This window comes from Mytilus edulis, chromosome 14 (assembly GCF_963676685.1).
Source record: "Mytilus edulis chromosome 14, xbMytEdul2.2, whole genome shotgun sequence".
Classification (NCBI taxonomy): Eukaryota; Metazoa; Mollusca; class Bivalvia; order Mytilida; family Mytilidae; genus Mytilus; species Mytilus edulis.
The window spans coordinates 43,163,736-43,223,121 of NC_092357.1; the positions used below are offsets into that span (position 1 = coordinate 43,163,736).

Below are 59,386 nucleotides of genomic sequence, written 5' to 3' on the forward strand. Positions count from 1 at the left end.
GCAGATGAGGAAAAAAGATAAAAGTCTTCATGCTGATTTGCGCAACAGTAGCTTATATATAAGATGGTAATGTACAACGAGAATGTTATAAAATCGTGTTGCTTAATATTAAGGCTTTATCGATAATTCGTATACTTTCCCTTTGATCTTACTGCCTAATATTTTCAAGTATCAACGTACTGTTATATAGTTTTTTGTACTGACCATATCATGTGGAATATCTTAACTCGCCTGCTAACGGGCTCGTCTAGATATTCCACATGATATAGTCAGCATCAAAAACGAAACTACCTATTATTCTATATGTATCAGTTGAAGATATAGAGCTCTTCATATTTAAATGTCTTTCATGTACTAGGCAATAAGCTACCTCAAGAAAAATAAATCTTACATAGACAACTTAACTTTGAAGGGTTGGCCGCTTTATTGGAACTTGGATTTACATGTTACATGACACTGAGGGCCGGGTAATATACATCCCAACATCAAAAAGAAACTCAGTACAGAATTGAGAGTACTCGCAGTTACTGACAGCTATATCTCAAATAATGTTCCTTTTTAATATTAGATGTATGTTACACAAACTTGTTTCGGCCGCTTAAATTATCCAATCCCTGCACGTATAAAATCGGCATGATCGAACTTTCCGGAATTATTTATCATTCCGTCATTGTCACGACATTTATTCTCTCCTTCGCACATTTGCAAATAAAAATGGCCGGATACGAGGGTCATGTTAATAAAAGACAAAGAGTTGACGATGCACATTATGACAGAGTAAGTTTATGTTTATATATTGATAAATCAATCCATCTGTTGATAAAATCACAAATTCTCTAAGTTGCAGTACGAATATGTTGGAACAAGGATCTTAAGTTTGACCGCGTGGGTAGGGGAGACAATTCAACATAATTATTGATTATTAACTTTTATTATTGTCTCTCTTATTTCTCTTGGCGTCTGTCTTTCATTCTTTGGCAGTTACTTTTTATAGTAAGCTTTGATGGTTTCTGGATTAATTCAAAGATTTTCTAATTTTAAATGTTTTGAAAATGCCAAAACGAAAATTCAAATTCTAATAAATTTGCTAAATTTCGAAAGAAATATCTGCAGTCAGGGGTGCTACTTAAACAAGTGGTTTCATTATCACCTATTTCAGTGATTTTTTATATTCAGTTATCACCTATTTAAGTGATTTTGGTGTTTTCTTTGATCTTCAAATGCTAATTTCATTGATTTTCCATATTTTCACAAACTTTTCTATAATTTTCCTACATAAATCAATTATCCCTTTATCTTTTGATATCAATTTCACCAGTGCGCTTGGGCAGTAAGTTAGTGCGCTAAAGCTTATAAAAGTACCCTTGGGAATTGTTCTGTAATCAAATATTTATTAACTACTCTCATACCTGCCAACTTTTGAAAATGCCCATGGGGGTTTTAGCGCGCGACAACAATTTCAAAGTTTAAAATTCTTTGCGACGACTATTTTGCGCGAAAAAGTGTCATTTTTGCATGATTTGTAAGAAAAGCTGTTCCAAATATAATGTCAGAATTTCCCATTTTTAAGTTAACAAATCTACATTTTTCTATTTAATTTTTACACGAGTGACCCCTTGACTAAGGATTGTCCCTCATTTAAGGGATTCCTCATGTTGATGTGGGGGGGGGGGGGGGGGGGTTCCATGTGGAAAAAAATGAAGAGTACATTATCCTTTAAATGATTGAATACATAAATAAAAATTATGTTACAGTAAAAGTGTACATGTAATGTCAATAAATTAGTGAATAAACTACTATTTATTATATTCATGGTAGTACTGCATCATTGAAGTTTGTCAATCAGCCATGCTTTTATTCTTATTCAGTGTAAGAACCTCCTTGCAGTTGAAAAATCATTTGCCATGTTCACGTTTTTACAATTCTGACCAACAGAGGAATACAACACAAGTTCAATATCTAGCATGTTAAAACAATCTTGAGAGAAAACGTTTTTGATTGGCTGATTAATTTGATCATGAGAAACGCACAATTTGATTGGCTGAACACGATTTTCCACCATTGGACACAGTTCAAAATTGGGAACAACAATATTTTTCGTGTAAATTTTCACCAAATCGTGTTTTAGAGGGTTTTTCAGGAACACGATCGTGCAATCGTGACAAAGGGTCAAAATCGTGTAGTACACGCCTAAATCGTGAAAGTTGGCAGGTATGTACTCTTACTATCAGACAAAGGTCAACAGTATTAGATGACCTGATGGGTTTTCTTTAGAATTAGAATGATTTATTTTAAGGTTATGTCCTGGGGTCTGTTGTTCAACTTGTCGTTAGGGCTAACGCATCGTTAAAATTTCTTAATCATTTGATTAAAATAATCATATGATTAGTGTGTTGTTCAACTTGTCGTTAATTTTAACGCTGTGTTAAAAAGGCTAAAACTGTCGTTAAACTTAATCCACCTCTTTGAGGTGTATTAAATTTTAATCATATGATTAAAGCATCCAAGATGGCTGCTGTATCAATGCAAAAATTAGTTTATCCTCGAAATATGAGGCGTTTAAGAGATATTTATCTCCTGGAAAGAGATTTCAGCCATAAAATACCTTAATATTTGAAAGAAACACAAGATAGTTGCTAGGAGTTGAGTTGAAACATAAATTGGAAAGAGATTTGACAAGATGGGGCGAAGGATCGGACGCACTCATACAACGGGCATTTGATAACAGAGAGAAATTGCACATTTCGGCAGTTTTTCGTTTGTATTTTACCGCTCAGTGACAGTGTTGATTGCAAAAAAACTAAACATACGCTGAGACGGGCCACATGTTATTGTGCGGAACCATTCAGCAAATTATGACGAACAGCTTTCATAAATAAATAATGTTACCATAGCATTAATGTACAGGCCATAATTGATTTTCAAAGCAAGTCTTTGCTAATTTCCCCATTTTCGAAGTTCAAATATTAGCACTTTCAGTTTCAGTAGCGCCCTTGACCTAGTCGTAACTGTTTACGCAGGTAAATTATGATGGGTGAATTCGTCCCCGTATATCTCGGACCTTACGATTTTTATCTTTACACGGAGTTTTTAAACAGTGTATATTGTTTTCCCATTTAGTAAAGCTTATGAGCTATGAGGATCCAAATCATGGGTGGATCCAGCCATTTTGGGGGGTTCCAACGTAGCCCAGATTAAAAGGGTTGTTTCAAACCTCACGTCACCTTTCAAAAACTTTGATTATCAAATAAAAGGGGGATTCCAACTCCCCAGACTCCCCCTTAGGCCTAGGATCCACAACTGCAAATATTTATAATGAAAATATACTGCCATCAGTGTTTAATATTACTGATTAGGTATTAAGAGACTGAGTCAATAAAATGTCTCATATTTTTTATCTGACACAATATACAAAAACAAGCACCTGTTATTAAGAATCTAGGAAATCTCATATTCGAGTGTCAGATATATTTCAAAAGAAGTATTATACTACCGTTGGGAGAGAGGTACAACAATGTATGATTTATGTGACTAGTGCTTGTTTTTCCAGATCATCACAGAATTTATCTTTGATTTTTTAAACTTCCAACTCATCTATAGATGCTTCTCTGGTTAGTTCGAGTAAGAAATGATAAGTATAAATGATCATAAATTGCATCAATATTAAAAAAATAAAGAGCATGCAAATATCTCATAGAGCAAATAACACAGATAATTTATATTGATCATTTGTTATATGGTTGTGGTCTTCAGTGGCGACACGTACATGCAGGTCATGTTCCGGAGCACCTGAGATAACCCCTAGTTTTTGATGGGGTTCGTGTTGCTTATTCTTTAGTTTTCTATGTTGTGTGTGCTATTGTTGTCTGTTTGTCTTTTTCATTTTTGGCCATGGCGTTGTCAGTTTATTTTCGATTTATGAGTTTGACTGTCCCTTTGGTATCTTTCGTCCCTCTTTCATAAATTAATTTCACTTTACAATGGATCAAATCTACGAATGGATCCAGGTAATGGGTGCAGTAGGAGGTCCACCGGAGTTTTGAGAGAGGAATTCTTGGCATGTAACAGATGGAAAATTTAGGGTCAGAATTCATAAAACAGACATAGGGCAGTGGCAAATATGGCATGCATATTTGAACACACAGAGGGTACCCCCTGGCACCGGCTGTTTTCCCCCAAAAAACATAAATCTATTTCTCTTCTATGTGACTACAGACTTTATGTTTTCAATTTTAGTTTCACTTTCTATATTCTGTATTTATTCTTATGTAAGCCCAAGGTGAAAAATAACTTGATGCAGGAATATATTAATAATAAACATCTTGGAGTTGGGCTATTTCTTTCTGTCCGGGTGGTGATCAACTTCAAGCAGACAACATGCATGTGTATAACGACACTGAAGATTTTCTTCTTTTTTTTTAAAATAAAGACAGTTGTTGTCAGTCATGACGTCCTTGAATAGATCAGTTAGAAAGCAAGGTTTGAAGTTTAAGTACACTGGAAAACCTCATTTCTAGTGTTGAAAATAGAGGGAGCAAAAGTTCCACATCCAGGGAATATTTTTGTATAAAGAACTTTTTATTTGAAAGGTTTATCTTTTTTCAGTTTAATTTAAAAATAAAAAAAAATTAGACAAATTGTGATTGGTCTTTATTCCTTTCTTTTGTTATCTTGTGAATTATCATGTTAAAAATCCAGTGGCAAATACTTCCTGCCTTTATATAACGGAGAACAATTAAGGGAATTTATTTCAAACAAGAAGCTAAACTTTTTGCCACAAATATATACATAATCATAATTCATATCTACAAATTATTCCAGTTTTTGCATATTCAAATAAACTGTAAACACTGGCAGGCTTATCAAGCAAATGACAATTTCTGCATGTACATAGTTGTTTTTTCAATGGAATTCTGGTCTTTTTACCAATAAAAAAATCAAGCTTGTGGGGAAAATATCCAAAAAATGTTATAAACACTTATTGAAGCGATTAAATTTTAACTTCTCAAATTACTTGTTTCAGTGATTTTAAAAAGTCTGTTCAAAAATTTTAAATATTTCACAGCCAAAATCACTCAAAGAAGTGATTTTGAATTCACTTGTTTAAGTACCACCCCTGACTGATCTGTGCGTTTACTATCTGTGTTTACAAAGTTCATTAGCAATGATTAGTGTGTTATAACTTGTATATGTTTAAGGATTTATATTTCTATTTATAATGTTTATATATAATGAAAAAATATATGTCCTACATATTTACTAACAAATCTTGCAAATGTTTCATTGAAAAAAAGGAGGCAAAATTGCCATTCAAAATTATTTAAAGGGAAAGATCGTCATTTTACCTTAACAATTGTCAAGAAATATGCGTGACAAAAGCTTCCAAATTTCAGCAGCATCAAATGATTACCATAAATATTCTGTCTTTCCATGCACCATCAAAGAATGGAACGCTCTCCCTCCTGGGGTAGTATCAGCGCCGTCAGTCGAGGCTTTTAAAGCCTTGGTGATAAAGCTGAATGCAATTCTAAAAATATGGGGGAAGGGGGGGGTGTTCATATGCTCACCAAAGTCATGGCAAAATATTCAGTTTGTTGATTGTGACCATTATCTGGTACAAGGAGAAGAAGCAGAACAAGTGACACTCGCTTCATGACCGTCGCTTCGTACCTACATGTAGGTTAGAAGAATTGCTGATATATTCAAGCAAAGCTAACATCTATTCCACCTAAGTCCAAATAATCTTAAAGTCTTGAAAGATTTTTCATTTGCTGTGGAGCCATCCTATGTCATAATGCTGAAGGCATTTTTTGGGCACTTGTATTTGGAAAGAAAATAGATGGTACATTTAATGAAAGAGATCGGAAAAGGAAATGACAAAAAGTTAATATGTATTTTATAGCGCAAAATTTATAATTCCTAATTAAAATATTCAAAATTGCATTCTTGATTTGTCTTTTTTGTCAAAAATTATTATCTCTTTTGATGTTGAAATTCTCACTTATTTACTTTCAGGAAGACCGACACAACCCTGAACCATCACCTGTGGTCCATGTTAGGGGATTATCGGAATATATTACTGAGGCAGATTTGATGCAGGCTGTGCAGCATTTTGGAACTGTTAAGTATGTGTTAAGTATTAAAGATTTAATGACACATGTATAAAATGTACATCAGACTATATTTATTATGTATTTTATAGGAAGAATTTATACCTGGGCATAAAAAAAAAAAAAGTTCTGCTCTTTGGGTTGGTTGTTGTCTTTTTGAAACATTCCTCATTTCCTCAATTTCAAAATTGCTGTACAACATATCCTTTGAACATTTTAAAAGGAGTTCTCCATAGAGTGAAGTTAAAAATTATTTTAGAGGTTTTGGCACCTGGCATGAGTCACAGTACCAACAAGTTGTGTCAGTGGAGGTTTGTTACAAACTCAATGTTTTCTTTAAATAATTTTGTAACTACTTGTACCATAAAAACTGAGATAAAAAATTGCTGCTTGTATTTGTTCATGAAGCACATGTTATATATATCATGGTTATTAAGTAATTGTGGTTTTCTTTTCACAGCTACATTATGATGATGGGGAAGAGACACCAGGCTCTAGTTGAATTTGCTGTAAGTATGGAATAAAAAAGGTACACATGAATAGGATTAAAAGTTGGTGGTATAAGCTTTGTAATTCAACTGTGTCGTCATATGAGTTTGTAACCCAGCAGCACCAGTAAGCCAAGAACACACTATTTTAAAAGATAAAAATAATATTATATGACCCAATGAAAAAAGAAAAAGAAATGATAAACATCAGTCCTAAAAACACTATACAGAAAATTTCAATGGAGTGTCCATAACATGAATAACTAAAAAAAACTGAGGGTGAATCATATGCTCCATAATATACATGTAAATTACCTAAAAATCTTGGAACATGAAGTTCTGTGTTAGCTATCTTAAGCTCCACTGCCAAAACTCAAAATGACAAGTTTTTATACGACCGCAAAATTTGAAAAATTTTTCGTCGTATATTGCTATCACGTTGGCGTCGGCGTCGTCCGGCGTCCGAATACTTTTAGTTTTCGCACTCTAACTTTAGTAAAAGTGAATGGAAATCTATGAAATTTTAACACAAGGTTTATGACCACAAAAGGAAGGTTGGTATTGATTTTGGGAGTTTTGGTCCCAACATTTTAGGAATTAGGGGCCAAAAAGGGCCCAAATAAGCATTTTCTTGGTTTTCGCACTATAACTTTAGTTTAAGTTAATAGAAATCTATGAAATTTTGACACAAGGTTTATGACCACAAAAGAACGGTTGGGATTGATTTTGGGAGTTTAGGTTTCAACAGTTTAGGAATTAGGGTCCAAAAAAGGGCCCAAATAAGCATTATTCTTGGTTTTCGCACAATAACTTTAGTTTAAGTAAATAGAAATCAATGAAATTTAAACACAATGTTAATGACTACAAAAGGAAGGTTGGTATTGATTTTGGGAGTTAGGTCCCAACAGTTTAGGAATTAGGGGCCAAAAAGGGACCCAAATAAGCATTTTTCTTGGTTTTCGCACCATAACGTTAGTATAAGTAAATAGAAATCTATGAAATTTAAACATAAGGTTTATGACCATAAAAGGAAGGTTGGTATTGATTTTGGGAGTTTTGGTCCCAACAGAATAAGGGGCCCAAAGGGTCCAAAATTAAACTTTGTTTGATTTCATCAAAATTGAATAATTGGGGTTCTTTGATATGCCGAATCTAACTGTCATGACTGTGTATGTAGATTCTTAACTTTTGGTCCCGTTTTCAAATTGGTCTACATTAAGGTCCAAAGGGTCCAAAATTAAACTTAGTTTGATTTTGACAAAAAATGAATCAGTTAGGTTCTTTGATATGCTGAATCTAAAAATGTACTTAGATTCTTGATTATTGGCCCAGTTTTCAAGTTGGTCCAAATCGGGGTCCAAAATTAAACTTTGTTTGATTTCATCAAAAATTGAATAAATGGGGTTCTTTGATATACCAAATCTAACTGTGTATGTAGATTCTTCATTTTTGGTCCTGTTTTCAAATTGGTCTACACTAAAGTCCAAAGGGTCCAAAATTAAACTTAGTCTGATTTCAACAAAAATTGAAATCTTGGGGTTCTTTGATATGCTGAATCCAAAAATGTACTTAGATTTTTTATTATGGGCCCAGTTTTCAAGTTGGTCCAAATCAGGATCTAAAATTATTATATTAAGTATTGTGCAATAGCAAGTCTTTTCAATTGCACAGTATTGCGCAATGGCAAGAAATATCTAATTGCACAATATTGTGAAATAGCAAAAAAAAATTTTAATTAGAGTTATCTTTCTTTGTCCAGAATAGTAAGCAAGAAATATGTAATTGCAAAATATTGTGCAATAGCAAGATTTTTTTTTAATTGGAGTTATCTTTCTTTGTCCAGAATCATCTTAAATCTTTGTTATATACAATATACAATGTATATTCACTTTTTACTACCAACTGATAAATTATAATAAATAACATTCAGTGATAACAAGCAGTTTTTTTTACATCTTAATATTTTATGATGTATTTAAATGAGTATTTATTGTTGCAAACTCCATTAGAAATTTTAATTGAGATTAGTTTTGGAATAAGGGAAAGGGGGATGTGATTAAAAAATTGGGTTCAATTTTTCTCATTTGAAATTTCATAAATAAAAAAGAAAATTTCTTCAAACATTTTTATGCCCCACCTACGATAGTAGAGGGGCATTATGTTTTCTGGTCTGTGCATCCGTCCGTTCGTTCGTTCGTCCGTCCGTCTGTCCCGCTTCAGGTTAAAGTTTTTGGTCAAGGTAGTTTTTGATGAAGTTTAAGTCCAATCGACTTCAAACTTAGTACACATGTCCCCTATGATATGATCTTTCTAATTTTAATGCCAAATTAGAGTTTTTACCCCAATTTCACGGTCCACTGAACATGGAAAATGATAGTGCGAGTGGGGCATTCGTGTACTGAGGACACATTCTTGTTTTGAGAGGATTAATATTCAACAGCATAGTGAATTGCTCTAAGAGAAAACAAAAATTTTAAGTTCATTAGAACACATTCATTCTGTGTCAGAAACCTATGCTGTGTCAACTATTTAATCACAATCCAAATTTAGAGCTGAATCCAGCCTGAATGTTGTGTCCATACTTGCCCCAACCGTTCAGGGTTCAACCTCTGCGGTCGTATAAAGCTACGCCCTGCGGAGCATCTGGTTATTATTTTTTTTAACAAGGTTTGAAAATGTAGATTTTGTCTAACACATGCTAGAAATAACAAGATCTCCAAATATTTTTTATCAGAAAGAATTCTGAAAATATGCAAAAGAGTATTAGGAAGTATGAGGATGTCTTTGCATAAAGCAGAGGAGTTGCAAAATAACTAGTTAAGCAGTAAATATCCTAAAATGGTTTTATTTTTCTCTATAGGATATATCTGGAGCAAAGAACTGTGTCAACTATTCCTTAGTAAGTATGAAAATAATGTTTAGTCATATTTATGCAATAAGTATGTTTAGATTTTCCATTCAATAAATTAAGGGACCTTAGTGTGGGTTTTCTTCTGTCACAATCTTCAAAAAAAAAAAGAGTTTTCAGAGTCTTGGTATGCTATTTCACATGCTAATAAACCTGAACTTCAAATATAAGTTTTTCAATGTCAGAACCATTGCTGTCCGGTTTTATATTTTTTATGCCCCACCTACGATAGTAGAGGGGCATTATGTTTTCTGGTCTGTGCCTCCGTTCGTTCGTTCGTTCGTCCCGCTTCAGGTTAAAGTTTTTGGTCGAGGTAGTTTTTGATGAAGTTGAAGTCCAATCAACTTGAAACTTAGTACACATGTGCCCTATGATATGATCTTTCTAATTTAAATGCCAAATTAGAGTTTTGACCCCAATTTTACGGTTCACTGAACATAGAAAATGATAGTGCAAATTTCAGGTTAAAGTTTTTGGTCAAGATAGTTTTTGATAAAGTAGAATCCAATCAACTTGAAACTTAGTATACATGTTCCCTTTGATAAAATCATTCTACTTTTAATGCCAAATTAGAGAATTTATTCCAATTTCACGGTCCACTAAACATAGAAAATGATAGTGCAAGTGGGGCATCCGTGTACTGTGGACACATTCTTGTTTTCACATATTGTTATGAAATAAGTTAGTAATGATAACAACTGATATAAATAATAAAATTGAGAAAGGAAATGGGGAATGTGTCTAAGTGACAACAACCCGACTATAGAGCAAACAACAGCCAAAGGCCACCAATGGGTCTTCAATGAAGCGAGAAACTCCCACACCTGTAGGTGTCCTTCAGCTGGTCCCTTAAAAAATGTGTATACTATTACAGTGATAATGGACGTCATATGATACTAAACTTCGAATTATACACAAGAAACTAAAATGAAAATTTATGAAGTTGGGTTAAAACTTTTAGAGAAATATTCTCATACAAATGTCAGGGGCTGTGCTTGAAATAGGGCCAGTTGGAAAACTATTAACTTGTACCTTTTAGTTATGACCATCTTTGAAACAAAGACGATTTATTTTCGTGACTTTCAAGAGTTAAAAAAATTCGCGAATATAAATTGTCACGAATATGTAAAACTTGGATTATTTCTAAATTAACTTCCTCAGGTAAATTTGATAATCGCGAAATGGGCTAGATCTACAGGGCTAAACACGAAATAAAGTATCTAAAAAATAAGTTGGTTTACAGTATATCAAAATAATAATAGAAATTTAGAAATTAAAAGAATTGGATTGATGATAAAATATTTTAACCATTTTATTAAATGAAATTTAATGTTTTTATATTGATTTTCAGAACAATCCAATTTATGTTGGACAACAAGCAGCATTTTTCAACTACTCCACCAGTCAAAGAATTCAAAGGCCAGCACCTGGGTATAATGATCCCAATTACATGTAAATTGTAGAACCGTTTGTTAGTCAGGAAAATTATCTATAGATATTGTACAATCTAGGCATTGTCTAGAATGTAGAATTCTATATTCTGTTCAGGAAAATTCAGAAACATTTGTGTTGATAATCAATGAATTTCGGTAAATGCCATCTACAAATAATTCCTTCAAAAAGTAAAATAACAAAAATAATGAATTGTTAAAAAAACTGCACGAAAATTTAAACATCACAAAAATTTCTGAATTTTCAATTGTTATTATATAATTTAGGCTTTGCCTAGAAAGTGAGCTCAGCAGTTTTTTGCATTTCCTAAATCCACTCTTGCACCCTTTGAACCAATAGCAGCACGATTAATTTTTATAAATGCTCATTGTGTAATTCAAAAAACTTACTGATGATGTGAAAAAGGTATTGTAAAAATTTAACACAGAAGGAAGATGGAAATTGCTATCATAGCATATTATAAAACATTTTTTGTAACTTTTTACAATAAACGTGAGCTTCACCTTGATGCTATCCGAAGCATACTGATTCCTTTAACTATAAGGTGGGTATCATAATCACCAGCAAGGTGGTCAGCATGAGGAGGCGAGGAAAGGGTGGGTGGGAATTTCCTAAAATTGGTCATCAGGTGAAATAAGTGTCAATTTTGATGATTTCTTGACCATGAATAACCAGGAATGCTGGTAAAGGTTTCCAGCTGTAGTCTGCCTGTAGAGTGGACCCCAGTTAACAAATTGACCCCAACAGTTGTAAGGTTGTAGTGAAACTGTTCTTCGTTCAGCAGTCTAAAGAAGTTTATTTGTACCAAAAATACGGAATTTCATGATTTTTTTTAGGCCTCTGAACTTCCTATGTAAGACACCAAAGGGAAGCCCTCCCCTCAAGAAAACCGAATTTTATCTGATTTCAATTTTCCAAGTCTATATTTGAGCTCAGAAGGCAATTTATGCATGAGAAACATGACTATAGATAGCTCCAGGCTGACGGAACATTTATAACTTTCGAAATACAGTGTTCTCCCCAGGATTTTTGGATAGCACCAGGGTAACGCGTGACGAAATGAATTTTATAATATTTTGTGTCACGTTGTGTCACTTATTTTTTTCTTGTTAGTTTTTGTCATTACCTTTTTGCCTTTGTTTTGTTAACTGTGGTACTGTGTTGTATGGACTTTGGGTCAGAAAATTATTGGTAGAAAAAGTAAATCAATAAACAGTTTGTATACTTTAATATCTTTGCAGAATAAATAAAAGAAAGCACAATTAGTCTTTAAACTAAAGTCACTTCTTATATTTTGATCAAGCCATTTTGTCCTGATACTTGTAGTGACACTACACATTCCCCATGTTAGATTTCACCATAACAATTAACTTTGAACAAGATTAAATTTTGATACAGAACCTTCAGTAGATTAAAAACCATTTTCCATAGTTTTAGACCTGATTCTTTTAAACAACAACAAATTATTTTTATAGTTAATACATTGTTCCAGACATGAAGAGTACTTATATACATAGATATATCCACTAGTTCATATTTAGCTTTAGCCCTGCTTTGGATTATATTACAATTTTGGCAGTAGGCTTGTCAGCCCTGGCACAGTCATATAAAACAAGAATTGAAAAATCTACTAATTTAATATAATATGTCTGTGCATCAATAAAAGTATGATTCTCAAAAATAATTTTCAAAACATTTTTGTTGGTATGTTCTAAGAAAGTTTTTATCCTTAATGTAACATTCTAATATAATTTTGCATTCAATTTGTAATTTATTTTTATTTTCAATGAGAAATTAAATTTGAGGAGCATTTATTTGTGATAAACAAAATCAGGGGAAGTAACTCCACAATTAATTTCCAACAGGCAAATTATTTTGACTCAAGACTGGCGTAATACAGTTCATTAACAAATGTCTGCTTGTCCCTCACAAGTCTGTTATTAAAATTATGATCTCATAATTAATTAAAACACAAAAGAATCATGTACATCTATTAAATCCAATCATCAATGTTAACCTCAAAAGGTAAATCGATCACGTGGTGTAAACAATCTACCTGTCAGATCTGGATTAAACTGGTTAGAACTGGTCAGTTTTCATGTAAAATTTTAAACCTCACGGAAAATTGAACAAGTCGTCTCAAACTTTACCGATTTACGATTTTTTTGCCAAAAACTTTAGCACCACGGAGAAAAATTATACATCGCGGCAAGAACGATACCACCGCGGTAGAAAATTATACATCGCGGGCCCGTGGTCCTTTAAGGGCCGGGGGAGAACACTGGAAATAAGTATCATAAAGTTGACTTCTTTAAGTATGTAAGGCCATTGGAGCCAAATAACGGTGGTTTGGGTACGCCCGTCATATGATGGTCACAGCATGGTAAGGGTTAAGCACTTGTTCTGTTTGAGCTCACTTCATGTTTAACACTGTTGCATTTATTTATTTTTAACCACACATAAGTTAATTTAGTTTTCTTTGTTATTCATTGGTTAAAATATACATATATAACTTTTCTGGTCTACGTGTGATCCTATGATCTTACCTTTTGATGAGCATGACTCAAAGAAGGAACACTATAAGTTATCAAGTATTGATTTAGCAATTTAATTTTAGCCAACATATTATTTCAAAAATCAGTAAATAAACAGATTCCACTAATGTATTTTTTTGTAGGATGAAATACTCCTCTCTCAGACTCCACATTCAAATATGAAAAAATGTACTCTTTAGTGACAAAATATGCCCCTCCTGTCCTGATTCAGCAGGAAAATCCATATGTTTGTACTTACAAATTATTATAATATTTTTTACAGGATGGGAGATGATCCAAATAGACCACCAAACCATATACTATTGTTCACAGTCCTGAATCCACAGTATCCAATCACTGTGGTAAGTACAACAGTTTTGATTGGTCTATTTATAAAGTCTTTATTGAACAATAGTTTTGATTGGTCTACAAAATAATGAGATATGTATCATCTTTCACCATCCTGTATAGTACAATTATAGCTTTGATGAGTTGCTAGGTTTTCTGTACATGCAATATTGATTAAAGGTCTAAAATTAAATATAATAAATTGTAATAATGGCCATTAAATTTCACTTTGAAATTTTAACCAGAATTAGTAGACATCTTAGGAACCAATTGTATCTCCTCCTTTTATATTTTATACCTGTTTGTTAAAATTTGAAAATAAATCAAGGAGATATGTTTTTATTTTATAAATTCATGATCAAACAGAGAGATGCTATTGTTGCTAGGGAGGCTACCAATATCATTTCACCAAAAAATGAGCTGAACATTTGCTGTTTCAGAATCAAATTCTTTTTAATATTTTCATAACAACATGAATGGATAAAACGTCTTAAACATTGGAAATTCAGAATGTCATTTTCATGTTGGGGTAGGAATTAGACTGCATATACATGATATAGTCCTTTTAGATTCTAAAACTCCAAATAAACCCATACATAATATTTTTTTACCACTGGGCTAATCTTTGAATTCAATCATCAACCAATGAAAAACAATTTTATACATCTGAGTTTGGAAATTTTATTGTACTGGAAATTCAGAAATTATTGAATTCAATTTTTATTGCCATTTTGTCATTTTAGACTTGAATGCAATATTGAGAAAAGTCCTCTTTAATTCATAAAAAAAATATTCAAGATGCGAGTTTAAATTATTGCAATTATAACCCTGTTGCATTTTTCACAATAATTTCTGAATTTACAGTAATTGTTTTCTCTATTTTTAGGATGTCATGCAGACAATTTGTTCAGCTCATGGTCAAGTACTGAGAATAGTCATCTTCAAGAAGAATGGTGTCCAGGCTATGATTGAGTTTGAGAATGTTGACTGTGCTACACGGGCCAAGCAGGCATTGAATGGAGCAGATATCTACTCTGGTTGTTGTACTCTCAAGATTGAGTTTGCTAATGTAAGAATTAGGATTAATCATTAAAAACATATTCTTTTGCTGGAACAAATTTACTTGTCTACTTATCCATATGATTCTTGAAGATCCAGTCATAATACTAAAAAATCTAGATTAATTCCACCAAATGTTAATTTGTTTGGTCCATTTTAGATTATCACATCAGATAATATCTTCGAACTTATCCATTGTTATCGTCTTTTGACAGAATATATTTTAGGGGTAGATTCTTAAAATTCTCTTGTGATTTAATTCTCTAACTGACAATAGTGCGGCAATGCAAGTACATATAGTTGTATATTATTTTGTATGCAAAATGTGTTGTTTCTTCTATTCCAGCAAACAAGACTAAATGTTATCAGAAATGACTCAGAAAGTTGGGACTACACAAACCCCAATCTAGGTAAGAATTGTAATGTTGTACCCATTTTATCAGCAAAATCTAAGAAGAGTTATACAGCGAGACTTAGGTATGCTAATCCAAGCAGCGGCAATAACAATTTGTTAACATTTGTGTTAGGTCAGTTTAAAGGGAACCGTAAATCTTATTAATGTTAGTATCTCATTTCCATGGAGATTTGTTTTGGCCTACTCTGACATCTACTTATAGTCTTTTGTCTGTGGTTTACATGTTAAAGTTTTTGATTTTAAGTAAGTTTAAGGGGAAACACTTATGATCCTATGATAAGTCAATGGTCATGATGGTATTTGGTATGCAGTTGTATATTAAGTATTGGCATATCTTGTTTAAACAGAAATTTCTATGCCCTGTACCTTCAGTAATGGTTCATTTTCATAATATACATGTTCAAAAATTGCTATTTCAATTTTAACATTAACATTTTACTATCAAGATTACATACCGGCAAGACATATCTCTGTGTCAGCAATTTATTTATACTTCATATGATAATTTTTTGATTTTCCTTATTCCACCTTAAAAGTTCAACCAACCAATAGAAAAGGTTCAAACAAAATCAATCAACCAACAGAAAAGCTCCAAACAAAATTAACCAACCAATAGAAAGAATGAATTGATTTTCATTGTAACTTTCTTTAAGATAAAAAACATGGTATTGAGGAAACTACATCTGTTAATGGTATGTCTGTCATCATGTGTAAAGGATAGATCCAGTGTAAAAATATTATGTTTACAATGTAAGAACTGTATACAATAATTCTTCCTATTAAAGGGGACATAGTTTTACATGATCTTATAATGAAAAAGTAATATCCTTGTTTTCAAATTCCAATAGGGAATAAAAAAAAGTAATAAAAAATAATTGCATCTAATATTTTCTTTACAAAAAAAATCTGAATTTTCATGGGAAAAAATGTCCTGTGATAGAGGACACATTTGCAATTCCTATACTTTTGATATTTTTTATATATTTAAGTAATTTTAGACATTTGTAATCTCTTTTGGCATATTTGTTTATGGCTTCTTTATTAAATACCTGGATCTTAGCCTTTAGCTTTTTTTTTGTTACTTATTGAAGTTTAGTTTGTATTGTTGTTGACATTTTAAAATATTCATACATATAAAGCATTTTTGTGACATACAGGTTATTAACATTTTCATGAATAATTGTTGAATTATGTTGTTTTTATGTTTAAGGGTAAAATTACTTGTAAAATAACATTGAAACATGAATTATGCATACATTGTTACAAGAACATTGAAACTCTTCATATACAACTTTCAAGTTTAAGTACAAATTGAAATTATACTGAATATTTTACCCAAAAAATCACTTTTCCACTTTCATTTATTCATTTATTTACCCCCCCCCCCCCTCCCCCGAGTGTGAGAGGTTATGGATCAATATAATAGCAAGATAGTTTTAGTAAAAGGACCACCTGTTAAAAGAAAAAGACAGTTCAGTCTGTGAAATGTAACAGGTCAAGCTAGAAAATTTCCTATATTTTTGCAGCAAATTTTTTGCGTACATAGAATAGTAAAATTTTAAATTGTACTTGAACTCCCAGCACATAACTGTAGTTCTATATTTTTTTCATTTATACACATGTACATTCTGTAACAATAACAATTACATTGTAAACTATTTTACAAGACAGCTTTTACATTTTGAAAAATGACATTGTAATTTTTTGTAATTACACAAAATATGATTGTACAATATTGATACAAATACTTTTAACATGTTTTTGAATATTGCTATTAGATTTTTTACCTGTAATAAAACGTTGATACATTACCTTTTTACATGTACTTCGACAAAGCATATATGAAATTAAATGGGTAGATTTAATATTATTTTTACTAGATCTAAATAATAACAACTAAAATATATATACAGTTTACATTTTAAACAACTTTTGCATATAATGAACATTTGACTTGTACAATTGAGTAATATGAAAACTGTGATATTTAATCTCCAAAATTAACAACCTTCAAAAGAAAACACTAAAATATATCAGTTTGGAAAAGAAACACATTATTCTCATGTTAAATTCAGATGAAAAAGAATTATTCTCAAACTTTGATGTCCATTTCTACAGTATATAATTCAAAAACAGAACCATGTATGTTCTAAATATAGAAATAAAGAGAACAAAACTGAACAAATATGCTGAAATTTGACGGTCATGAAAAGATGTTTACCTGTAAAATGTACTTTTTCATTCATATTTGTAAAAAGAACTATTCACTGTTTACCAGAAATTGTTTTGAAATAAAATTTTGATATTGGTTAGACTTCAAAGTATACAATAAAAAAATGCTCGTAAGAGAGACAATGGAATTTGTACAATCAATTTTCTTGGTAAACAGTGACCAATTATTTCACATGTACCTTTTAAAATTCATTTCACTACATCAAGATTCAGCGTTTTACTTGGAAATATAGTTCTGTGGATTATTACCTAGCTAGCAGTATGGAAAATATGAAAAATACGTGATTAAACAAACATTGAAATAAAAGCTTACTTGTGGATGCCAAATGGATGAAGCCTGAAAGATGATAGCTTATGCAATATCTCGAAATGCTTTTGCAGAAACCAGAATAAAAATACCTGTATTTCAACATACAAAATAATTCCAGTCATTAGCCTACTCTCATAGAAATATAGATATGATGGATTTCACAATTGTTTTACAACTCAAAATTTTAAAATAGACCTGACGGCTTCTCAAAACTTGCAGAATCAATGAAGACTCAAACAGACCAATCAAGACCAGGATTACTACATTGAAATTTCATACAAAATGAACTGTGACATATATGGAGTTTATATTATACCACCAGAAGAAACAAATCATTTTCTTGATACCTTTAAATGGATTTACCTACAATACTTGTTTATAAATCAGAAAACGAAAAAAAATCAAGGCTGGAAAGTAAACAATAAATCTCTACGGAAGTTTCATCCAAATCCCACAAAGACAGACCATAGACAACATAACAATCACCCAATGGGAAATTAAACTCAAACAGACCAATCAAAACAGGGGTTACAAAAACAAAAACCTCTTTTTATAATGTACTGATTGTTTTGATTGGTTATTTATTAACAGCACCATGGGAACAACTTGGATGCAGACTTCTTCCAAGTCCTGTATAGTGGATGAGTCATCAGTGGTGTACAAGATCCAACTGAGGCATTATATTATAGATTAGAATGTTACAAACATGTAAACAACCACACAAACATTTGCAGTTTCTTTATTGACATACATTGTCCATGATTGCTATGAGATGTGTTTATAACTTTCTTACATTCTACATCAGGATTACCATGAAACTTATTTAGTGATCAATTTGTTTTACTCCTAGAAAATGCTGTAGAAAGTTGTTATATTTTCAGATAAATGTTTTTTTTTTAAGCAATAAAATGGGAATTTCAAATCTGTTATTATAGAAAGAAAAAATTGGCTTGTCCAAATATACACTGTTAAGATAACTTAGTTATTTTACATTTTATTTAAAGAGACCCTAGAAGTATTTACTTTCATGACATACAAATACTGTACTTTGATAATCATATTTGACTTTCATATAAAACCAAGAAATTTCAAAACTTGACACATTTAAAAATAACACCTAGAATTATTATTTCGAATCAACGAGTTCTAGAAAAGTAGTGGTCAAAGGTTTTCACCATAAAATTTTTGCAAAGGATACACTTAATTTTGATATTTTACAATAGAAATAATAGTGAGGACTAGCAAATTTTGTTCAAGGACCATCAGGGAAAAAAGATTTAATGAACTCTGGCATTTGATGTTGAATAGTGAAGAATTCCACACATAATGCTATGCTTATGAATATATAAAGTCGGGGAGAATACATTGAAATAATTGTAATCATGAGTTCTTGCAATGAAACAAAAGGATGATTTTGGCTTAACATTCTTGGAATATATATATAGATCATAAAATTGAGAAGTGAGATATACTGATAGTTTTGTTTAATTTTGAAATTTGGAATTGTATTTGTACAGGAAATGAACCAGCAGGAGCAGGACGACCTCTTTTACCAGATCCTAGATATCAAGGTTGGCAAGTCTTTTATGGTTTATTGCATACTCAATGTGAATGAAAGTTTGAAAAAAGATACAGCATTTTGAAGTTAAATTAAACTGAATTAAGTCCAAAAGTATGCATCCCTAGGGTGAATGGCATAATCTGATAGGTTAAATATTGGGTTTAAAGTACTGAACATGAAAAATTGTTTTGACTTGATTTATAGGAACAAACATTGGTCCTGAATAAAAACTTTAAAGTTTATTGAAATTTAACAAAAATATCACAAAACATTTCTATTTTCATAAACAACAGAATTGAGTCAATGTTAACAAATGATTTTTTTTATCACAATACTGATTTAAACATTTCTAATTCTAACTAAGAATTTATTAATCCTATAAAATGCTTTATAGATATAGGAAGATGTGGTATGAGTGCCAATGAGACAATTCTCCACCCAAGTAACAATTTATAAAATTAAACCTTTATAGGTTAAGGTACAGCCTTTCACACAGAGCCTTAGCTCACACCGAACAGCAAGCTTTGAAGGGACCCAAAAATATGTGTAAAACCATTCAAAGGGGATAAATATACGATTGAATGTATATGAAAAGTTACTGTAAGTTATATTTACAACTTTGAATCAGCAGGGTCAGGACCACCACCACCACAAGGAGGATACTCCCAAGGCCAAGGAGGGTACCAACAACCTCCAAGTTCAGGATATGGACCACCTCCACCACCACAGGGAGGTGGATATGGAGGAGCCCAGGGAGGATATGGTCAGAACCAAGGCTATGGAGCCCCACAGGGAGGTTACGGAGCACCTCCATCAGGAGGCTATGGTGCACCACCACCACAGAACAGTTATGGTGGTGGAGGAGGAGGTTATGGTGAAGGAGATGGATATGGAGGAGGTTATAATTCAGGACCACCTCCCAGAGGTGGGGGTGGATATGATGACAGGTATCCACCAAGAGATGGAGGATACAGGGATAGAGGGAGCTATGATTCTGGAGATAGAAGGGTAAGAATCAAAACTGCAGTATACTATAAACCTATAAACAAACAAATTATTGTGTTCCATTTATTTTTTCAAACTTACCTTAGTAGTACAATAGCACAAAGATAAATCTTCATGAATATGCTGAACTCATATCCTTAGAAATACAGCAAGAAAATCATCAAAAATAAATTTCCACTTAATGATTAATGATTAATCAGCTAGAAAGGGCTTAATGCTATATAAAGTATACACATAAAAATATAATCCAAAGGGCTGCAGTTCACACTGGCTAAGGCAGGACCCCCTCCGGTCAAGCTTCAGTGATTCCCTATATAATTAACCAAAATTTTCCAAGAAAATGGGGTGGCCCCTCCCCCTTGAATAAGCCTCTGTTTATAGAAACCTTTGTGAAATGTTTTTATAGTCTGAAGAACAAGATAACAACAGATGCTCACAAAACACCACCCCCTTAGGTGACATTTAAGGCTCTAGGGAAATTATTTCTAATAAACAAGATATTCTATTTGTTACAGGGAGGTAGAGGTGGTTACAGATCAGGTTACAGTGATGGACCCCCTGGAGCTAGTGGACTCTCCCAGGGAGCAGTAATTATGGTGTATGGATTAGACAATGAAATGAATTGTGAACGCCTGTTTAATCTCTTCTGTCTCTATGGCAATGTTGTCAGGGTATGTATCTATATTTAGAGCTATTTTCCTAATGCATGTAGTTTAAAGGTTTGGTTAGCTGGCTTGCTTTATATAAAAAAGTAGATGTGGTATGATTGCCAGTGAGACAACTCTCCACAATAGACCAAAATGACACAGAAATTAACAACTATAGGTCTTCGTTTGTATAAATGTTTGCTCAAGCATTGTAATTGTAATCAATACAAATGTGTGGATTTAGCTTGCATAATGTTATTGGATGCTTGAGCAAATATTTATTCAAACAAAACAAGCAAGCCAACCAAACCTTTAAACTACATGCATTAGGAAAATAACTGTAACTCTTTTATCTCCATAGTAGGATAAGTGTTTGATATACCATACAAAGGTAGACATGCATGAGACAATTTCCAAAATATACTAACACTATTTATTAAATGTATATATTTCAGAATTAATGAAAGTCACTCAAAATCATTGTAATTGATAATTATTTTTTAAAGCAATCAAACTCATGTCCTGGAAAATCAGGAATAATGCTGGAAATCCAAGATTGGGGCTAAAACTTTCAACTGTGTACATCCTTTGAATAAGCAGTGTTGACCCTGATGAATAAAACAAATAAATGGTGAAAGAATTAGTTCCTCTTTTAAAATGTGTCTTAAAACAAAAATATTTCACCTAAGCGTTTATAGTTTTAATCAAACTCATCAGAGATACCAGACTTGCAATTTTATAGACCAAATCCAGATATACAAAAGACTCATCTGATTAAAAATGTTGAGGGCTAATAAATAAAATATGAAGTTGACAGTTGATAAGTTGTAGTATGAAATGATGTTTATTATTTCTTTCAGATTAAGTTTTTGAAGAGCAAGGATAATGCTGCTATGGTACAGATGGGGGATGCTCTGGCAGTTGATAGGTGTATGAACATGCTTAATAATACATACTTCTTTGGCAACAAACTACAGTTAGGGTAAGTACTCAATTGAAAGACTGAATGTTGTTTGTTTGATGTCCAGTTGCAAATATTTCATAAATATAAGAAGATGTAGTATGAATGCAAACGAGACAAGTCTTCATCCAATTCACAATTTATAAAAGTAAACCATTATAAGTCAAAGTACAGTCTTTAACACAGAGCCTTGGCTCACATCGAACACCAAGCTATATAAGCACAAAAATAGTACTAGTGTTAAACCATTCAAACAGGAAAACCAACATTCTAATGTATATAAGAAACGTTAATGAATATTCAAGAAGATGGTCATTGATCTTATTAATTTCTCTTCGTTGTTGACTCTATTGATTTTAATTGAACATTGGTGCAATAGAATTATGAACATTGGTGCAATAGAATTGTGAACATTGGTGCAATAGAGTTATGAACATTGGTGCAATAGAATTATGAACATTCTTATAATTCCCATCCAAATGATCAAAATGTCCAATTTGATTATTGTTAAACTTTATAATGTCGAATAATGTTGAAAATTTGGTAATTTCTGTTTAATTTGAGATTAAACCCTGTTGTAGATTTGTTCAAAGTGTTCATAAAAGATCTAGGAATAATAAGCCAAGATTGTACAATTATATGTTTCTTTTCAGACATTCTAAACAAGCTTTCCTTAAGGATGTAGCTCAACCACATGATTTACCTGACAACACCACTTCATTTAAAGATTTCATGGGAAGTAGGAACAACAGATTCTCTAATCCTGAAGCTGCAAGCAAAAATCATATCCTTTTAGTGAAATTGTTGCTGTCTATTGCTTTAATTTCTGTTACACAGAATACAGGAAATACAAAAATTTGTCTCTCAAAATGCATCTCCAATTTTCTGTTTCAGATCTAATGCATATTGGGTAATATTTTCAAAAGTGTACACCAAAGCGTTGTGATTTGGTTAAAAGTGTGATGCAATTTAAATTCAACCAATGATGTGACCTTATTTTCATTTTTGTGCAATTGTGGCAGCTGTCCTTTCTTTCAATCTATGTTGCAGAGAATGCAGATAATACTTAAATGTGTCAATCCTACTGCTCCTTTAAAATGAAAGTCCCTTGTGTAATGATTATGAAATTATAAGAATGCTTTCTTCATCTCTGTTAGTTGATGTTGTGGTAAGGAATTTACATTTGTCTTCCATTCATTTTTTTGCTGTTAAAAGATGCAGTGAATAAATAGTTATTCATGTTATTATAACTATTATTTACTAAAAGGGTACAATTAAAAAGACAATTTGGAAAAAAAGGACAGGAAAAAATGTTTGTCGAAAAAATGTCACTCACTTGATGATGAAGTATTTTGAATGGTCCAACTACTATGTCATGAATATGCATTTCAAGACAACATTGAAAATATAAACAATACTAAAAATACAACTTTAAAACAAGCATTTTCAAAACTTAGATTGAAAAGACTAAAATGCCCTCTGCTTTTAGGGGTTTGATATATTTGGACCTGATTTGAATCTAGACTAGGTAATAAGAGAACAAAAGTCAATATTTATGAACATCTTTTCTCTTTCAAAAATGATTTGGTGAAGGTTTTTGTCAAATATTTAAAAGAATGAGCTTGGTTTGCAAATGAGTTTCTGTTTGACAAAGTTTGGGCGTATTAAAACATTTTCATGCTAGACAGAAATCTAACCTTTAAATTTTTCTCCTTAACCAGTGTCTAAGTATAGTAGCGTCGTCCAAAATACTTCATTTCTTTAATACTCCACCAACCATTACAGAGGAAGAAATTTCTGAGGTATTGTTTTAAAACATATTGAGTGACACGTTTCTCTACAGACTGCTATTTTGCTGTACTGCATTGCAAGTTTTATTTGTAAATTTGACTTAAAATATCGGTCAATGATAAATTTTTATTGTAATTTTAATTCAATGGTAGTTTGGGGTACAGCAAAATATGGTTTTATTAATTAACTGGTACAAATTCTTTTAAAAATGTTTGTTCATTCAGCGCATATCAAGATTATTTATATTTGATTTATAAACTACATTAAATTGCTATCTACATTAAAAAAGTATTTTTAAATCATGTTCTAAAATTTTTACACAGGTTAGAAAATATAAGAATTTGTACCAATCTTGGCATTAAAACTAATTGGATACAATATTTTTTACTAACACAAATATAGTTCTGTTTTTTTTTGGGTTTTTTTTTCTTTACATCAGAACTGAATTCTTTTTTGATGTTATGTTGGTACATGTGTTGAATAAAGATATATAAGGGCTATTCCATTATGTGGGAGGTTAGGAAGAGATGTTCTTTTTTGGTCATGGGTTAAGGTTTATGTCATTAAAAGAATGGAGGATTGTTGGAAGGATAGTTTTTTTTTTGAGATGACCTGTGGGTCATGAAGGGCTATATGCATTTGATATATGCTAAATTACTAATATTAAGTAGGTGTGTAAAAAAGGAGATTTGGAAGTCCTTCCCTACTGAAGCACATTCAATTTAATGGAATAGCCCTAACAAATAAGATAAAGATCCATTATGTTTTAGCAGAATCAAACTTTAAACTAGTTTGTGTTATGTGGCCAGATTAAAAATGCAGTTCCATAACTGATGTTCTACAGCATTTCCTTAACACTGTTCAAGTATTGTAGCACCAACTGAAATGCTTTACATGTATAACATCCCACCTAACTTTTCTGAAGATGAAGTCCTAGAGGTAATGTGAAAACTCTGTCCATATAAAAAGTAAAATCACCAAAATAAGTTGAAGTTCTCAAAAACTGTTAAAAAGTAATTAAAGTTTTATAAGACTTTTACAGATTGCTTATCATTATACATGTAAAAGAGTTATAAAAAGAAAAATGGGGGTCACAGGGCAAATTTTTTCCAGGCATTCAAATGGATAAAACCAATGGATTCTGAAAATCTGTCAAAAAATCCAAAACATGACAAGCCAGCTTTCTTAAGATATTATAGATTGGCTATAAAATTACAGTAAAATATATTACTTCAGATACTTTGATTACGATTCACACTCTTTCATTTATGATAGAACAAAAATATTTTACATTACCTATGAGGTGATGTCATTTAAGTGAAATTCAGTTGAAGCCAAACAAACACAGAGCTGTCTTTAGTTTGTTTTAAAAGTTACATGCTTTTATGCATGAATGCAGTAACAGGTCACTACTAGATTTTACCAAGACAATAACCTTTTGAAACGAAATAACCAGTGAGAAAATTAAAGACCGAGCATTTAAAATATTGCACACCATAAACAGGTATACTTGAATAAAATTAAATGATTCAGGACTGTGGTCATATGCCACTTGTGATATGAATTGTATTTTCTGATAATATTTTATCTTTTTTGTTTTAGTTATTTGACAGAAGTGGAGCAAAGAAACCATCCAAAGTTAAAATCTTTCCCAGTAAAAGTAAGTACAATTTACCCTACAGTATGATAGAGTTTTTCAAAGATGACTTATATGACTTTATTGCTTGTTTGAAAAAAAGTTGGGACATATTATTTAATCAATTTTAAAAAATAGAGACAACAAATTCTGAAGACGTCAATTTTGACACTCCTGGAAAAGCAGAAAACCTGTGGCCACGTGCCTGCTTAGTTTGTAGCAATAATTATCCATCTCAAGCGAGTAGCATGATATGAAAAATTATCACAAAAAAAAGATCCAAGGAAATTGCACAAAATAGTGATAATGAAGGATATTGGATATCGTAAAATTTAATCTGATTACTTATTTAAAAAAACATATATACTAATTATGTTGACTCAAGATCTTGCTTTAAGCCAGGGCTTCCAAAACGGTCATATATTCTGGTCATTTGTATAATGTCCGGTAAAAGTCCGCCTGGGCAAAGCATGAAAAGGTCATATACTTTTTAGTTTTCAAGGCTTTTTCTGTCATTTTTACATAATTCACGATCTTTTTGACCCAACCTTTTGCCTTTAACATCAACACATTTCCGGTCATAAATGTGACATGATGATTAATTACTATCAAAACAACACCTACTTCAATACTTTCTAATTTTAATCATGGCTAATTAGTAGTTTGACAGCTGAAATCTACCTGTTCTGGTGACAGGTGAACTATGTTCAGTACCGGACATCGTATAAATTGATCGGTTTATTCACAATTATTTTCTTACATTTCAGCGGTTTGTATCTAATTGATTTAGTCCAAAAGATTAAAATTATTAGAAATTCGTTAATCAACATGATTTGATGAAAAATTTAAAAAGGTTTTAAATAAAAAAATCGTCAGAACTACGTCATATGAACTAGAACACATGTGCGAATGTGCACCGGTGGGAAATTTAATAATGCATCCTACATTTCTTCAAAAATGCTAAAATTATCATTGATACCTGTATCTAATGTTCAATTCAAGTATTTTGTTGAAGAAATAACGTGGAAAGAGCTTCTCCTCTCAGTCGTGCTTTGTAAACGTACACAGATTTTACATATCCGTTTATGGTCCATGTTTTACCATTGTCAAGTCAACATCCGGTTGAAAAAGAAAGTAAAGTTTTTGACAATGTCATTTTGCACAAATAATAAGTCTAAGGCAGATATGAGCACGCTGATGTGCACTGCCAATTTAACAGTAACATCCGAACATCAAATTCATATCATATCAAAGTAAAGTTTAAAATCGGTTTTTTTTTTTTTTTAAATGTAATGTCAATCATCGGAATGGCCATCTGATTACCATAATTGCCTTTTGTGACTAAGTCTTAAGGGATTAAAATCGGGATCAAATATGAAATGTCCGGCTGGCTCAAATATTTTTTGGAAGCCCTGCTTTAAGCTGATAGACATGTTGTCTTAGTTCTAATTAATTTCATGTTTATTGAATTAACAATAGCAGTCAATATACTTGATAATTGATCTGTCAAATTTATTGCCAGGAGGATAATTTTTAAATAGAACAAAATTATTATTTCAATACACATTTATATAAAATCTAAAATTGACAAAAAGTTTGTTGAACCGGTTAGCATTTTTTGGTGTTCGATATTCGTTCCTTCCGATGATTAACCGGTTAACCATTGACAACACTATTTTAAATGCATCACTTATGATTATTTATTTTTATATTTAAGGTGAAAGAAGCTGTACTGGTCTATGTGAATTTGAGAGTAAAGCCTGGGCCATCGAGGCTCTGATCTTGACAAACCATGTTTCTATAGATAATCCAAGTAAGTCAGAAAATAAATATATCACTTGAATGATTTAAGGTTATCTACTTGAGGGGGTTATGAAAATTGAAATTTACTCATAAGCTTAATATAAGGTGGACCATGACAAAAGTATAACCTTTAATAAAATAAGGAGATGAGGTATTATTGCCAATGAGACAACTATTGACCAAAGTTCAAATTTTAAAAGTGGATGTAAGCAACTGTTGGCAACCTTTAAAAATGAGAAAAACCAATACTGTATAGTCAGCTATAAAAGACCAGACTTAAAAAATATGAAACGATTCAATTGATAAAACTGACAGCCTAATTTATAATAAAACAAGAATGACAGACATGAACCAACCACAACGGTTGAACTTAAAGAATTTGGTGGGTTAAACTTTTTGTATGTGCTCAACCTTTCCCTTACATGGGACATTGGTGTAACTGTACAATATAAGAACAAACTAAAAAAAAAATCAATTGAAAAAGGCTTAACTCATCAGATTGATACAGTTTGTTTACAATCTATTGAAAGAAGAACATTTGCTAAAAAAAAAAAACAATAGATGACTCGGTCATGAACTTGAACAATTATGCAATGCTTTTGTTATAATTGCACAGTAAGAGTTTGTTGTCTCCATCTATGCTGATTGACCTCATGTCTACCTGGGTAACTCACAAACCAAACTCAATTAGTCTATGATATCTTCAAACATGCAATAAAGAATTCTAGAACACAAATATCTGCCTCTAATAATACCAGAATTATGAATTGAGGGTCAACAACAAGTAGGCATAAACATTTTAAGTACAAATTACAAATTTATTCATCAAAACACAATTTTACCAACCAATAGCCTGTAGAAATGGGTTAATTCATCTGACTGAGCTGTGATTTTTTTTATGATTTTCAAATTCATATCATTGCTGATGTAATTAGACTGTTTGTCATAATATGTACATTTCTTTTTGCAGCTGGCAAGGCACCATTTATATTCAAATTGTGCTTCTCACCAAACACCATCTCAGAGGTTGGAGAAAGACGAGAGAGGATGGAGAGAGTCAGAGGAGGGGGAGACAGAGGGGATAGAGAAGATAGGGAATGAATAGGTCATGTGATTTGGTCATGTGATATGACCATGTGATGTCAGACATTTTGTTTGATATATTGTTGTTTTCATTGGTATACCCTGTTACAGTATACGTGTGTGTATGACATCCAATTTCACTGAAACATTTCATTTGATATTGAATAGATTTTCATTCCATAATAATGACAAAAGAAATCTGTTTTCAAGATCTTTGTTATTCATCATTAAAATCATGTGTTAAAAATGTAATAGGTTAAACTAATTTCCACTGTTGTTTTCATATATATAACAAGATAGGCTGTCTCTAGAAAGTTGTTTTCAGAGGTCTTTAATAGGATAAGTTTTATATTTTATTCATTATCTTCATTTTCACATCACATTCATACATGTGTATATGAAATCAGATAATCTCAAGTGGGCAACTAAACCTGGGAGAGAATATTTTTATATTACACAAAAATGTTAATGTGGTTGATGAAATTTTACTAATAATAAGATCCCATTTTGAACTGACTGATATTTTGATGGAAATTTTGAGGCCACAAATAAGGAGAAATGTCACCTGTTATGATGTTTTGTGCTGTAAACATGTATTATACTTCATTCATCTCATTATTGTAGTCAAATTAGTAGTACAACTATGTGTTGGATTGCAGGAGTCTCAGCAATCATGATCCATTATTTGTATTGCCCAACTCCTCTATGTTGTTGTACAATTTTTAATTCAATCAATTCATCAGTCATCAGAACTCATACACGATGCTAAGAAATACCATTGAAAGATAAATTTTTACTCTTAAGTTCTTGTTATCACTATAAGATTTAATACATTTATATTGTCAGTGATTTAGATAAACTGATGTACGAAGGTGTGGATGGGGGTTTACATGATGGAGAAAAATGATCTAGAAATAAAAGAATACAGAACTAGAGACCCCCATCCAGACGCTTGTGTACTCAATTTTATCAAGCTTAAGAGTTCATTGCAAATAATTATAGATGGCAGAATCTCATTCAACCTTTCAGTTTTGGAGGAGAGTACAACCACTTTTTAATTGCATGTGCTGATACATATTCAGAAAGTGAAGTATCCTATTAATGGTATTTTTAGTCCAGGTGTAATGTATATTTTAACTAATGAATTTGTCTGTAGAATTAATATTTCTTATTGAAATAAAAAGACAATTTTGCATACTATCTATTGTTATTTATGCCCCACCTACGATACTAGAGGTTAACGTTTTTAGTCAAGATAGTATTGTGTACTATGGACACATTCTTGTTAATCAAAGTTTTCATATCTAAGTCGCAACACAGATATGCAAAAACACAGGTCAGCTGAGGTAGGAAAAATGTTTGGAAAGTTATAACATTTAAATTTTGGTTAGTTTATGAAGCAACTTTTAAAGACAAATTAAAGTCATTATAAATGCCTTGTTTGATGTCTTTACAATGCTCTAAATATGTCTCTCTGAAAAGTTTTATACACAAAATATTTTTTGAACAAGGCCCAAGATAGTTTCAACTGGTTTGAAGAAGTTGTATTATCTTAGAACTTAAATAGTGATTAGGTATATTGGCTATTCATATGGTCTAGCAGTGTTGTTATCAACATTATTATACCCCTGATTTAAAAAAAAATTAGGGGTAAACTGTTTTACCTCTGTCTGTCCATTTGTCAGTCTGTGTGTCCCATGAAATATTTTCGTCGCAATTTTCTCTGTGACAAGGATTTCTGAAGTAAGTTATAGACAGGTTTTTCCAATTATGTGCCTTAGTTTGTGATGCGACTCGTAGGCGTTGTGGTAGTAGCGATCACCATTACAACCGTGAAAAAAATGTAAACAATTCAAGATATACATCTCTCAGACCGCATGCAATTAATGTAAACACAAGAATGTGAAGCGTACTTGATCTTGTAAATTACAGAATGAATAATAAAGTAATTAAATATGTAATGTAGATTAAAATTATCAAAAGTATAATTGTGTTTTAGGCCAGGTTTCCGGTGTCCTAAAATATAACTCGCGGTATTTAATACGTTTTAACCCGGACAAAATATATATGAATGTTAATACCCAGGTTACAAATCGATTAAAATATATTGATTATTATAACACAGTCAGAAATAAAATGTCTTGCCAGGTCAAATGTCATAAATCTGTGCAATTTTATTGAACTCAAATAAATGTCTGTGGTCGGACCTAAAATTCAACAATCTTCTAATCCGACGGTCCTATAATTCGACAGCATGCTTTTTCTTCGGTGGGCGGTTACTTAGATAATCTGAAAAAGATATACCTATAGACATGTACCGTTTGATGATAAGCTTTTTCACAGAAACAACTTTTTGTGCATGTGGTTCGACTCGCGTATACTGCTAAAAATTGAGTAACTCTTGCGTATGGGGTCAGGACATATGTAAAATTTGCGATTTAATTTGGCCGAAGAAGTTTTGAAATTTTACGACCCATGTTATCATATAGTGTTTAAGTGTTCGATTCTGATTTCTTTTGCAGAAATTACTGGACTTCTTTTAAACCGAGTTTTACTCTGCATATTGCTGTATGTTCGTTTAATCTTCATTGGCTAGATGTATAGGGGAGGGTTGAGATTTCATTAAACATGTTTAACCCCGCCGCATTTTTGCGCCTGGTCCAAGTCAGGACCATCAGGCCTTTGTTTATAGTCTTGTATGATTTTTTTAAAGTTAGTTCAGTTACATGCTTAGGAGTTTAGTTTGACGTCCATTTCACTGAACTAGTACATATCTTTGTTTAGGGGAGAGCGGAAGCCCGCCTCTGGCTGTAGGATTATCTCGATGTGTCGAAGACCTATTGGTATTATACCCCTCTATAAATTCACGATGTATATAGTACAGTATTAAAGTATTACATTAGGGATGTATATTGGACCATCATCCTTCTCAGTGAACTGTCAGACTGATTTTCTGGTTGTTGCATTATGGCTATGCTTCCGTAGGTATACAAAGTGGATATATGGTTTTACACTAGTAATTTTGGGGCCCTTTATCAGCTTATAGCTTGTTGTTCGGTGTGAGCCAAGGCCATACATTGACCTATAATGGTTTACTTTTATAAACTGTTATTTGGATGAAGAGTTGTCTCATTGGCACTCGCACCACATCTTCCTATATCTATATACTTTAAGCACACCTGCCTTCATATATGGACCATCAAGACGAGGTTTATAGATAAGTGCCCTTACAAGTAAGTTTTGTCGGGATTTGTCCATGTATGCTGTTTGCAAAAACTAAGTTTTTCATCAAGAACTCACACCACTGAATAAAATATTCAACAAGCCGCTTATTTTCGAAATATGAAAGCGCCATCACAAATAACCAAATATCAAACTAATTAACCTCATCAGAACGATCATCCAGTAATATGTCTATACGCTAACTTGGTTTCCCCCTTTTATTAAAGTTTGAGCTCCTTCTCGTCTCCTCACTCGTCTGTTAGCAATATGTTGTCGGAACGACTGTCTTTTTTGAAGCACAAAGATAGTCATCTATGTATAAAAAAAAATCTTCTCTTCATACTTAGTTGATATGCATCAACTACGTAACACTGCATGTGGCCTCGGGGTAGGTTTCGTTGTTATTATCTAAAGAAATGTACAGGAACGGATTGAGGAGGGTGCCCGAGCCCCCTAATGAATCTTCATTCATTGTGAATCCATTTTTTTTTACCGCTTCCACTACAAATTGTGTCTTGTTTGGGGACCCGTGGTCCCCCTTTTCAAAATCCTGGATCCGCATCTGATGTGTAGGTATTCTATACAAACAGAGGCAGATGAACTGTAATCATCGGAATTATTTTCATAGATAATTTAAGTTTGACGTGTCAACATTCGTCTGCCAGTGTATCAAGTTTTTTTGTTGTTTTTTTAAAACGTATTGTTTGTAGTCGGCACAACTTGTATAGTCACATATTTTATTTATTGAGTTTTTCCACATCTGAAATTTTCTACGATTATATGTACAACTTTTAACTGCACAAGAAATGCCTCCACCTTTCTATAACTTTCGGCAATATTCATAGTAAAATAAATAAGAAAATTAAGGAAATACAAATGTAAATAGAAAATCGATTATGTTTTGATCAATACACGTGCGTTATTTTTCACGGTTGTAATGGTGGATCGGTCACTTGAGAGGTTAATGGATGCGCCCATGTTTTCTAGGTCAGTTATAGATAAACCCGTCTATACAGTGGGATATATGTTTTCAGATTCATCAATTAACATTTTCCTGTTAACTGAACACTTGGATCATTCATGCAGGAACTTCTTAGGAAGAAAGATAAGAAGTTAGCAATATCCTTTAACTCTACTTTCCGCTATATAGATGACGTTCTTTCACTAAACAATTCAAAATTTGGTAACTATGTGGAACGCATCTATCCCATCGAATTGGAGATGAAGGAGACTACAGATACAGTTAAGTCGGCTTCATATCTTGACTTACATCTAGAAATTGACAATGAGGGTCGGTTGAAAACAAAACTTTACGAAAAAAAGAGATGATTTCAGCTTTCCAATTGTGAACTTTCCATTTCTAAGTAGCAACATTCCAGCAGCACCTGCATACGGGGTATATATCTCCCAATTGATACGATATTCCCGTGCTTGCATTGCCTATCATGATTTTCTTGATAGAGGGTTACTGCTTACAAGGAAGCTATTAAACCAAGAGTTCCAAATGGTGAAGTTGAAATCATCCCTTCGTAAATTTTACGGACGCCATCACGAGTTGGTTGACCGTTATGGAATAACCGTTTCACAAATGATATCGGATATGTTCCTTACGTCGTAACTACAATCCCCTTCCCTTTCATGAATGTGACCTACCGAATTAGACTATTTACCGGATTTGTAATCACATAAGCAACACGACGGGTGCCACATGTGGAGCAGGATCTGCTTACCTTTCCGGAGCACCTGAGATCACCCCTAGTTTTTGGTGGGGTTCGTGTTGTTTATTCTTTAGTTTTCTATGTTGTGTCATGTATACTATTGTTTTTCTGTTTGTCTTTTTCATTTTTAGCCATGGCGTTGTCAGTTTGTTTTAGATTTATGAGTTTGACTGTCCCTTTGGTATCTTTCGTCCCTCTTTTGAAAATGTTCATCACATTTTTCTCAGGAACTACAATATAAGGATTTCTGAAATTTGATTCAGGGTTTATATAAGTTAGTTATAGTGTGTGATACATTTTCAAGTTCAGCATTCAACAACTCCCTGTTTAACGAAACGTTACGGCGGGGTATCGTCATTGAACAGTAGCTAGACAAGTACAGTTGAATGACTAATTTCACTAAAAGTAATTAAACCATAACACAAATCCACTGTTGGTCACCATTCATGTAGCAAAATTCAAATCAATATTTCCATATGTATAACTAAAAATTCAGTTTTAAAATGTAAATGACAAATATTGGTACAACGTTATGCTCCAGTCAAACAACTTGCAATCAAAGTTGTATTTATAAAAAAAAAATAAAAAAACTGAAGGTATTAATTTTTTTAAAGAGTTTCTATCTGTCATATGTCTGTTGTCCTTGGTTTTTTATACGAACGCAAAAATTGAAAATTTTTTGGTCGTATATTGGTATCACGTTGGCGTCGTCGTCGTCCGTCGTAGGCGTCTGAAGACTTTTGGTTTTCGCACTATAACTTTAGTATAAGTGAAAAGAAATCTATGAAATTTTAACACAAGGTTTATGACCATAAAAGGAAGGTTGGGATTGATTTTGGGAGTTTTCGTTTCAACAGTTTAGGAATTAGGGGCCATAAAAGTGCATTTTTCGTGGTTTTCGCACCATAACTTAAGTATAAATAAACAGAAATCTATGAAATTTAAACACAAGGTTTATGACCATAAAAGGAAGGTTGGGATTGATTTTGGAAGTTTTTGTCCCAAGCATTATTCTTGGTTTTCGCACAATAACTTTAGTATAAGTAAAGAGAAATCAATGAAATTTAAACACAAGGTATACGAACACAAAAGGAAAGTTGGGATTGATTTTGGGAGTTGAGGTTCCAACAGTTTACGAATTAGGGGCCAAAATGAGCATTTTTCGTGGTTTTCGCACCATAACTTAGTATAAATAAACAGAAATCTATGAAATTTAAACACAAGGTTTATGACCATAAAAGGAAGGTTGGGGTTGATTTTGGAAGTTTTTGTCCCAACAGTTTAAGAATAAGGGGCCCAAAGGGTCCAAAATTAAACTGTTTGAATTCATCAAAAATTGAATAATTGGGGTTCTTTGATATGCCGAATCTAACTGTGTATGTAGATTCTGAATTTTTGGTCCCATTTTCAAATTGGCCTACATTAAGGTCCAAAGGGTCCAAAACTGAGTTTGATTTTAACAAAAATTTAAATCTTGGGGTTCTTTAATTTACTGAATCTAAATTGTACTTAGATTTTTGATTATTGGCCCAGTTTTCAAGTTGGTTCAAATTGGGGTCCAAAATGAAACTTTGTTTGAATTCAACAGAAATTGAATTCTTGGGTTTTTTAATATGCTGAATCTAAACATGTACTTAGATTTTTTATTATGGGCCCAGTTTTCAAGTTGGTCCAAATCGTTGTCCAAAATTAAACTTTGTTTGATTTCAACAAAAATTGAATCCTTGGGGTTCTTTGATATGCTGAATCTAAACATGTACTTATAATTTTTATTACAGGCCCAGTTTTCAAGTTGGTCCAAATCGTGGTCCAAAATTAAACTTTGTTTGATATCAACAAAAATTTAATCCTTGGGGTTCTTTGATATGCTGAATCTAAACCTGTATTTAGATGTTTGATTATAGGCCCAGTTTTCAAGTTGGTCCAAATTGCAGTCCAAAATTAAACTTTGTTTGATTTCAACAAAAATTGTATATATGGGGTTCTTTGATATATGCTTAATCTAACCATGTGTTTAGATTTTTGATGTTTGGGCCCGGTTATCAGATTGGTCCACATCAGACTTGGGGTCAATTACATTGGTATGTAATTAATTAAATTACACATTACATTGCAAAAATGATCAATTACACCAATTACACACTACACTGTTTTTGAAATGTAATTAATTAAATTACAATTACTTTACTAAAGTAATTAATTAAATTACACATTACATTTCGTCATGGTATTTTTTAACAATATTATACATGTATAAATAATGTATGTGTAAAATAATCATGTAATAAAATTGAGAATGGAAATGGGGAATGTGTCAAAGAGACAACAACCCGACCAAATAAAAAAACAACAGCAGAGGGTCACCAACAGGTCTTCAATGTAGCGAGAAATTCCCGCACCCGGAGGCGTCCTTCAGCTGGCCCCTAAGCAAATATATACTAGTCCAGTGATGTAAGCATAGTTTAAGCGTTGCATTTGATAATCATTAGCCATTTTAAAGGTTTGTCATTTAGTCTGAATCTCTCTGGTTTGACCACTTTGACATCAATTCTAAATAGCTTTTCGACAGGAGCTAATGTGGTAGATATTGCTTGATCAGAACATGGAAGTTCTATGATCAAAATGATCAAAAGATCATCATATTGAAAGGAGGGGAAATTGGTTCCTATTAACTTGCAATTACATGATCATCAAGGGGTATTTTAACATCTCAGAAATGAAGTCATTAAAATTAAACATAATATAAATAAAGATATTATACATAAATCATAAATATGTGTTTTTACATTAAAAATATCAAAAGGTGTGCTTGTCACAATATTGAAAATATTTTTTAGTACAAATAATGTATGTATAATGTCTGAATATTAGCAATATTTTGCTAATTAGATAAAAATACATGTAACAGTGGCATTGCCCCTTGACATTTTAATCTGATTAATTGCTGTTTGTTTTTACAGTGGTTAATTTTTATTTCTATACTTCTTTTGTGTATACTAATTTGACAAGATGATTGTGTACAGTGATTTTAAATTCTAAATGAACTGTCTAAGAAATATTTTTTCACAGTGACACTTTTTTGGGGTTTTTGTTTAACAAGGTGATTAATTACTTATCAATCTATTTAGTTAAAAGATCTTTATTAAAAACTGAACACTAATATATGATTCTCACATTTTTTTACTAATTATTATTAAAAAAAAACCCATCTGTAGGTCAAATAAATATTAATATACATTGTAACTTCAGTATAAATTATAGACTTCATATATTAAAAAAGTATGTAATGTCAATATTTGAAAAACAAGTATTATTTTACAATTTATATTATTAAACACAAATCCTTATCTTTAACACCATAAAAGTATATGTAATTGAAATGTAATTCAAAAGTAATTGAGCATTACATGCTTTTTTCAATGTAATTAATTAAATTACCATTACATGTAATTAAAAAAATGCTCAATTACACATTACATTCAATTACATGGAAAATTGTAATGCATTACACTTAATTACCATTACATTTTCAATTACCCCATCCCTGGTCCACATTGAGGTCTAAAGGGTCCAAAATTGAACTTTATTTGATTTCATCAAAAATTGAATTCTTGTGGTTCTTTGATATGCTGAATCTAACCATGTATTTAGATTTTGGATATTAGACCATAATAGGTAATGTCCAATTTAAAATTTAAAGTTTTTAAGTTTACGTTCTTAGACCACATTCATTATGTGTCAGAAACCTGTGTTGTGTCAACTATTTAATCACAATCCAAATTCAGAGCTGTATCAAGCTTGAATGTTGTGTCCATACTTGCCCTAATGTTCAGGGTTCGAACTCTGCGGTGGTCTAAAGCTGCGCCCTGAGGAGCATCTGGTTTTTATTTGACCTTGACCCTATTTTCATTTATAATGTTAGATTATGTGATACTTGTAGTTTAGCTTCATGAACTATCAATATAAAATAAATTATGATCATTAAAGCAGGCGAGACATTTTGCACTCCAGTTATATAATCTGCGGAAACTCGTTGTTATTTTGGTAGATATGACTCCATGTTTTGAAAGGTCATTGTTAGGGTTTTATCTATATAGTCCCTAGTCTTCCGATTCTTTCATTAACTTTGGGCAATCGATATTCCAGTAATTATCCGGAACCATTTGTTTTTCAATTTGAGTCCTGGACAAAGCTCTTTTTAGCAACTATATGAAGCATATACATTTCTTGACATTTCTCCATTCACATTTCCTACTATAGTAATACCTATTCATTAAATAAGATCAGATTTTTCGGTTCCTACAATGACTGTCATATTCAGGTCTGACTAAGTTATATGGATTGTTATAACATTAATAAGTATTTCGATTTGTACGAACTATTCAATTCTGCTCGCAAACCTTTTTTTGCACTGAATAGATTTATGCAACATCCTTTTAAAACCAATAACATGAATCTAGCATTTTCGTTGGATTTTTAGAGTGATCTTCTTTATCTCCGTCTATATTTTCCATTGTGACATATCACCGACATTTAAGTCATGTGAAATGAGTGACTGGTGAAAAATAATGTTCATTCAATTCTTGAAGCAATTCATGTATATATATTAAACTTAGTCTTCTGTGCACGATTTTATCATTTTTTACGCAAATATATCGTATAATCGTCAATTTTTTTTCTATCTGTCTGTTAAGATTTAACAAATGTGGCTACTCATTAAATGCCGTGTTTTGAAGCCGAAATTTGCCGATTGTCACCTTATAGTAAATAATCAACAAAAAGCATGGGTATTTAGCACGTGTTTAACATATACAATCAGGTCATTGTTTATTTTAATGACAGATTCATGCGTATTGCTATCACCGAATTTTTACGAGGAGGGTCACGCTTAGGTCACTATGCATACGGAAAATATGTCGGCGAATTGCTTCCTGGCAGCAAGCAATTAATAATAAGTAAACTTATTCTAAATGTGGACAAATTAAAGAATTTTCCTCAGAAAAAAAGTATATGTACATAAGTTGTATAATGCAAACTATCCATTTAGTTTTAAAAAACATATGCATATTTTTTTTTAATTTGAGGTTTCATATGACTTTAAGTTACAATGAGCAACATGACGGATGTTAACTAGTAGAGTAGTATCTGCCTACCCTTCCCGAGACCCTGAGTACACCTTAGTTTTTAATCGGGATCGTTTTGCTCATACTGAAGTTTTCTATGTATACTTAGTGCGTGTTGACTTTTCATCTTTTTTTAATGATTTTTTGCCATTGCTTTGTCAGTTTATCTTTTGACTTATGAGCTTTGAATGTCCCCTTGGTATCTTCGGCCTCTATTTATTTTTCTATAACTTATGGGTTTTGAACACTACACTAAAATGTTTTGTCATCTTCCTTGTTGGACACTCACTTTTGATATGATATTGTTATCATATGATTCTGTATATCTTGACTCCAATATTGTTTGGGTATTTTTTACAACATTGCGTTAAAGGACAAACAAACGAAAACCTAATGAAAACAACCCATTGGAGCTGGCATATTAGTAACTGCTAGTAATCCTTTGCTAATTATGTTCCATTGTCATTTTGCTTAGTTTCTTTTGTTACCTATTCTGACATCGGACTCTGGCTTCATTTAAACTGAGTTTTACTGTGTGCATTTTTATGTGTTACTTTATTCTACATTGACAAAAGGTATAGGGTGGAAGGGGGGGATCTCACAAATTATGTTTAACCCGGGCGCATTTTTGCGCCTGTCCAAAGTCCGGAGCATCTGGCCTTTGTTAGTCTTCGGTTTTTTTGTCGAGCCTGCAACTTTAGTCGCAGAAAGCTCGACATGGGGAGAGTGATCCGGCGGCGGCGTTAGCTAACTTCTTAAAAGCTTTATATTTTAAACGGTGGTAAACCTGGAGGCTTCATACTGTGTATGTAGATGCCTTAAGTTTCCGTCTGTCATATGACTATTAATATTGTTCTTTTGAGCTCATTTGCCTTTTTGAGCATCGTTGTAAATATAAAGGAATTTGATGAGACTGATGTAAAGGTAAGAGGTTTATCGCTGTAAAACTAGGTTCTATCCACCATTTTCTACATTTTGAAAATGCCTGTACCAAGCCAGAAATATGACAGTTGTTGTCCATTCGTTTGATGTGTTTTGTCATTCGATTTTGTCATATGATTAGGGGACTTTCCGATTGAATTTTCCTCGGAGTTCAGTATTTTTGTGATTTTACTTTTTTCATGGCTCGTTGACTACTTGAAAAACAGTTAAGATTTTTTGTAATGTATATTCTCTCTTATTATGAGTAATAGGAAAACTATATTTGGTATGTGCGTACCTTGCAAGGTCTTTATGCCTGTCAGACAGTTCTCACTTGACCTCGACCTCATTTCATGGATCAGTGAACTAGGTTAAGTTTTGATGGTGGTGGAGTCCATATCTCAGAAACTATTAGCAATAGGACTAGTATATTTGGTGTATGGAAGGATTGTAATATGTACATGTCCAACTGGCAGGTGTCATCTGACCTTGACATCATTTTCATGGTTCAGTGGTCATAGTTAAGTTTTTGTAATTTGTTCTGATTTTCTTATACTGTATGGAATATGTCTACTATATTTGATGTGTGGATTGGTGGTAAGGTGTACATGTCCAACTGGCAGGTGTCATCTGACCTTGACCTCATTTTCATGGTTCAGTGGTCAAAAATAAGTTTTGAGTTTTGGTCTTTTTTATAATACGGTATGCAATAGGTCTACTATATTCGGTGTATGCATGGACAAATTTTATGATGCACCTTCCAGATGCAGGTTTTATTTGACCTTGACCTCATTTTCACGATTCATTGCTCAGTGTAGAGTTTTTGTGTTTTTGTCTGTTTATCTTAAGCAATAGGTCAACTATATCTGTTGTATGGAAGGATTGTAAGCTGTACATGTCTGCTTTGTATGGTTTATTTGACTTTGATCTAATTTCAATGATTCATTGGTCAATGTTTAGTTTTTCTTTGTTGTGTCTGTTTCTTAGAAACTACTAGAACACACATTGGACCTCGTTATTTTAGTATTATAGATAAGCAAAAGGTCATTTGTATTTAGTGTATTGAATGATATCTCCTTTGGTAATAATACATTTTCCTTGGATCATGTTAAGTTTATGTAATAGATGTAGTAAAGCTTTATATTTAGGACTATCAACATAATACAGCAATGGTTAGTAAAGAAGGAAAGACATTTCAGGGTGTGCACTCTTGTTAATTTTTAGTTCATTTCTTTGTTTTGGAGTTAAGTGTGACGTACACTTTCACTGAACTAGTACACAATTTATTTAGGGGCAACCTCCAGGGTGCGGGATTTTCTCGCTGCGTTGAAGACTCAATCTTGTCAATAAAATTGAACTGTTAAACTGTCATAGAAGTGTGATGTTTAGCTAGCAATAAAACAGTTATAACCTATCGTGTTCTTTGAAAAATAGCTGTACCAAGTCAAGAATAAAACAGTGGTTGAAAAATTCTAATATTTGATTTTGTCAACTGTTATGGAATTCGTCTTTTTAAAACTAACTCGGAGTTCGTTATTTCTGTGACACTTTTTTGTCTATGGCTTAAAGGGAGGTTTCAGGAAAATAATGATTCAAAGATTAGAAATAAATAAAGGATGAATATATTTTGTTTCATTGTCATATATATATTTGTCTGTACATTATACAATCGCATAATAAAACAATGCAGATTAACACAATTGAGTTTGCTTAAGTGACACATTTTTTAACAAGAAAATTAACATTCATATGATTACATCATTAACTTAAATTTGTTATTTGAACACTGACAAATGACTTAAGTATTATTTACAAAAACATATGAATTTATGTAAATAGAAAATATGTTTTCTATTATAGTAATATTTTTTGAGACGATACCAATAAGAGAGATATCTTAAATGACTACATTTAAATTCGGGGAAAAAGCAAATTAAAATTTTACTGATAGATTTTTACTTTCATGATTATTTTGTTCAGTGTTATGATTCATATAGCATGATATTAAAATGTTACATCCCAAGTGCTTTTCTGGATTAACTTTCAATAATAAAAAATACGTATATCACAAACAGTCTTTGTCTCGTCATAATAACAACTCAACGTAAACCAGACTTGCATTACATCTATAATAATATACAATAACCACAAAGAAGCATTTTAAACTCATAATAATACATAAAGCTGACACTAGAAATATTTGCTATACACAAAAATGTACAATTGTATTAAAAAGCAAGATTTACAATACATATATTTTACTTTTGGTGAAAAAAACCTCCCGGTCTTAAATCCAAATACAACATATTGCAGAAAAATTCACATTAATTAGGGAAAGCTACTTTAAAATTGCTAATGATCTGTGAAAAGTTAAGAATGGTATATTCATATGAGTCGGGAAACCTGTAAATTGATATTTTTTATAAAATCTGAACATTTAAAAGAATTACTATAAATAAGATAGAAAAATTAACAAAAAAGTATATGTTAAAGTATGGTTTCTATTAATCTTCTGTTCTTTCCAAAAAAAATACAATGATGAGTAGGAGCTCTATTAATTTAAAGGAGAAATTAAAAAAAAATATATACACAATGGATTATGCCGACAGATCATAATTGTTTTAGCGGGGAGGGTAATTTTGAATTAAGAAAAAAAGGGGGAGGTGAATACATGGACTGCCGAGTAGCTATTTACATTTCGTAAATAAATATTAAACTGTTGTTATATTCAAATGGGTTATACATGTATATAACTAAATAAACACTGTTTCGGTAGCCACAGATGATTAAAACATATCTTCTGATATTTACACTTAAGAAACATTACATTTATTAAAATATGTTTATATATGAGTTAAAAGTTAGTCAACATCACAAACATATGTCAGTTCATGTATCAACACATTAACAATTTTTAATCAAGAAGTTGTATTGTATTTATTTGTCTGTATAAAGACAAAATCAGAAAGATATCTAACAAAAATCAACATAATATATTTCTTTATACACTTAGTGACCATCATCAAACTTAAGCATGTTAAGGATACATTGTAATATCTATTAAAACACACACACACACATTTACATTCATTTAATGTTTCATTGATTAATTGACTGATTGGTGATTGCTTTACGCCGAATTATCACTTAAAGACTATATAGCAGCGATAATTGTTATTTCATAAAAAATATTTATTTTTACCAATATAAACACAATCGCATCATATGTTTTTATGTACAAAAACCTTGATAGCCATCAAACAGAAGACTACATCGGCCATTAACATCTATTACAATTTTTATCAATGAATACACAGAGCTATAGTGATTAGTTTGTACAAATTCTCAAATGTGTTAAAAATTACCAATTGCTTAAACGAGTCAAATTTTAGATATATTAGCATTTTTTTAATTCTAAAATTGGTTTTTATATCTTAACTTATGTCATGTTAGATAAAATAAAGTACATGACTTTTGTAAACATCGACAAAAACATTACACTTTCTGTATCAAACAATGCACAGAATTTTACTACACACATTCATATTATAAATCAAATCTTAGAACACTATTACTAGTCAGATAAAAATTTCTCTAACTACTCATATTTACACATTTAATGAAGTATGACTTACATATAGGGTCACTCCATGCTATAGAGCCGTTTACTTTAAGGGTTCATTCTAGTTTTTATTAGTTTTCATTCGGGGGTGGGGGTGTTTACGGTCAAGCTGAAATAATGATAATCTAAAATGAATTTCGTTTAAAATTTAAAAAAGTAAAAAGTTGCATTGAGGACCAAAATACCAAATAGATTGTGCCAAATACGGTTAAGGTAATATATTCCTGGGATAAGAAAATCCTTAGTTTTTTCTAAAAATTCAAATTTTTGAAACAGGAAATTTAAAAAAAAATAGTATATCATTGATATTCATATCAACACCGAAGTGCATACTACTTGGCTGGTGATACCCTCGGGGATGAAACGTTCACCAGCAGTAGTATCGACCCAGTGGTGTAAATAGGTATCAAAGGTACTAAGATTTAATACGTAACCTCGTTAGTCTCATGTTGCCAATTTTAGATATCATGTTGGTACCTAGCCCTGGTCACAACCAACTCACGACACATCTATGCAGCGCCACGACATGCAATTTGGTCAAGTCGGAGGTCATGTGTGATCGTCTTACGACAGCCGCACGACAGTCACACGATATTTTCAGCAGCATGGCGCTGTCGTGTGTCATGGGACGAAAATTGAACATGCACCTTTTTTGTCGTGTATTTATTTTATCTGTCTTGTGGCTGTCGTGAGAGTGTCTTTCCACACTCGTGGCACTGCCGTGCAATAAACACATTGTCGTGGGTACCAACATAAACCATTTAAACAAAAACAAACAATCGTACGACAGTCGCTTGACTGCCGTTCAACAATCTCACGACTGCCGCTAGTCACTCGTAATACAGTCGCACGATTGTCTCAAGATTACCAAATTTCGTACGATGCTCGCACAAAATGGATTGTTTGTCGTACAACAGTGGTAAGTTCGTCGGACAACATATTATTGTTTTATTTAGAAAAATATAATTCGGCGGGAATGTCCATAGACTACTCCCCGTCCCCCGTCACAGTGACGACATTATTAGCAGGGTCGTTCGTCTCCATCAGTTTCAACTTATACGAAAAACGTCGTTTATTTTGACCGAAGTTATAATGACACTGGACAATATTGAAAGCAAATAGCAAACGACGCAATAAATCGCGGGCCTTCTTTATATACTAGCAGTTCGTAGTTAAACGCGCGAGTGACCCATGACTGTTGTGCGACAGTCGTATGACAGTAGCATCCCATGATATGAAAACCTGAAAAAAAGCCCAAAATAACTCACGATTTTCGTACGACTGTCGCACGACTTTCGCACGACTCACTTGCGACAAACCTACGACAGTACAATTACAATTTTTATTTCTGTTCTGTACCCACCGTGGAAACCATCGTGGACATGTCGTAGCTGATGTGAGCACTCGAAATATTTGTTTGACACTTTTCCATCAGTGTCACGACAACTATTTTATAGATCGTACGATCTGTTGTGACCGGGGCTTTATTACTTTTAGGTTTTCCCGAGTTACGTTTTGTTTTTCTCCATTGTATCTAAAAGATATTCGTTAATCTCTGTCCACCTTAATCATCTGGTGTTGATTCCAGAACGTAATGATTTTCTCTATCTACTGATGATGTCCGATCTTCACTAGTCACATCTTTACTATGCATTTTTTTTTTGTACTGAGTTGCATCTACTATATCACTTGCTCATTCTGTGTTTATATCAGACCTTTAATTTTTTTTATTTCATTTTTGGATCTTCTGATGATGTCAAATATTCAATTGCAATTTCTATTACGTTTTTTTGTTGTTACCTTTTGTTGATTTACTTTTTATCAATATTAGGTATATAGTTATCACCTTTCGGCTATTGGTTAATCCAATTATGATCTAAATTCGTCTATTAATACTTTGTTAGTTTTTCTCCATTTTAGATGATCTTCGATTGCCACTTTCTTATAGATTTTGAATTGATCATGCCATCAAATATTCTGTTGATACTTTGCTACTTTTATTCTTTCTCCAATTGATTGTATGAGATATCCACTTTTTTATTTCTTATTTTTTTTCTCATTTGGTGTTGATCATCATTGTTCCTGCTCAAATCAATCGCTCTGTTGAAAATCAATGATTAACTTTTTTTCACCAGGAACATTATGTATTCAAAATATAGGAAACAAATAAAATTCATATACAGAAATAATTAAAAACTGAACAGTACTTAATTTTCATAGAAGTCAACCGATTTTTTTTTGGCATTGTCATCTTCAATTCCTTAGAATTTTTTTTTATTTACTAGTAAACTGATAATGCCATGACACAAATTTCAAGCTGCTATGTTCATAATCTAGTACTAGTGCAAAATTGCCAAATGTACTTTATGGCTGAATGAAATCAAATATAACCGATCAATACCAAAAGAGCATGAACTAAAATGTGTTTCTTCATCATGTTTATCACAGATCTATGTCCATTATCAACTGCAATGTTTAAAGGGAATTTCCCATCAAGTCTACATATGCCTGTATCTGCTCCTTTGCCTAACAATAAAAGTACAATATCACTATGTCCTAATTCGCATGCATAAAACAATGGCGTGGTGCCATCTTCTTTTGTCAAATTGATGTTGGCATGGTGATCAAGAAGACAACTGACTACATCTTTCCAACCAATGAAACAGGCAATATGCAACGGAGAAGAACCAGCTACTACATCAAATGCATAATCTAACGACTTCCTACTGACGTAATCTTTAATGTTTGATGGCGAACTCTCTGCAAGGCTATCAAAAAAGTATTGTTTTTTCGTATCTAATGTGGTCGTTGAATGGTTACAAAATGTATCTTTAATACACTGTTTACTATGGAAACATATGTTACAGTTAGCTTTGTTCTCTAAAAGTAACCTAGTTATTTCTACATTTCCATTCAGTGAACTAAAATATAAAGCATTACCACCATCATTTGCTTGGGCATTAATGTTCGGTTTCGGCTTATGTTGAATCAACAATAGTACTATACTGGAGTTGTTGGCGATGCTTGATGTGATCAACGGTGTTAAACCGTCCCCTCTACAAAGATCAATATTAGGGTTCTTATGTAATAGCAGTTTTATTATAATAGTGTTTTCTTTTTCACATGCTATTAATAAAGGACTACATCCAGTGTGGTCACATAGATCGACGTTAGGATCATTCTCTAACAGCAACCTTACTGTATCAGTGCATCCAAGCATGATTGCCATTAACAAAGGACTACTGCCATATGCGTTAGATAGATCAACGTTAGCATTCCACTCTAACAGCAACCTTACTGCATCAATATGCCCAAACCGACTTGCCATTAACAGAGGATTATTGCCATATTTGTTACATAAATGAACATTAGCATTCCCCTCTAACAGTAACCTTATTATTTCGGTATGCCCACACCGACTTGCCATTATCAGAGGACTGTTCCCGTCTATATCACACAGATCAATGCTAGGATTTTTCTTTAACAGTAACCTCAGTATACCAGCTTGTCCTTTCACGCTTACAAAATACAATAGACTACAGCCATTACTATTACAAAGGTCAACGTTAGATGTCCTCTCTAAAAGTAACCTTACTACATCAGTATGTCTGTTCGTGATTGCAATCCACAGAGGATTATAGTGTTGTTTATCATAAATGTTAATATTGGCTTTCCTTTCTAAAAGCAACCTTACTACATCAGTATGTCCTCTTCCACTTGCCATGAACAGAGGACTAAAGCAATTTTTATTACACAAATTAACATTAGAATGTTTCTCTAATAGCAACTTTACTACATCAGTATGTCCTTTTTCACTTGCCATAAACAGAGGACTACAGCTATTTTTATCACACAAATTTACATTAGCATGCTTCTCCAATAGCATGCTCACAATTGTTATAGTCCCTTGACAACTTGCAATGGCCAGTGCAGTGAACTTATCTGTGTTACATAAGTTAACATCAGGTTTTCTCCTTAAGAGCAACCTTACAACATTAGTGTGTCTTTCTTGACATGCTATATACAGAGGACTACACCCATTTGATGTACATAAATCAATATTTGGATTCTTCTCTAATAACATACTCACAATAGAAGTATCCCCTAGATAACATGCAATGATCAGTGCAGTGGCCCCATCTGTGCAACATAGATCAACATTTACGTTCGTCTTTAACAGCAACCTAACTATATCAGAATGTCCTTTCCGAGTTGCGATGTACAGAGAACTACGACCGCCTTCGTCACACATATCAACGTTAGGATTATTCTTTAATAGCAACTTAACTATTTCAGTATGCCCTGCACGACTAGCCACGTACAGAGGAAAGTTTCCATTTTCAATGATACAGGGATTAGGAAGCAATTCTAACATAGACTTCCCAAACGTTTTATTTACATATTGCCTAACTGTGTGAAGAAGACTATAGTCCATATTGACACATTTATTAATGTTAGGGTTCTTGGCTAACAGCATCTGTACTATCTCATAATGTCCAGTCTCACATGCTACGAACAGAGGACTCATTCCATAAATGCTACAACAATCAACACAAGGATTTTTTTGTAAAAGCAGCCTTACTATATCAGTATGTCCTAACATGGTTGCTATTAGCAGAGGACTAAAACCTTGAATGCAACATACATTAACTTCTGGGTTCTTTCGTAATAGTAACCGAACTATATCAGTGTGTCCTTTCAAGCTAGCTGCGAACAGAGGACTTAAACCATTGAGGTCACTTTTATCCACACAAGGGTTTCTTTGTAACAGCATCCTTACTATATCGGTATGTCCATTCATGCTAGCTTTGGATAATGGACTACTGCCGTCTTTGTCACATAGATCAATGTTAGAATTCTTCTCTAATAACATGTTTACAATATCAGGATACCCTTCCTCGCATGCCAAACTGAGTGCAGTAACACCTTGATTGATACATAGATCAACATAAGGATTCCTCTCTAAGAGCAGCCTTACTATGTCAGTATGTCCCTTCTGACTTGCAACCAATAGAGGACTACAGTAACTATGGTTACATACATCAACATTAGCATTTCCCTCTAAAAGCAACTTTACTATACCAGTATGCCCTTTCAGACTTGCAATGTACAGAGGACTACAGCTTTCATTGGTGCATAGATCTACACTAGCTTTCATTCCTAACAACAACCTAAGTATATGAGTATGTCCTTCCATACTTGCTAAATAAAGAGAACTACATCCGTTGATGTCACAAAGGTCAACATTAGGTTCTCTCTCTAACAACAAACTCACTATATCAGTATGTCCTTTCTTAATTGTAACTATCAGAGGACTACGCCCATCTTTGTCACATAAATCCACGTTAGGGTTCCTTTCTAAAAGCAACCTTACGACATCAGTGTGTCCTTCTCGACTTGCCATGTACAGAGGACTACAGCCTTTTTTATCACATAAATCAACATTAGGATTTTTCTGTAATAACATACTAACAATAGACGTATATCCTTTATAGCTTGCCATGTGAAGTGCAGTTGCCCCATCTATGTTAAAAAGATCAACTCTTGGGTTTCTCTCTAAAAGCAACTTTACTATTTCAGAATGTCCGTTCTGACTTGCCATGCACAGCGGACTATAGTAATAATGGTTACATAAATCAATGTTAGGTTTCCTGTCTAAAAGTAACCTAACAATATCAGTATGTCCATTCTGACTTGCTGTCAACAGTGGGCTACAGAAATTTTTGTTACATAAATCAACAGTAGGTTTCCTCTCTAAAAGCAGCCTAACTATATCAGCATGTCCTTCCTGACATGCCAAATAGAGTGGACTATAGCCTTTATTGTCAAATAAATCAACATCAATATTCTTGTCTAATAACATTTGAACAATTAGAGGATACCCTTTATAGCAAACTTTGGTTAGTGCAGAGGCCCCCAAATTGGTACATAGATCAATTTCCGGATTCCTCTCTAACATCAATCTTACAATACTAGAATGCCCCTTCTGAATTGCCATAAGTAGAGCATTTCTGCCATTATTGTTACATAGAACAATATTAGAATGCTTTTCTAACAGCAACTTAACTATAGCAGTATGCCCTTTCTGACTTGCCAGAAATAGAGGACTACTGCCATTATTGTTACATAAATCAACGTTAGGATTCTTCTTTAACAGCAACTTAACAATATACGTATATCCTTTCTGACTTGCCATCAACAAAGGACTGCATCCGCTTTTTTCACATAGATCAACATTTGGATTCTTCTTTAATAACATACTCACAATAGCCGAATAACCTTTACAACATGCCATGTTTAGTGCAGTGACCCTATCATCTTTATAATAATCCACATCCACTTCATTATCTAACAGCCATTGTATCATATCTGTATATCCATCACGACAAGTCAATATCAGAGGAGTAGTGCCTGATCCACATTCCTCCTTTGGAATCACTGTATCCTTAATATTGGCCAGTACTATTTGTTGTGCCTTATCCAGTCGTATTAAATGCTGTAATAACTGTTGTCTGAATAATAATTCTTTCATATTAGAGCTACTGAAGACCAATGCTACTATTCCTGACGACCAGATCTTTATCAATCTTTTCAAATATGAATCTAAATATTTATCTTGTATTTCAATAATAAAGTCTACCTTTTTCATTTTGTCATCTGGTGATTTGATCCAAAGAAAACGTTCATTTACAAAACAACTATCACCATGTTCTATTAAACATTCAATCATTTTCTGACCAAAGAAGTAAGCAATGAAGTCAAATAGTTTATCATGTAAGATACTATAAAATCCATTCTCTTTACACATGAATGTGCCATCTAGAGAGTCCAGTGCCATTTTAAGTTCTGCCTTGGAAGTACTTCTATTCAATTTACAAGCCTCACATGTATCTTCTATTATCTGTCGTTGTTCATCAGTAACCTTACCTTGCAACCATTCCTCTAATAGTCGATTATTAAATAAAACACATAAAGCAAGACCGCATACCTTATGTTTCCCTTCATCTCCATGTCTACTCAAATTGTCTAACTCTTTTTTATAGATATCAAAAGGAATTCTGAAAAATTCTTTAACATCTGTACCTTTTTTTTCATGAAAAAGATAACATAAAAGAGGAAAGAATTCACAATGCTTTGCACTTTCATTAAGATTCATACTATTCAAACCAATATACTTATCTGCTATTTTGATTTTTTCGTTTTCTGTAAGACATAACTCATCAGATATTAAGTTACATTCGCAAGGTATCAAAGGGGATAACATTATAAACTTATCATCTTTAAAAACTTGTAATCTACAACATACAATCACCTTACAGCATTTGTCAGCGATAATTGTGTTTATAACAGGTAGTAGCTGTTCCCAGCTCTCAATCTGTTGTTGGTTGGCAGTGAAATTTCCACAAATATCATCTACAATGAAGACTGTCTGTTTACCAGGTTGGTAATAAACTCGTATATCAGTTGGTGAATAAACAGGTATGATTGTGTATCCCTCATTCTGCAAAACCAGTGATGTGTGTCTAGCGATAAACGATTTCCCTACTCCTGCTGGGCCAGTTAAGGTCACACAGCTGTTATCTTGTAAACATTTAATGACGTGATCACTAGCTCTTGTAGACACAAACATCTTATCTTTCTTTTTCCAGTCTTCAATTTGTTTATTTATCTGATCTAAATTATGCAAGTAAAAGTCATTTGAAAAATAAAGTTAATTCATCTTGCAAAATAATTAGTTTACTTACGTATACAATCTAAATTTAATCTATATACATGCTACAACTTTTAAAGCCTTATAGACATGTGTGAACGATAAATAGGTTCAGCCCACCATTTTTTTCTTAAAATGTCGAGTACCAAGTCCATTTTAGGTATCATGTGTATGCTGGCGTTTGCATTTGTTGCAGTGTAGTGTTTCTGTTTAATTAGTGCGTTTCCCTCGGTTTTGCTTAATCGATTTATGACTATTGAACCGTGGTATACTACTGTTGCTTTTATTTACCTCTGATGTTCTTTGGAATCACTTCTTCTTGCACCGTTTTCAACACCTCAATTTCCGTCAATAGTTCTTCTTTTGCTAAAAAAATGTATTTTCTGTTAACAGCATAATAATGATAACCAATAATTTAAATGGTACTAGTATTAGATTAAACATTTCACAATTCAAAACATTGCCCTTTTTATTTATAATGTTGTCTTTTAAAGGCAATACAATCTATACTACTCTACTTTATGTACACTTTTATCAAACTTAAATCCAAGAACCTCAATAAACTGACATAAAACTCAGGGCTGAAAACAAATTAATATCTAACTGCATTCAACAATATGAAATAAAACATAAGCATTACTGCCAATAATTATAAATAATAATATGGGTAATATAATCATTTTTATATTAAGTAACGTAAACTAAACACATATAGTTACTTTTACTGTTTTCAATGCGCTTTTTTTTATCCTGATCAGTCAGTTATTGGAACGTTTCTATTTGTATGGAAGTATGCAATAAAAGTGGCAAAAAGATTTATCCCGGTATATAGATATGTTAAGAAACATTGGTCATCTTCGTGAAATCAGGAGTGTACTGAATATTCAACAGTATAAAATTACATACACCCATGATTAAAACCACCAATAATAATTTTTTTACGTATTTGAATTCATTCTTCATATTTGCTATCTAGCAGTGGTGTAATTTGTTTTCTAAAATTAAATACACTGCAATGAATAGGAAATCATACACCATGAAAGCATGCAGAATTTACACATTTACACAATCAAAGTACACATAGATCAGTTTGGTAAGTTTCAAATAAACTGAAAAATGAAATAATCACGAAACGTATAGATGGAATACATTACGAAACCAACTCACATTGTTTTTAAGTAAACTGCTGAAAAGCAATATTTAATTTTCACAACCGACATGCCGTTATTTTTTCGATGTCAGTACATATATTAATTGTCTTCCATTTATGATATTTTGACTTGCAAGAGAAGTTATCCCGAGGTCATAGTAATTTATGGAAAAACAGTTCCTGGGATCGGATTTCTAATTGTAGTTTGAACTACAAATGAAAAATGTGACCATGCACTGCAATTGATATAAAGCATTGTTGAATGTATAATTAGTTGGTATAATCCATACCATGAGGGAGCAAACCATGACTAAGAAAAAAGAATATTAAAATCTTTCAAACAATATTTTTTATTATAATATTTCGGATATTTTTGAAAATCAGTAAATTACAACTTCAAATTATGCATGTTCTTGTCAGATTAGCTTCCGGTCACTTAAATATGTTTATCACAATGCTCATATTTGTGTGGTTTTGTGTTGATCAGTCTTTCTGGTTTTTTTATATTGTGTACTGTTGTTTGTCTTTTTATCGTTTTGTGTTTTTGCCTCAATAAATGGTTTTAACTACTATTGTTTGCAATGCGTTATTCATATTTGAGAACTTAAGCTAGGTATAAAGCAGGTTAACAATTCTATGTAATAAAGAAGAAATGCGCCAAACCAGGATTATGACAGTTGTTATCAATTCGTTTGTTTTGTTTCAGGTTTTGATTTTGCCATTTGATTACAGACTTTCCGTTTTAAATTTTTCCTCGGACTTAGGTATTTTTGTTATTTGCTTTTTTCAGTTGTTAAAAAAAGGAATGTTGTTTTACTGGCAAAAAATATTAACTTAAGAGAACTCATTTTCATATTTATCTTACACTTACTTTTAGCATTAGATGCTTGTTCCTCTTCGTGACATATTTTCAAGATCTTAAATGACTGTTTTAATTCTTCAATCTCATTCTTTGAGTGTTTAATTTCCAGAATTATTTCTTTATTTGTTTGATCAAGTACCTTTGTCTTTAACTGATCACATTCCAACCTCATGGATGGTCCACCTAATCTTCCAATAGCCTAAAACAATATAAGATGTGTTTATAAAAGTAGGAGGTTTAGCTAGCTATAAAACCAGGTTTAACCTTCAATTTTTTTTTTGGAAAATGCCTGTTCCGAGTCAACAGTCCGTGACAATGTTTCAAGTCTGGAATATAAAAATGGGTCAAGTCTGGAATATGATGATGTTTCAAGTATAAAATATGACTATGTTTTTAAGTCTGGAATTTGACAATGTTACAAGTCTCGAATAGGACAAATTTTAATATCTGGAAAATATTCTGAAAGCAATTTACATATATGATTGCAACAAAGAGAAAACATACGTTCATACATCAATAATATTTTTCAAACTTTTGATTGCATACAAACCTCACTTATGTCCTCCCAGGAAGTTGAGAAAAAAGTATTGTCTATCTTGCAGTTTTTCAGGTGCGCTATGTAGTTTCTGTAATATTTTATCCTTGCCAAATCTGAAGCAGGTGCTGTCTCAGTGGATCCAGGCAGGTGGTCATATCCCTTCACAGGATCTGTTAACTTCGCCAAGTTTCTCAGTAATGTTATAATCAAAGTAACGTCAAAAGTGTCTGACTTTGGAATATCTGTCAAAAAGAATCTCTAACATTGAAGAACAAATGCATATAACAGTTACACCATTTCCTATCATCACCTTATCATATATGCTGACAGAAATGTCCTTTTTTTTTGTTGTTGAAAGCTCCTTCTTTCATTTTTTATATATTTATATTTATAAATTTAAAGGTCAGATCAGCTCTATCAAATAAAGATGTACATATTTTATGCAAGGACATCATTCATTATAATATAACTATATTCGTATTACAAGAAACGCTAGAACTTAACGATTACCAATGAACCATGAACTTTGAAATCAAATTGAGATGAATTATGTCAAAACGAAATGTGCATACCTCTCATCATTCTATATTGCAATTGTAGTTGACATTTACTTGGCATAACTTGTAACCCTTACTCATACATCATGTAAAAGGCATATGAAACATGTAAATGAGATCAAGGTGAACTCATCACGAAGAACCCTTAAATTCATTCTGAGTAACGAAACTTAACAGAATATTATTTAATCATGGATATTACATATTACATTATGTTACTAATTCTTCATTCTTTGTATATTCGAAATACGTTTAAAGTTTTGATTATCAGTAAGCTACTGTTGTCTCCAATTTAGTTACAAAGCAACATACATACGATTTCACTGATCTTGGTTCATATAACGAAATGTATGATGGAAGAATATAAAACCAGGATTGAAATTTTGTATTTAAGTGTAAGAAGTGTATGAAGTGTCAATTACCGTATAGCGGGTTATTTTTGCGGGGTGTAAATTTTCGCTTATTTTCGCGGATAGAACAAAATGGCAAAATTGAATTCCGCCAATTTACATGCACATGCAAAGGTATTGATTAAAGTTTTGAATGCGCCGAAATAATAACCGCGAAAGTATTTCGTATACATTATTCAATAAAAATCGCGAAATTTTACACCCGCGAAAATAACCCGCTATACGGTATCAAATGCATATCAGGACGAGAACATATAAATGTTATATGAGTATAAACCTTACTTCGTACGATATTGAAATGTTGAGCTGGAAGATTATTGATGTAGTTCATAAGTGTCCTAGGGAACAGTGATGGGTCGATTAATTCGCTAACTTGATATATTTGATTCCTTTATAATAACGCTTAAATTCAATTTCAATTGATAATTAAGATTATCTTTCTTTACAATAATTAAGATTTCTTTGAATTACATACGAGTATATTGGATACGGTGATCGAAAATATTTTTTTGACATTCTATTCTCAAATGAAAATATATTTGAGTGAAGAATTGTGTTTTGATATCGTTAATATATACATAATATAAAAAAAAAACTTGGAACAGGAGCACTGTAACATGTGTATTGTTTAATAATAAATAAAAGTGCACCGTCTCTGTTGAATGAATATCATTGTTTTTTAATTAGATATTTTAGTTCAGTGCACATTTTCAATTAACAAAATGAACCTCACAAAGCGTGACAAAATAATGATCAAGTAGTTGAATTGTCTGTGGAGACATAATTGACATTTACGTAATGGTTTTACAGGTGTTAATCACTAATTCAATTGTTTTGACAAACAATAGATTGGTTTCGGTATAACAATGAATTGTATTGATAGCGATAATCAATAATAAAGTTATAGTTTATAGTTTTCATTATGAATTTTATTGTATGAAAATTTGGTAATTTGATATTTAGGAAATATATGTTAAAATTGTTATGTTGAAAAATTATGCGAATTGTTGGGAAACCAAAACGTTTTAAATTCAATTATTTCTTAATTATTTCAATTTCAGGTCCATTATCAAAATCATCAATTGAAATAGATTCAATAACGATAACTTGTTAATACGAATTCTAATGCAACAACGTTTGAAACGTTTATTTTGAATGGATAACGTCACTAATTTCCATAGCATCTATGTGCAATTGATGCTATGTAAGGTACGCGCAAGCGCAGACGATATATGACAGATTTTGAATACATGTTTTAACGTTATTTTCTGTCAGTTTAATTAGAATGGAGATAACAATATTGTATTTTATGCTCCGACAGCATCAAATCACCAATTGTTCCGTTGGATCTTAAAAAACAATGCAATTATCTCCTAATTGCAATGATTACTGAGTATATGTTATAACAGTGCAAAATGAAATCTATTACATCTCATTATTATTACTGTTTACATTATTAAATGTCTCCTAAGCAACAACAAATAATAATGCTGTTATATTATACATTTTCTCGACATTTGATACAAATCCAACTCCTACTGACATTAATGCGTAGTTTTTAGTTGTCTCAGAACTAGTATTTAGGACCTTCCAGTTTATCTCCCTATCTAAAATCAAAGTAAGTAACAACAGATGCAAGTGATGGCAATTTATTACACATCTTAATTTGTTAATTCTTATCATATTGAATAGGGAACAAGAACTTTCATGCCTTCAAATTCGTCTACGTGGCATGTCAGAACTCCAAACTATTCTACCCTATTGGGGAAATTCTCATGGACTGTGTACACCTGACCCTTATAAAACTGTATAAAAAACATTTAAACACATGTATACTCATTAAAAACCATAGAGAATCAGAATAAGTACACTAATGACATGTATATGTCATTGTGCTTAAAATTCCTCTTGATATTTTAAAAAGTTTGCTTGTATGCATGTATGCATGTATTTTAATAGTAAGTAAGATGTTTAGGAAACAATAAACGTTTTTGCTGCTTGTTCCTAGTATGTTATTAGTTATCAAATGTATCAGGGTTATGATTTAGTACGCCAGACGCGCGTTTCGTTTACATAAGACACATCAGTGACGCTCAGATCAAAATAGTTATGAAGCCAAACAAGTACAAAATTGGAGAGCATTGAGAACCCAAGATTCCAAAAAGTTGTGCCGAATACGTCTAATTTCATCTATTCCTGGGATAAGAAAATCCTTAGTTTTTCGAAATATTCAAAGTTTTGTCGACAGAAAATTTATGAAAATGAACATATAATTGATATTCAATATCCAGAGTAAATATTTGCATTGCTGGTGGTTTATAGCATGTCTCAGTGATTTAATATTTACCAGGTTGCCTTGGGAACAACAAATTCCACTGCTGCAAGTTTATAACTTTATTCTTGTCTTTCAGGTCTTTCAGTTTCTTATATTCTTTCTTCAGCGTTTCAAATAAACAAGAATGATGGAATTCGCTATCAAATAATACTCGTGCAGCACGTGGTGAAATCCCTGTTATCAACAAGCCCATTCTCACATAGTTGTCTTCTTCTTTGGTGAGAGATGTCATCTTGTTGGTGTTTTGCATTTAACCCCTGTTCTATTTACCTCACGGCATGGTCACATATTTATCAAGTTTAGAAATTTTCACACACATTTATATACATATATTCCTTTCAAATAAAATATAAATAAAAGTGTTTCCAGTTCATTGGTTTTCAATTATACAATATGTTCTGTCGCTTTAGATTCCATTATTCTATTATCTAAAGTTTAAAAAAAAACAATTAAAATTCACATTTCAAGATTACCAAATAAATGGTCAAGTGAAATATCTTTGTAATGAAACATCGTCGTAGTTGTCCTTGGTTCACAAAATATAATTGTGCGACTACAGTTGCTCATTTTTGATAGCCTTTTTGAAAAATTACTTTAAAACTACAAAGCAAAGTCCGTGACGGCAGACTTTACTTTTTTCCACTGAAAAAAACATTACTTCAGATAATGTCGAATGATTATATATTATGTATGGCTACTGAGTATTGTTAAAAAATCTATTCCTTTTTCCTCGGAGTTCGGTATTTTTGTTACTTTATTTCTATAGAGTTCATATGACTTTCTCAGTTTTGTATGTTACCTTGGTGTGTCTTCTTAATCAATTAACGAGATTTGAACATCAGGTTAACTACTGTTTCATATATTCACGTCAAATTTTTTTTATTCCTGATATATCTTTTTTTCATTAAACAGTAACAACTGTTTAAACCATTGAATCGGTTTTTTTTTCTGCAACCCGAACGAAATCCTTTCATGTAATTTGCTTCAAAAACATTGTCTAGTTCTTATGTGCCTGCGACGAGCGAAAAATTCCATACTGTTTCGTCGTATGAACAAAGGGATTACTTGACATAATAGTGCCTCAATAATCATAGAGATTTTGACCAAAACGTTGAAATTTTAATTAAAAATAAATAAACTTACTGTTTAAGGTATTCTTCCTTTTTTGTGTAATTCACTTTGATGTGATTAGTCAATACAATATTTTAGCAAAATATACCACTACATAATTGTATTTTTTCGCCATTTTGAATTGTGTAGACTAAAATAGTAATTAAAGTGATCTGTAAAAATCAATAAAAAATCGAAGTATAAATTATATCACTATCTAGGTAGTTAGTATGAAGATATTTTTAAAAATTAACCTTGAAAATTTCAATAGTACACGCATAAAGAACCTGATGTAATAAAATATCTGTATTCATTTAATGGTTTATATATTTCATAGAAGGAAAACTGCTTTTAGGAGCATTACGTGAAGAATGAAACAAGCTGTGCATGTGCTATCATTCAACTTATCTAATCAATGGATGCTTAATTTTACATAAGCAATACGACGCATGCCACCATTTAGACGGAATTGCTCAGGGTGGAGGAGACCGAGGGGATAGAGAAGATATGAAATGAATAGGTCATGTGATATTACCATGTGCTTTCAGAGATTTTGTCTAATTTATTGTTGTTTACGTTGATATATCCTGTTACCATGGTTACCATATACGTGTGTGTATGGCATACCATTTTCACTGAACCGTTTCATTGGATATTGAATAGATTTTCATTCCATTATTATTACAAAAGAAATCTTCATGATCTTTGTTGTTCATCTTAAAAATCATGTGTTATAAAAATGTAATAGGTTTTTTATATTTTATTCTTAATCTTGCATTTAACACCACATTCATATATATCATGTAAGATAGGGAAGTAAGATACTGCTTGAAGCATTATCTCAAGTTTGCAAGTAAATACAAGGGGGAAAATATAAAAGATTAGCCAATCATGTTGTATTGTAAAATTCTGTCAGAAATTTACAAATTAATAATTTAATTAGACTTATATATTGATGGACATTTTGAGGCCATAAATAAAGAGAAATGCCACCTGTTATGATGTTTTGTGCTGTAAACGTGTTTTGTACTTCACTCATCTCATTATTGTAGTCAATTTAGTAGTACAACCATGTGTTAGATTACAGGAGTCTCAGCAATAATGATCAACTGTTTGTATTTCCCATCTCCTGTATGTTTGTTGTACACATTTTAATTCAATCAATTCATCAGAAGTCATACCCAATGTTTAAAAATACCATTGAAAGATCAGTTTTAATCTTAAGGTCTTGTTATCACTATAAGGTTTAAATCATTTAAATTGTCAGTGATTTAGATATATAGATGTACGAAGGTGTGGATGGGGGTTTACATGATGGAGAAAAATTACCTAAAGATAAAAGAATACAGAACTAGAGGCCCCCATCCAGACGCTTGTGTACTCAATTTAATCAAGCTTAAGAGCTTGTTACAAATAATTATAGATGGTAGAATCTCATTCAACCTTTCAGTTTTGGAGGAGAGTACAACCACTTTTTAATACATATTCAGAAAGTGAAGTATCCTATCAATGGTATTTTTAGTCCAGGTGTAATGTATATTTTAACTAATGAATTTGTCTGTAGAATTAATATTTCTTATTGAAATAAAAAGACAATTTTGCATACCATCGATTGTTATTTAATCTAAGTTTTCATGTGCCACTATGCCCCACCTCCGATAGTAGAGGAGCATTATGTTTTCATCTGTCTGTCCGATTCAGGTTAAAGTTTTTAGTCAAGGTAGTTTTTGATGAAGTTGAAGTCCAATCAACTTTAAACTTAGT

The 59,386-nt window shown here is 32.2% G+C and overlaps 2 protein-coding genes across 7 annotated transcripts; one reads left to right on the top strand and one right to left on the bottom strand.

Moving 5' to 3' along the window:
* The first annotated feature begins 638 nt into the window (after nt 1-638).
* Nucleotides 639-29,540, top strand: LOC139502588 (heterogeneous nuclear ribonucleoprotein L-like). 6 transcript variants are annotated; one of them, XM_071292111.1, is made up of 18 exons: nt 639-777; nt 6,016-6,125; nt 6,571-6,619; nt 9,459-9,497; nt 10,858-10,958; nt 13,776-13,854; nt 14,727-14,909; nt 15,246-15,309; nt 15,968-16,006; nt 19,374-19,427; nt 20,046-20,425; nt 20,938-21,093; nt 21,930-22,051; nt 22,684-22,814; nt 23,759-23,832; nt 25,424-25,481; nt 27,175-27,270; nt 28,231-29,540. In XM_071292111.1, the coding sequence occupies exons 1-18, from the start codon at nt 715-717 to the stop codon at nt 28,359-28,361; spliced, it is 1,929 nt and encodes a 642-aa protein (XP_071148212.1). In that variant the 5' UTR covers nt 639-714; the 3' UTR covers nt 28,362-29,540. The 6 variants fall into 6 exon arrangements, with proteins under 6 accessions (XP_071148212.1, XP_071148211.1, XP_071148213.1 ...); XM_071292110.1 differs by lacking the exon at nt 23,759-23,832 and adding an exon at nt 24,687-24,760; XM_071292112.1 differs by lacking the exon at nt 23,759-23,832 and adding an exon at nt 24,687-24,760 and having other exon boundaries at nt 20,049-20,425.
* Nucleotides 29,541-45,329: 15,789 nt separating this feature from the next.
* On the bottom strand, nt 45,330-56,744 carry LOC139504216 (ankyrin repeat and KH domain-containing protein 1-like). Its single transcript, XM_071294283.1, has 5 exons — nt 56,525-56,744; nt 53,223-53,452; nt 52,682-52,871; nt 50,952-51,026; nt 45,330-50,623 (listed from the first exon to the last, which is right to left on the bottom strand). The coding sequence occupies exons 1-5, from the start codon at nt 56,742-56,744 to the stop codon at nt 45,330-45,332; spliced, it is 6,009 nt and encodes a 2,002-aa protein (XP_071150384.1).
* Nucleotides 56,745-59,386: the final 2,642 nt, after the last annotated feature.

What these genes read in the sequence shown, in the direction of transcription:
- LOC139502588 (XM_071292111.1), top strand. Translation starts at nt 715, where the DNA reads ATGGCCGGATACGAGGGTCATGTTAATAAAAGACAAAGAGTTGACGAT. An exon ending in GGAAACTACATCTGTTAATG is followed by an intron (nt 16,007 to 19,373) that starts GTATGTCTGTCA and finishes GTATTTGTACAG; the next exon opens with GAAATGAACCAGCAGGAGCA. An exon ending in ACCAGATCCTAGATATCAAG is followed by an intron (nt 19,428 to 20,045) that starts GTTGGCAAGTCT and finishes ACTTTGAATCAG; the next exon opens with CAGGGTCAGGACCACCACCA.
- LOC139504216 (XM_071294283.1), bottom strand. Translation starts at nt 56,744, where the DNA reads ATGACATCTCTCACCAAAGAAGAAGACAACTATGTGAGAATGGGCTTG. An exon ending in ACAAGCATCTAATGCTAAAA is followed by an intron (nt 51,027 to 52,681) that starts GTAAGTGTAAGA and finishes ACATTTTTTTAG; the next exon opens with CAAAAGAAGAACTATTGACG. An exon ending in GATTCCAAAGAACATCAGAG is followed by an intron (nt 50,624 to 50,951) that starts GTAAATAAAAGC and finishes TGCATAATTTAG; the next exon opens with ATCAGATAAATAAACAAATT.